At 38.9% G+C, this 53403-nt stretch overlaps 6 protein-coding genes and 2 long non-coding RNA genes across 23 annotated transcripts; 5 read left to right on the top strand and 3 right to left on the bottom strand.

The window, feature by feature from the left end:
• The first annotated feature begins 5709 nt into the window (after positions 1-5709).
• Positions 5710-10183, top strand: LOC139189638 (uncharacterized). Its single transcript, XR_011573458.1, has 4 exons — positions 5710-6407; positions 6538-6576; positions 6725-6867; positions 7115-10183. It is a non-coding gene; the product is annotated as an uncharacterized lncRNA (long non-coding RNA).
• On the bottom strand, positions 7581-11139 carry LOC139189637 (uncharacterized). The gene is made up of 2 exons (XR_011573457.1): positions 9304-11139; positions 7581-8518 (listed from the first exon to the last, which is right to left on the bottom strand). It is a non-coding gene; the product is annotated as an uncharacterized lncRNA (long non-coding RNA).
• A 746-nt stretch (positions 11140-11885) lies between these two features.
• Positions 11886-13641, top strand: LOC103449209 (probable cytochrome c oxidase subunit 5C-1). 2 transcript variants are annotated; one of them, XM_008388498.4, is made up of 2 exons: positions 11886-12027; positions 13249-13641. In XM_008388498.4, exon 2 carries the CDS (start codon positions 13259-13261, stop codon positions 13448-13450), a length of 192 nt encoding a protein of 63 aa, XP_008386720.1. In that variant the 5' UTR covers positions 11886-12027; positions 13249-13258; the 3' UTR covers positions 13451-13641. The 2 variants fall into 2 exon arrangements, with proteins under 2 accessions (XP_008386720.1, XP_070664239.1); XM_070808138.1 differs by having other exon boundaries at positions 11902-12027; positions 13217-13641.
• Positions 13642-14000: 359 nt separating this feature from the next.
• Positions 14001-19299, bottom strand: LOC103449275 (probable glutamyl endopeptidase, chloroplastic). Its single transcript, XM_008388558.4, has 11 exons — positions 18865-19299; positions 17616-18603; positions 17106-17234; positions 16583-16882; positions 16043-16501; positions 15833-15898; positions 15568-15628; positions 15324-15473; positions 15049-15186; positions 14631-14947; positions 14001-14325 (listed from the first exon to the last, which is right to left on the bottom strand). The coding sequence occupies exons 1-10, from the start codon at positions 19160-19162 to the stop codon at positions 14669-14671; spliced, it is 2868 nt and encodes a 955-aa protein (XP_008386780.4). The 5' UTR covers positions 19163-19299; the 3' UTR covers positions 14001-14325; positions 14631-14668.
• Positions 19300-19354: 55 nt separating this feature from the next.
• Positions 19355-22866, top strand: LOC103449208 (protein HOMOLOG OF MAMMALIAN LYST-INTERACTING PROTEIN 5). The gene is made up of 6 exons (XM_008388497.4): positions 19355-19854; positions 20007-20107; positions 20766-20875; positions 21098-21173; positions 21354-21494; positions 21877-22866. The coding sequence occupies exons 1-6, from the start codon at positions 19761-19763 to the stop codon at positions 22681-22683; spliced, it is 1329 nt and encodes a 442-aa protein (XP_008386719.1). The 5' UTR covers positions 19355-19760; the 3' UTR covers positions 22684-22866.
• A 2731-nt stretch (positions 22867-25597) lies between these two features.
• LOC103423136 (calvin cycle protein CP12-1, chloroplastic-like) lies at positions 25598-26335 on the top strand. The gene has a single exon (XM_008361208.4). It carries the CDS (start codon positions 25736-25738, stop codon positions 26123-26125), a length of 390 nt encoding a protein of 129 aa, XP_008359430.1. The 5' UTR covers positions 25598-25735; the 3' UTR covers positions 26126-26335.
• A 1871-nt stretch (positions 26336-28206) lies between these two features.
• Positions 28207-29185, bottom strand: BZIP3 (ocs element-binding factor 1). Its single transcript, NM_001294367.1, is given in 1 exon segment — positions 28207-29185. A coding segment is annotated over 1 exon segment (426 nt). The 5' UTR covers positions 28946-29185; the 3' UTR covers positions 28207-28519.
• Positions 29186-31707: 2522 nt separating this feature from the next.
• LOC103449211 (vacuolar protein sorting-associated protein 51 homolog) lies at positions 31708-42373 on the top strand. Of its 15 annotated transcripts, none has more exons than XM_070808144.1 (11): positions 31708-32095; positions 32504-32643; positions 32809-32863; positions 32984-33069; positions 33285-33449; positions 33550-33844; positions 34033-34248; positions 37946-38095; positions 38305-38470; positions 38567-38826; positions 39548-39948. In XM_070808144.1, exons 1-5 carry the CDS (start codon positions 32000-32002, stop codon positions 33415-33417), a joined length of 510 nt encoding a protein of 169 aa, XP_070664245.1. In that variant the 5' UTR covers positions 31708-31999; the 3' UTR covers positions 33418-33449; positions 33550-33844; positions 34033-34248; positions 37946-38095; positions 38305-38470; positions 38567-38826; positions 39548-39948. The 15 variants fall into 15 exon arrangements, with proteins under 15 accessions (XP_070664245.1, XP_070664247.1, XP_070664246.1 ...); XM_070808146.1 differs by having other exon boundaries at positions 38702-38826; XM_070808145.1 differs by having other exon boundaries at positions 37994-38095.
• The last annotated feature ends 11030 nt before the right edge of the window (positions 42374-53403 follow it).

Raw genomic sequence — 53403 nt, forward strand, 5'->3', positions numbered from 1 at the left:
TTAGAGTCTCTTCCAAAGTTTTCCTAGGTCTTCCTCTACCCCTTCGGCCCTGGACCTCTGTCCCGTAGTCACATCTTCGAACCGGAGCGTCAGTCGGCCTTCTTTGCACATGTCCAAATCACCGGAGCCGATTTTCTCTCATCTTTCCTACAATTTCGGCTACTCCTACTTTACCTCGGATATCCTCATTCCCAATCTTATCCTTTCTCGTGTGCCCACACCTCCCACGAAGCATCATCATCTCCGCTACACCCATTTTGTGTACGTGTTGATGCTTCACCACCCAACATTTTGTGCCATACAACATCGATGGCCTTATTGTCGTCCTATAAAATTTTCCCTTGAGCTTCAGTGGCCTACGACGGTCACACAACACGCCGGATGCACTCTTTCCATCCAGCTCGTATTCTATGGTTGAGATCTCCATCTAATTCTCCGTTCTCTTGCAAGATAGATCCTAGGTAGCGAAAACGGTCGCTTTTTGTGATCTTCGCTAGATTGCTCCGGTCATTAGTGTGGATAAGTATATAAATGAATAGAGATAGGAAAGCAAACACAAGATGTACGTGGTTCACCCAGATTGGCTACGTCCACGGAATAGAAGAGTTCTCATTAATTGTGAAGGGTTTACACAAGTACATAGGTTCAAGCTCTCCTTTAGTGAGTACAAGTGAAAGATTTAGTACAAATGACATTAGGAAATATTGTGGGAGAATGATCTCGTAATCACGAAACTTCTAAGTATCGGAGTGTGGTGTCGTCTTGACTTGCCTTATCTGTCTCATAGGTAGATGTGGCATCTTCTCTGGAAGTACTCTTCCTCCATCCAGGGGTGGTATCTTTAACTGGTGGAGATGCACAAGGTAATGTATCAATTTCACTTGAAGCTTACTTGTAGTTTCAGGCTTGGTCAAGCGCGATACAAACCATGTAGTAGGAGTCCCCCAAGTCGCCGAGTTAGGGGGTCTGCTGAAAGAGGTGACAGACAAGGTAAGCAATCAGAGCTCCGACTGATTGTTCACCTTCTCCCCATCTTGCAGCAGCATGAAGGATAAAGAGAAGAAAAATGAGAAGAGATGATATGAGATACTTTTGCTTTTGAAGAAGTAACTTTCCACAGGCTTATTCTTGAACTGAGCTGGAGGGTTTTCTGGTTTCCTCCAGAGTATTAAGGCCGACTGAAGAATTTGAGGGTCAAAACAAGTCCATCAAATCTAGAGTACGTTCCACCCTGCTGATATGGGATACTTTTGCTTTTGACAGAGTAATGGATGTATCGGCACGTGTGCTGTTACGCTTGTCTCCACATGCTTCCTTGTATCCTTCGCACTTGCCCTATCTGTTCCTCAAGCAGATGCGGAATCTTCCCTGGAAACATAAGATGTTGAAGATGAGTACTCGAGAGCAATGCCAGGTAAGTAATCAGGTAAGGGGTTCCAGGCAGTCAGTTCCTGGCTGGAAGCTTGATTCCAAGTGCTGACTGATTGCTCTCTTTCTCCTTGTCTTGCAGGTAAAAACAAGGCCAAAAGAAAAGACAGGGAAAAAGCATGATATGGGATACTCTTGCTTTTAACCCTGATGATATGAGATATTCTTGCTCTAGTATAGCTTGTTTGCAGAGGTATTATCGGGGGGAAAGAAAGCTAAATATTTTGAAAGGCTTCGTTGGGAGTGCCCTCTTAGATATGATGAAGGGTTGAGCATTTTTGCAGGTCTGCCTGTCCGTTGGGGATGGAGGTCGACATATATAGGAGTCTCCCTAACAACAAGTAGTAATGCTATTCCTTTACCCTGCTTGGTCATAGCACGGTAGTGGGAGCTGCCAGTTTCACATGTTTTAACTCTGTCAGAGCACTTTGAAAAGGTGGTCTGTGGTATCTGGCTCTCGAGATTCGGAGAACGATGCCTCTTCGATTTTTGAGAAAGCAATCATGTTGGGGGTCTGACTCTCGAGATTCGGAGAGCAGTGTCTCTTCGATTTTTGAGGAAGTAATCATGTTGGGAGTCTGGCTCTCGAGATTCGGAGGGCGGTGCCTCTTCGATTTTGGAGCAAGCAATCTTGTTGGGAGTGTTGTCTCGAATGTGAGTAAAGGTTGGGCATGTTTGCTAGTCTACCTTGCCACGAAGCACAAAGGTTGACACACAGGGACTTTCCAATTATCCAGCAATGGTACTGTTCCTTTACCCTCTCTTCGATTTTGAGAAAGTAGTCATGTTGGGAGTCTGGCTCTCGAGATTCGGAGGACGGTGCCTCTTCAATTTTGGAGCAAGCAATCTTGTTGGGAGTGTTTTCTCAAATGTGAGTAAAGGTTGGGCATGTTTGCTAGTCTACCTTGCCACGAAGCACAGAGGTTGACACACAGGGACTTTCCAATTATCCAGCAGTGGTACTGTTCCTTTACCCTTGTGGGTAATAATATGGTAGCTAGACCTTCAAAATTTATGTGTCTAAACTTTTGTTAGTGCTGTTTCTTTGCTATTCTTTTACCTTTCTTGGTCAGAGCGATGTAGTGGGAGCTGCAAGCTTCACGTGCTCAACTTTGGCAGAGAACTTTGGCAAAGTTATCTGTGGTACCCATGAGCTATTGTTGCGTGTGGGAAGTGGGTGATTGAACAGTAAGATTCATGTGCTTTCTACTTCACCAGAAGTCTTCGACAGAATGCCCATAATTTCTGCAAAGCTGAGTGTGCGTGTGACAGGTGCTGACAAGGCTAGAAAAGTAGGTGCCTCTTCGATTTCTGAGATCAGCCCTCGTGGTCTCTGAGCAGCCCAGCTTTTGAGAAAGCGAGCGCCTCTTCGATTGATTCGGAGAACGATGCCTCATCGATTTTTGAGAAAGCAATCATGTGGGTCTGGCGTGCCTCTTCGATTTTGGAGCAAGCAATCTTGTTGGGAGTGTTTTCTCGAATGTGAGTAAAGGTTGGGCATGTTTGCTAGTCTACCTTGCCACGAAGCACAGAGGTTGACACACAGGGACTTTCCAATTATCCAGCAATGGTACTGTTCCTTTACCCTCTCTTCGATTTTTAAGAAAGTAGTCATGTTGGGAGTCTGGCTCTCGAGATTCGGAGGACGGTGCCTCTTCGATTTTTAGAGCAAGCAATCTTATTGGGAGTGTTTTCTCGAATGTGAGTAAAGGTTGGGCATGTTTGCTAGTCTACCTTGCCACGAAGCACAGAGGTTGACACACAGGGACTTTCCAATTATCCAGCAGTGGTACTGTTCCTTTACCCTTGTGGGTAATAATATGGTAGCTAGACCTTCAAAATTTATGGGTCTAAACTTTGTTAGTGTTGTTTCTTTGCTATTCTTTTACCCTTCTTGGTCAAAGCGATGTAGTGGGAGCTGCAAGCTTCACGTGATCAACTTTGGCAGAGAACTTTGGCAAAGTTATCTGTGGTACCCATGAGCTATTGTTGCGTGTGGGAAGTGGGTGATTGAACAGTAAGATTCATGTGTTTTCTACTTCCCCAGAAGTCTTTGACAGAATGCCCATAATTTCCGCAAAGCTGAGTGTGCGTGTGACAGGTGCTGACAAGGCTGGAAAAGTAGGTGCCTCTTCGATTTCTGAGAGCGGCCCTCGTGGTCTCTGGGGAGCCCAGCTTTTGAGAAAGCGAGCGCATCTTCGATTTCTGAGATCGGCCTTCGTGGTCTTTGAGCAGCCCAACTTTTGAGAAAGCAAACGCCTCTTCGATTTCTGAGATCAACCCTCGTGATCTCTAAGCAGCCCAGCTTTTGAGAAAGCAAACGCCTCTTCGATTTCTGAGCAGGCGCCTCTTCGATTTCTGAAGCTCCGTCGAGTGCAGATTTTTATAGGGGCTGGCATTAAGTTTCAAATCACACTTGAATCTCCACCAGTAGAAGCTTCATTCTTGCACTTCTAAGATCTTGATTTGTCCGACCTCTTCTCTCTTCAACACCTTTGAAAATGTCTGGCCCCTCTGACCGTCGTTTTGACTTGAACCTTGTTGAAGAGGCAGCCCCGCCTTCTCCAGACAACATATGGCGCCCATCCTTCGTCTCCCCTACTGGTCCTCTTACCGTTGGGGATTCCGTGATGAAGAATGATATGACCGCTGCGGTGGTGGCCAGGAACCTTCTCACTCCCAAAGATAACAGACTACTTTCCAAACGGTCTGATGAGTTAGCTGTTAAGGATTCGCTGGCTCTCAGTGTTCAGTGTGCAGGTTCTGTGTCTAATATGGCCCAACGCCTATTTGCTCGAACCCGCCAAGTTGAATCATTGGCGGCTGAAGTTATGAGTCTCAAACAGGAGATTAGAGGGCTCAAGCATGAGAATAAACAGTTGCACCGGCTCGCACATGACTATGCTACAAACATGAAGAGGAAGCTTGACCAGATGAAGGAAACTGATGGTCAGGTTTTACTTGATCATCAGAGATTTGTGGGTTTGTTCCAAAGGCATTTATTGCCTTCGTCTTCTGGGGCTGTACCGCGTAATGAAGCTCCAAATGATCAACCTCTGATGCCTCCTCCTTCTAGGGTTCTGTCCAGTACTGAGGCTCCAAATGATCCCCCTCCGGTGCCTTCTCTTTCTGGGGCTCTACCGACTGCTGAGACTTCTCCTAAGCAACCTTTGTGAAGGCTCCCTCTTTTGTGTTTATTTTGACTCATGTATATGTACATATTTGTAGCTTATCGGGGATATCAATAAATAAGCTTTCCTTCATTTCAACGTATTGTGTTAAATACACCAAAGCCTTCTTCGCTAAGTTCTTTGAATTTTCTTTTGTTGAAGCTTGTATATTGAAGCTTTCAGAGTGGAGCATGTAGGTTGGGGTAGTGTTCCCTTAATTTCCCGAGTGAGGAAAACTTCTCGGTTGGAGACTTGGAAAATCCGAGTCATTGAGTGGGATCGGCTATATGAATCTTAGAACGCCATTGTGCTCGATCCTGTGTCATGTCCTTCGTTAGATCCAAGTACTCTAAGTCTTTTCTTAGAGTCTCTTCTAAAGTTTTCCTAGGTCTTCCTCTACCCCTTCGGCCCTGAACCTCTGTCCTATAGTCGCATCTTCTAATCGGAGCGTCAGTAGGCCTTCTTTGCACATGTCCAAACCACCGTAACCGATTTTCTCTCATCTTTCCTTCAATTTCGGCTACTCCTACTTTACCCCGGATATCCTCATTCCTAATCTTATCCTTTCTCGTGTGCCCACACATCCAACGAAGCATCCTCATCTCCGCTACACTCATTTTGTGTACATGTTGATGTTTCACCGCCCAACATTCTGTGCCATACAGCATCGCCGGCCTTATTGCCGTCCTATAAAATTTTCCCTTGAGCTTCAGTGGCATACGGCGGTCACACAACACGCCGGATGCACTCTTCCACTTCATCCATCCAGCTTGTATTCTATGGTTGAGATCTCCATCTAATTCTCCGTTCTTTTGCAAGATAGATCCTAGGTAACGAAAACGGTCGCTCTTTGGTATTTCTTGATCTCCGATCCTCACCCCTAACTCGTTTTGGCCTCCATTTGCACTGAACTTGCACTCCATATATTCTGTCTTTGATCGGCTTAGGCGAAGACCTTTAGTTTCCATCGAAATTTTCGTGTTTTTGAACTACTGATATTTCTGATATCATTGATATTTTATACCTCAGGATACCCATCCCGGCCCGGCCCCGCGCCTTTTATAATTAGGGTTTGTGTTCAAAAGCCGGGCAAAACTCCAAAGCGGACGCCTCCCTTAATCTCTTTCTCTCTCTGCGTGTATGAAAATTCAACGTTCAAAATTCAACCCCTTGTGTTTTGTCATACATACTCTCCTATTAAATTACAGCAGTATTTTTGTATGTGTTTGTGTGCTCGAATAGAGTAGTAGGCTTGTAGCTAGGTTACGTACACATTCCCATAACCCTAATTTTGGGTTTTCTTTTTATTACAGTTCGTGTTTATGCTTAATCATGTATTATACCTTAATTATGCAGTTTGTTGTGTCTTATTGCTCGCTTAAAGTTAGCTTTCGTTGATCAGTTTGGACTCCTTTGTTGGATTATTCCATTGAATCGCGGCCTATGATTTTCTTGTCATGCACGTATTGGGATATATCTGGAATCCTACACCAGCAGTTTTCATTTGATGAGTAAATTGTTTTAAACTAATTAAAATTGTGCATTGTCGGCCCTTGCCATCGATTTTGAGATTTAAGGGTTACCATCTAATTCTGCCACATCTTGTGGTGGGATTGAATCGTTTGGAACAGATTTCTGTTTCCATTTAGTTTCTCGTTTTGTTTCAGTATGTAATCCTTTGTCTTATGATCTCGTAGGAACTAAACTTTAATTTGTAAACTTTTAGTTGAGACGGCTTGCGGACTTCTTGAACCAGAATTATGGCTCGTTTTAGTTCTTCTAGTTCGAGGTCGAGTTCACATTACAGTGGTGAGTAATTATGCTGGGAATTCGATTGTTTAAATAATATGTCAATCTGTTGAGATGATTTCTTTAATCTAATATGAAACAATCTTTCTGTCTTTTTTTTTTTATATCATTTATGCTTTTTAATTTGCAGGAGCCAGGTCCACGTATAGCGCTTCATCTGACAAAAGGAGTAAGTATAAATAGCGCCCCTCGTAATTTAGTTTTGTACGCTGCTTGTGCTGCTTCAACGCCTAGAATAATTATACCATTATTCTTCTCGTTATCTAATAGTAATTATTGTAAATAGCAATAACATCTATATTATATCTATGAGTTAGGTCCTAGTGCCTATGACGAGGTTGCAGTGAGATATCCAAACAGAGTTTCTACGGTTATTCATCATTCAATTTTTTGAGCAAGTTCAATTGCTCGTAACAAAGCTGATGACTTAAGCAAGAAGACACTTTGGGCGGCTGTTGAGGTACTTTTAGTTGCTCGATTAAAAAAAAAAAAAAAAAACCTCTATGTGCTATCTTGTTATGCTTCTTGTGTTGGTCTTGTCAATCCTTGGAATGGAAAAACAAATGCTAGATCATCTAGCTCTACATAAATTTTGACAAGTGTTGAATATATAATAGTAGCATAGTATGAATGGTTAACGTGGCCTGACATAATGAAGTGTGGATTGTGTTGTGAATGAAAATACCTCTCTCTCTTTTCAATGGCAGCTGAGCCTATTTTGCGAGCCTGATTGGGAGTTTAGGCTTTACAAACGTATCCTATCAGAAGATTGCGGTATTGAGGTGGATGTTAGTTCGTCCAAGAATGGTTCGTCCAAGAAGGATTAGAGGTGGGCTTAAGATTGAATAAAGATGAAGAATAAATATGTATGGTTTTGGACCTTGGTGCTCACTAACTTTGTTTATCAAAGTAGTAAATCCACATGCAAGAGATTTACTAGAGGACCAATTTGCTTTGGTATTAAGCTAATATTGGGAGCTATCTATGAACTTTACTCATGATCTGATATCATAGTTATTCCTCATTGTCTTCTATAATTTTTTGAGACAAGTAAAATTACACAACAATGAGCATGGTAGCCGCTTCCGCCCTACTCTTCCCTGCCTTTATGAACCAAGAAATGCGACACATGCTACTCGACTGTGCACTTGTAATCCTATTAAAATACACAACTTCGGGAACAAAACACACTATAACCTGAAAATTAAACAACAGACAACAATTTTGAAGAACAAGAAAGGGCGGAAAGCCCAGCCCAACCACTAGCAATGTGAGACAACGGAAGCTGGAAAATTCCCCTCTGACGATTCGAATGTTACAGAGGCTATTCACACAACGATGCATTATAGTCATGTACACACCTATTCATTTGAAACATAGAAATGTGGTTTACTGGCATAGAAATCAAATGAAAACACCGTAGACAACATCTAGTCTACATATGAATACGATGGCGGTTGTGGAGCTGCGATGAGTCCAACTTTCATGCGTCTTCATGGTTGCTGCTGTGGCCAACCGATGCTTTGTGCCTGAGAATTTTGCCACAACCGAAGCTGTCTCCCACCCGTCAGAGCTCTCCACTAATCTACCAGAAGGGCTGCCGGCAACTACAAGCTTGGTGGGAGATAGGAGTGCTCTGTTGTGCTAGGATAGCACCAAACCTATTGGAACCAACTCAAGCTAACCCACAAGAAATATATCAAATGGAATGCAAGAACAAAATATCAAAGACACCAAAATTTTAACGAGGTTCCTCAACAGTTAGTGTAACTGGAGTACGTTCGCAGAGCAGTAGGAGCTCACCCAATAATCCACTATCAACCAAATGGGAGTTTACAAAGTGTTGACAAGCTCACAACTCAAAATCCCAATACAACCAATAGCTCACACACACCAAAGAAACAAATAGAAAAAGAAATATAATGATTAATTTATTCTCTATATAAAGCTCAAAGCTATTACAACAACAACTACCTTGATGGATGATTACTAACCAAAGAGAAAACACATTTTTCTTCTCTTCAAGAGAAAGCACATTTTTCTTCTCTTCAGCACTTCTACTTTTTTTCTTTGTTTTTCTGGTGCACACCTCTCGGATCTCTCACTCGGCTCTTGGCAAATAAATGGCAAAAGAAAAAAAAGGAATCAACCTTCCCTTTTTCCACGAACACAATCATGATGTATCATGCTCCCTACTTTGCCTTTTAATCAAACCCCAAAGCCACTCACGTAGCATTCGAGAAACCAAAGAAAGGCCAAAGAAAAGAATCCCAAGCAAAAATCATCATTGTCTTCCCTTTTTGTTTATTTTATTAGCTGAAAGTTGGCCACTTGGACACTAATTCAACAATCTCCACCTTGGCCAAGTTCCGAAAATGCCATGATAAGCCAACCAATACAATCAACACAAAAATTACTCCCAAACACTATTAAGAGAACAACTCATGTTGAGCCAAATGCTACAAAACTCTCTTTTCCTTGGTCTTCAACCTAGAACAATCTTTCTTCCAATGACCCTTATTATGACAAAAGGCACATTCATCAATTTCCAAGGTTTTTCTACCTTTAGAGTTTCCTCTAGGTCGAGAGTGTGATTTTTTTCTACTAGAAGAGGATCTCCTCTCCGATAATCTACCTCTAACAAATAAAGCTTCAGAGGTACTATCATGATTTTTATCTCTATGCCTTATTTCATAATTCATCAAGGCATTTGACACATCTTCAAATTTCATAGTTTCTTTACCATATATAATAATGGTAACAAAATGCTCATAAGAGTCCGGCAAGGAATTCAACAATATTAAGGCCTTATCTTCATCCTTAATATCCTCATCTAAATTTAACAAGTCGGCAATCAACTTATTAAAAGTATCAAGATGTCTAATCATTTTTGTACCTTCTTTGTATTGGAAGCAGTAAAGCTTTTTCTTCAAGTGTAGCCGGTTCTCTGCACTCTTCGTTATATACTTGTCTTCCAATTTTTGCCACAACACACTTGCTAATGTCTCCCTCATCACAAAATATTTCTGAGTTTTTGCAAGGCACAACCGAATTGAAGAGCAAGCCCACAAATTTAATTTCTCCCATTCCGGCTTCGACATAGCTTCCGGCTTCTCTCCCAAAGCGGCAAGTAGATCTTGTTGAGCCAACACATCTTTGACCTCACATTGCCACATCCTGAAGTTGTTTGTGCCATCAAACTTTTCCACTTTGAACTTTGCATTTTGCACTGTAATTCTTGCAAACCCAGAGCTGCTTCCAAAAGGATTCTCATCTTGCCCATCTGACATCTTTGGCAATTAGACAGTACCCAAGAGCACCCAGTGCTCTGATACCAATTGTTGTGCTAGGATAACACCAAACCCGTTGGAACCAACTCAAGTTAACCCACAAGAAATATATCAAATAGAATACAAGAACAAAATATTAAAGACACCAAGATCTTAACGAGGTTCCTTAATAGTCAGTGTAACTGGAGTACGTCCTCAGAGCAGTAGAAGCTCACCCAATAATCCACTATCAACCAAATGAGAGTTTACAAAGTGTTGACAAGCTCACAACCCAAAACCCCAATACAACCAATAACTCTCACACACCAAAGAAACAAATAGAAAAAGAAATATATTGATTAATTTATTCTCTATATAAAACTCAAAACTATTACAACAACAATTACGATAATTACTAACCAAAGAGAAAAGCACCTCCTTCTTCTCTTCCAGATGGGGCTACTGCACTTCTATTTTTCTTCTCTGTTTTTCTGTTGCACACATCTCAGCTCTCTCACTTGGCTCTTGGCAAATAAATGGCAAAAGAAAAAAAGGAATCAACCTTCCCTTTTTCCACAAACACAATCATGATGTATCATGCTCCCTACTTTGCCTTTTAATCAAACCTCAAAGCCGAGATGGGGCTACTGCACTTCTATTTTTCTTCTCTGTTTTTCTGTTGCACACCTCTCAGCTCTCTCACTTGGCTTTTGGCAAATAAATGGCAAAAGAAAAAAAGGAATCAACCTTCCATTTTTCCACAAACACAATCATGATGTATCATGCTCCCTACTTTGCCTTTTAATCAAACCTCAAAGCCGAGACGTAGCATTCAAATGGGAAACCAAAAAAATACCAAAGAAAAGAATCCCAAGCAAGCATCATCATTGTCTTACCTTTTTATTTATTTTATTAGCCGAAAGTCACTTGGCCACTAATTCAACACTGTCGACCATCTCCAAATGTTAGTGGTCCTCCAGCTACCTCAATGAGCTTCACTTCCTCTCCCTTTGCTAGATCAATCTTCAACAATTTGCCACTGAAAGTGTGAATAACTATCAAGTAGCAATCTGGGTGGTAAACAATTCCGTTCAGGCCAACCTAGTTCTTGTACCACTCCTTTGCTCTGAAGAGAGGGCTTCTAATTGTTGATAGAAGCTTCCCGTCTGCTCCAACCTTCCAGATTTTACTGGCTGTGCAATCTGTCACATATGCATTACCTTCGGCATCAACTGCAACATCCTCTGCGAATGATTTCTCGCCACCTACATCAATACAAAAAAAGGGAGAACGGGATGCGATGTGAATCGCATCTATAAACTGCGATCATGCTTTTACAATAAACATTAATCAATATCAATCAAAGGATGCAAGAATGTGGCAAGATGTATAAAAAATGGTTGAACAATTTCAAGCTTCAACGAATCTTTGTAGTTTACTTCTCCCATATTTTTTAAATCTAGATACATTCCATTGAAGTAGGTTTTAGTGTAGATAATATCAATTGTTTAAAAAAAAATACTACCTATTATTGAATAATAATCGCATACGAACACTATGAATAGAATTACCTAGATTCACTTTAATCGAAAATAATTGACCATAAAACAAAAATTAATATTGAGACTAAACGTTAGATACTGATACTTCTTTGTTTTTAAGGTAATAAAGGATTTCATTCTAACAGACCAAAGGAAATAATACAAAGAGCATGGAGAAGAACGTGGCCTAACAAAACTTTGTCCTGGGTAAATCACATGGGAAAAATCTCGAAAAAGGAAAAAGAGCAACCCATGCTAAAAACAAAACAGATCACGTTACAGTATAATCATCAAACAAATTGGTCATTAACAATAAAAAATCGACATCGTCGTAAAAAGTTACACCTCGATGGTTAATGCTCATTTTTAATATTTAGCTAAAACTTTGTTAAAAAAGATGATGGGGGCCTAGTTGCAGTGGCACTAGAGCTAAGAAAACTCCCACCTCATCCAAGTTCGATTCCCCCCATCCCCAAATTTAACTAATGACAAAAAAAAAAAAAAAAAAAACAGAAGCTAAAACCAGGGATAAAAAGGTAAATCCAACAAGAAACGCTGCAAAAATTTTAAAGGGCCAAAATTGAAGCCCAATAAAACGATCACCCGCTCCCGCTAATTCCAACATAAGGCCACAAGGGACAAGAAGCCCACGATCTCGAAAGAGGCTACATTTTCTCCTGCAGGGAAGGGGAGGCTCACAGGACGCCAATCAGTTGAAAAGGATTGACCTTTCCACGAAGCCCCAATTTCGGATTCGCAATCTCTCTCTCTCTCATTTTTTCCATCTCGTTGCAGCCTCTTCGTTCTCAGGTAAAAACCCTAACAATCGATTCACTTCTCTCATTCATTCGTTTTGTAGTTTTTGTTTTTGTATTTGTGGAGGTTTATGGAAATTATTTCTTATTCTATGCAACTATTTGAATCCAGCTATTTAAGTTTCGATCGGTATTTTCATGTTTTTTTTCTTTCTTTTCAGTTAGTTGTTTAATTGTTCTGTAAATATGTGATAAATAATGGAAAAATCGGCTCTTGGGATGAAGGGATTGGAGAAAATCAATCTCTGATTGAACCCAGAAAGCATAAAACACTCCTGAAAATTTCATGGATTTTACAGGCAACTTTAGATTCCGTTATACGAAACGATTTCTTCATGAGAACACAAGTATTTTCATTTTTATCCTGAAAGTTTTCGGTGGGTTTTAAATTTCTAGGCATCCTATCGAAAAGTTCGATTTTCGGGCATAAAGTTAGGTGCCGAAGTCTAATAGGTATTGGTCTGATTGTGGTATTCTTACAAGGAGCAATATTTTAGCATGCTTTTATATATGTTCTTTGATACATTCTACTTTGTGGACAGCCTGTTTATAACTTCACCTAAATCCAGAGCCTCCTGTTTTCGGGTTAGTCTAGAGTATGTAGAGTACCTAAATCCAAGGCCTCCCGTTTTCGGGTTAATCTGTTAGAGTGTGTAGAGTCCCTAAAATCCAAGGCCTCCTGTTTTTGGATTCAATCTGTTAGAGTATATAGAGACCAAAATCCAAGACCCTCCTGTTTTTGGATTCAATCTGTTAGAGTATATAGAGACCAAAATCCAAGACCCTCCTGTTTTTGGGTTCAGTCTGTTAAGAGTATGTGGAGTTAAGGTGATCCCAAGTGTCACAGGATTAGTCTATATGTTTACGATGGTCAATGTCATTTGAAGATGATGACGTGTGTCGCAAGGATTAAACCATCTGATCATTGATCAGTGAGTGAGTCGGTTATGTTAGAGAGATATAATCCTCACTTCATTGTATTGTACGACTAACCTGAGATGGTGCAGAATCATATCTGTATGAAATGTGTAACTGATTGTTGCCTAATATATGCACCAAGGCAAACTTCAATACTTAATGTGTTTTGGTAACAGATTGATGTCTAGTCATAGTTCCGGTTTTTGAGATTAGTCAAAATAATGTTAAAGCATAAAATGCTTTGCCTTTTTGGATTGAATTGACAGGAAATTAGAATATGACACTTTCGTAATTGCAGATCAAGTGAAATGGCTGGTCACAAGATTGCTCATGCCACATTGAAAGGCCCAAGCGTTGTCAAGGAGATATTGTACGGATCAGTGCTTGCTTTGGCTTGTGGAAGTCTTTGGAAAATGCATCACTGGAATGAGCAGAGGAAAGTGAGGGCATTCTATGACTTGCTCGAGAAGGGTGAGATCAGTGTTGTTGCTGAAGAATAGATATTCGCAGTTCCGATCATGATAGTATGGACGCATTCGACACCCCTGTTATTCATTCTCCTCTTTCCGTATGGCCCTTGAACTTGAGATGAGCTTAGTTTGGGTCTTGAAATAATCGAGTTTACTACTCCACAGTCGAACTATGTTATTGATATTTGCTTCCTTGGTATTGCATTTTGATGGTTGCTCAAGATGACATGTTATACGGTTGTTTTTCTTGTTTTCTTTACCTCCGTTTTGTGCTGGGAAAATTAATAAAAAAGGCTTGAAAAGTTTGAGTTTTAATCAAAAGGACAAAAAAAGTGTTGTAAGTAAATAATACCAGAAGTGACTTTTTAAAGTAAAAGTGTTATTTTCGTTAAAAGTGAACAGTACCAGAAATGTTTCGTTAAAACTCCCTTAAGTCGAGCGTGAGGATGGTATGATTCTCATAAGCATTTCCGTTGTTGATCGGAGTACATTTCATTTTGGGATGGACAAATTATAAGTCAAAAAATGAGATAGATGCCTGTATTTTATCGGATAACCGAACTACAATATTGCAATTGGATTGTCCGTAAAACGCGCTGTTTTTTATTCGAGAGCTTTATAACATCACAAGTAACAAATGGAAGCTACGCAACATTGTACAAGTTTTCTCCCATGGCTGCTCAACATCTATCAAACTGGAAGGATTTTGGAGCGAAAGAAGTTTGGGATACAAATACAAATGATACATCACTACTCTTACAGATGCGAATTGCACTTCGACGAGGAAGCATGGCTGCCATTGCACTTTGACAGGGGGCAATCATCTACGCGCTGTTGTGGCATCAATTTTGTCCACCGCATTGATGTGCGAACTAGTCCTCAGAAGCCACGATCAGCAATTTATTCTGCAGGATTATATCATTCGATACAAATGCGTAAGAAAATAAACCCAAGATTTGAGGAAAGGAATTTATGGTAACAAATAGATGACCTATTGTTCATCAATATTTATTGTCCCAATTACTGCTGTTACCAAGAAATATTGAAAGGGAGACCTCGAGCCAACAAGGCTCCGCTTTGTGAGGGTTGGGGGAGGGGTGGGAACATCTATCGTAAACAGAGATTGAAAGAATTCAAGTACTATCGTTCTTTTTTTATTTTCAGAATTAACTTGGTTATGTCCTCTTTTCTGTAAATGTAAAGAAATTACCATAACAATGACATTGGCAATGAGTCAAATCCTTCATGCTAAGAATTTGACGCCTCTGGGCCACCGCCTCCACTAGCAGCAACTGGTTTGCTTTCAGAAGCTGTAGAACCTGTGCCTAAGTTCTCTTTTTCACTTGCATCAGAATCAGCATTTACATTGGAAGTGTCTGACACGCAATATTTCTGAAGCCATCTATCACTTTCCCATAGCACGTGCATGATGCTCTCTCTTGCAGCATAGCCATGACTCTCAAATGGAAGAATCACAAGGCGGGACAGAGCGCCATGACCTTTCAGAGCATTAAAGAAACGATCCGACTGCATAACACAAACAAAAATTAAATCACAGGCTGACAGATCACAATCAAGAAGAAACTCATCATGCTACTAAACGTTAAAAGGGTGAAAGACCTCTTTACCTGCATGGTTAAAGTTCCAGAATTGCTGTCTTCTTCTCCATGGATGAGCAAGATTGGCTTCTTAATTTTATTAGCGGACATGAAAGGACTCATCTCTACATAAGTACTAGTAGCCTCCCAAAGAGTTCTATCCTCATTCTGCACCGATAAACTAAAGAGTCAGGCCATTAAAACAAAAGGTAAATAATTTACCTAGGTCGGATGGCATGGAAAGAGAAAATATCAACACGTGGATATACATGTGTATATATTCAAATCAACTTCTCGTAAGCTACCTGAAAACCAAAAGGAGTAAGTGTTCTATTGTAAGCACCAGAACGTGCAATTCCACAAGAGAAAAGATGGGGAGCATGTGCCAAGAGGTTTGCAGTCATGAATGCCCCATATGAATGTCCCCCAACAGCAATTTTGTCTGGATGAGCCACCTTAATTAGGGTAGCACCATAAGAGGTTCAGGTCAAGATTATAAAGTCAGGAACATGCTCAAAAGATTCAAACTACAAAAATGGAGAAGCTTACTCCTCGTCGAACAACTTCCTCCACAGCAGCCTCTGCGCTTGCAACCAATTGCTCCACATAGCTGGTCAAAATATATACATTATAATTCATTGAAAAACTTTAAAGCATTAGTAGCGTGTTGTGGGTATCTAGTCCATTTTTCACCCAGTTAACCATTCGATGGATTTATGTTATGAGAAATGCCAATGAGTTCATACAGAAAATTAGAATTAAATTTGGCAGGAAGCAGAAACCCATGTGAGTACATATGCGGCAAACAAGTTACCTATCATTTGCTTCTACATCACCCTCACCAATAATAGGAATTGTTGGTCCAGACAGAATAGCAAACCTGCACGATTTCGAGCAAACAAAAAATGGTCAGCATGTTTAAAACAATCCAAACACCAAAAAGGTTCTAAACAAAGAAGAATTACAGAAGCAATAAAAAACACCAAAACATAGTAGGAAAACAAATGAAAGAGGTAATGCATGCCTTCGAGCCAGCCAGAGGAGGGCCGAAGTTGGACCTATGCCAGCAAATTCATTAGGAGAACCACGAACTTGTCCAGCAGCATCTTTGCTTTTGAACTCTCCAGGATAAGACCAGAACAGACACGGAAGAGGGCCATCTCTGGATGGATCATATCCTGGTGGAAGGTATAGCGTTGCAGTTAGTTGAACCCCATCCTTCCTCTGGTACTTGACCAGCTCTTTCTGCAATGATGCCAGCTGTGGATATGGATGAGGAAAATCTGTAATTTGGACTGCTTTCTTTTCTGGCCAGCTTATGATAGAATACTGAGTGTTTTCAGTTTTTGACTCTTTAGAAGTCAATATTTTCAAGTGATCAATGGGCAGATCCCCTTCTTTTTCATCAGACATTAAAGCAACAACAGTCTCGTAATACTTTTCTTTGTCACTCTTCCATATTCTTTCTTTGTTTCCTGTATTTCTGAAAGAATTTGGTTTAGCCACCACAACACAAATGAGCACTTGAGAACGTAATAGAAACAATAAATTATAAAAAACCTACGTGTCAAACAAGTCGAGGAATGGGATATTTCCCTCTGGTGTGGCACCATTTCCATTCAGCAGTAAATAAGTGCCTTCCTCGTTTTCCTTCTTTACTTTTGCTAACACATATGTCCCAGCAGGAGTTCTCCGCAGCATAGGAGAGCCAGGATCGGAATATACATCTTCTGACGATCTATCAAACAGGATGCGCGGACTGACATCATTTGATCCAGGAGAAATCACCCAGGTTCTTGTTCTCCGTGTTTTGTACCAAGACTCGTAAACCAGAGCTAGTGAATCATCAGACCAAGAAATTCCTCTGCGAAATTGAAATGTTCAAATGCATAAAAGCAAGTTGGGACCACCATGAAACTTGTTAAGCTTAGCAGTCTTTTGGAGAAAGGAGAAAAAGCTCCCTTGGAAAAATCATTGTTCCAAAAACCCCAATAAAACATAGGAAAAAGTTTAATTAATTCCCCAGCACACATTTACCATTTATGCCAATAGAAGATAAACAATACAATAACAGTTAAACTTCATACCCAAAGCGAAGATCAAGTTTGTGCAAGACAGTTGGCCCTTCACCTTCTAGTGGATCAGCGGGCTGTGTATAAATTATATCACGTGGAGAAACTTCCACTTTTGCATCTCCTTCATCTTGGGTCTCAACCCTAGAAGAGTCACAGAGTCAATCAGGTAACTGAAAGCATATACACAAACAACTATGTACAAGTCATATGTAGACCATGGGTTAGGCTTGGGCATGGGGATGTCAAAATCTTAAAGAACCTGGCCCGAAACACGACAAAAAATGAACTGGCCTGAGCCCAGGTCCCATAAATGGTGACTAGAAGTTGCTTTTGTAACTTGTTTCATGTCACAAATGCATTTAGGATGATATGAATGACTGTGGGGACAAAATTAAAATTATGAAATAAAAATCCTTATCGAGTACTTGTTATGATATCATGAGAGAGTGAGAGAGATAAGAATTCAAAGAGATGTCTTTTAAGTTATTCAAACAATTAGAAAACAGAGCCAAAAATGCATGCCAGTAGAGTGTTGATGGTTTATCCGCTCTCCAGTTGAGAGAACGCTTCCCTTTTCGCACACTACTGAATGCAATGGGGATGTCCTCAGCAAGCGGCAGATCACAAAGTTCTCTAACAAACTTCCCATCAGCTGTCCACACATCCACCTTCTTGGGAAATCTTCCGCATGGTACAATGAAAGAGTATGGTCTGTGAATTGAACTAATTAAAAGGTATTTCTGATCGGGAGAGGGGTTCATTGATGTATATACAGCTGGAGGACCAATTTCCTTCACCGCCCCATCCAAGGAGGCCAAAACAAGTTGTGACGTGGTGTAGTAGTCAAACAAATCTTCATCATACTCATCCTTCAGCAAATCCTGAAAGGTCCTCACTTGGATAGTGTTTTTCTGCTCGTTAGATTGAATTTTAGGCCCAAAAGGAACCAAAGGTTTCTTTGGCGGGTCTCCACGAGACTGGGGAATGGTGCAAACTAACAAGGAGGAGTCATTCACCCAAACAAAATTGTCAAAAATAGCATTCAAAAATATTTCTTCAGACTTAAACAAAGGTCTAGCAATCCCTGTTTCAACTTGGGCCACCCATACTCTGAGCTTACTAGTACTACTTTCCCCCTCATCAAACCGGATGGTGAAGGCTAAATGGCGGCCATCCGGGGACCAAGTAACAAAATTGATCTTGGCACCATCAGAGAATCCACGCACCTCTATTTCGGGACCAAGGGTGCCATCGGGCAATAATTGATGGATCCCAACACCCGAGTAAAACGACATCCTGGTCCTTGTATTGCATTTTCCATCAATACGAACACCGGCAAGCTTTTCCTCAGGTCTTGCAAGTTCTGTCAATGGCGGCAAAGCTCTCCGCTTGAGAAACAGTATCTTATCCCTATGCGGCGAGAATGACAAGGCGGGAAGTGGCGGAGCATCCACAATATCTTTAATTTCTTGCGGAGGAAGACGGTATCTAACTGCCAGAGTTGCATCTTCTGCATAAACATATATATACACATACGAATTACCAGCACAGAAATCTTCGAATTTAAAATTCCACAACTCAATGCAGCCCCATTAAGCAGCCAAACACTAAGTTATGAAAAGAAAAAAAAAATCAAAATTTTCAAAATTCAACTCAGATTTTTGGTTCAAAGTTCAAACAGATTATGCAACTCCATATCAACAAATCCTACAAACGAGCACAAAGTATATGTGTATGTGTATGTATATGCGTGTGTATTGTGATTGAATACCTTCATCATCAAGTGCAGTAGTAGCAGCGGGGGAAGAGACAGAGCCTTTGGAGGCTCCGCCACCGCTGGCATCCTCGGAAGCGACGGTGTTGGCGGGGACGAGGTTGCGGAGGCGGGAGGTGGCCATGACGGCGGTGGATGTTCTGATGGACCTTACGGAATCGTATGGGGAGCGCCTTGGTCTGAGGTGGGAGAGTGAAAAGACCGGTGGGAAGTGGAGAGGCTTTAAAGGGAGAGAGCGAGGAGACGTGAGGGAGAGAAGATGATAGACTTTGTGGAACATCCTGTCGACATTCATTTTGATTCTTTTTGGGAAAAGTTATGATCGGTACGGCCATAAAATTACGTCACTTTGCCACGTAACTTTATTATATGTACAGACAACTATTGAGCTCAATCGAGAATTCTGTTCGAAGTTGACCATCGACAATTCGAATCATTTAATTTAAATTTGTGACGCTGATTATACATCATACTATTCATGACAATTCGAATCTCTTTCTCTCTCGATGCCCTCTCGACGGTCTGACGGAGAGATCTGAATTCCTCAATTGAAACAGGACAAGTGGAATTGGGTGGGGCCCCATCGAAAAGCTTTGAGATTCAAAGTATTGTGGGCCGTATACTTCATGGTTCGTTAAATTTGGACAATAAGGCGGCCCGTTGGGTTTTATGAACCTACTAACCCGCGTAAGCACTTGCTTTCTCCCTCGGCATCGACGACGACGTCGTCTTGCTCGATCGTCACAACTCACACGACACCTTTCTCAGACGATCAGACCCGTTGTAGAGTGACTCTCTCTCTCTCTCTCTCTCTGCCTTGGTGCTTATTTTTTGCCTCGCCCAATTCGTCTCTTTCTGTCGATCGATCGAACGGCGGAAGAAGGAAGGCATAGATGGCGAGCGAAAACGAGCCGGCGAAGCTGCTGTTGCCGTATCTCCAGCGCGCCGATGAGTTGCAGAAACACGAGCCTCTCGTCGCTTATTACTGTAACTCTCTCCTCTCTCTCAACAAGATTGAAACTTTACGAATTATTTGTTATCTCTAAAAAAAATATTTCTGAAAATTCGATGCTCTTGAGTTCTTTCTGATTTTAATTTGAATTGATTTAAACTTTTTTCAAATTTTGAATTGAAATTAGGTCGATTATACGCAATGGAGAGAGGGCTGAAGATCCCGCAGAACGAGCGCACTAAGACCACGAATTCCCTCCTCATTTCCCTCATGAAGCAGCTTGAAAAGGTCCTTTCTTTCTTCCTTTTAACTGTTTCTGGTCAACGTTTTTCTGTTTAGGAATAAAGATGGGATTTTGTTTTAATTTGTTTCATCAACTGGGTCTATTTAGTTTCTGAGGAATATAATGATGAAAACTTAGCTTTTTAACTTGATATTGGGTATGTTTTAGTTGCTATAGCACTGAGGCTCTGTGCAACTGTAGGATTACCCGTTGCCTAGCATCGGTGGAGAAATTAACTTTTGCAATCCGTTTTGCAACTGAATCTATGATATGTTTCTGCCCCGTCGGATGCCCTTGCAAATTTTAGTATTTTGTTTCTTTAGTAATGAAATAATGGTTGAATTTTAAACAACAAGAGCATTTGTCTACTGCTTACCAATTCACTGCTAAGAATCTTGGCCTTACTTATGATTATAACCATACAATTGAAGGTTCATCCATGGAGACTCTGAGATTACGCTTTAGGGACCAAAGATGGTCACTTTTGGGGGAAAATGCAAATTTGATTGTTGTGCTTAAGTGTCTTGTAGTGTCTCCCATGATTGGTCTTGAATTTTTACCCGATGACTTGTCCTGTTGCTGTTTTTGAGAAATTATTTTGTGATAATATTCGTAGATTTCTGTTCCCTCATTTCAATGTATACTCACACTTTAGCTCTATAGGATAAGAAGTCGCTGCAGTTGGGGCCTGAAGACAATCTGTATCTTGAGGGATTTGCCTTAAATGTTTTTGGCAAGGCGGACAAGCAAGATCGTGCTGGTCGAGCAGATTTGTAAGTCAATATGTCCCTTGAGACTTTGAGTTATCATGTCCGTATCATATTTTTTTTCTCTCAAAAAGTTCAACTATTGAACTCTACACCACTAGGTTTCATGCAATGAAGAGTTCCTCCTGTCCTGTGTGTTTCTCGGCTCATGTTTCTTGACAATATTTTATATTTTGTGGAAGTTGTTAAGAGTATGTGATACAGAATATTCTTTTGATCTTGTTGCAGGACTACTGCAAAAACATTTTATGCTGCAAGCATTTTTTTTGAGATTCTTAACCAATTCGGCGTGGTTCAGCCTGATGTGAGTTTCTAATTCTGTTTTGCAATGCCGCTTGAAGTGTCATTATCCTTTTTGTTAGGATTAGACGACTCCATCTAAATGATTTGTGTTGTACATTTTTCTTTTCAGCATGTTATTACTAACTTGAAGGTTATACAGTTGGATTTTGGGGGTGGCTTACATCTTTATGATCTTGTACAGCTTGAGCAAAAACAAAAGTATGCAGCTTGGAAAGCAGCAGATATAAGGAAAGCTTTGAAAGAAGGAAGGAGGCCTCAAGCAGGCCCCCCTGCTGGTGATGATGATCTCTCACTTCCATCTAGTGGAATGAGTGGTTCATATGTATGGTTCTAAACTTTAGAGTAATCTACTTTTGAGCTTTTTGATGGACCAGGATTTTCTCTTTTAATATTTTGATATCTGTGAATATATAATCTATTCATAGTGATTTCTTAGTTTTTCATCATTGAGAACAAAGTTGTAAAATTCCGGCCAAAGAAAGACAACAGAGAATAAAATTACGACAACATTTCTTAATTTATTATTTTTAGGCATAAGATTATGTTGGTGGAGAGGTGTTTGATGTTACCACCAAGCCACTTTTCATTTGAGTAAAAGAGTATATGTTAAAGAATTGTAGTTTGTATTAAGAAAGTAAAGTGTGTTCGTGTTAGTGGTTTTGTTTTTTGTATACAATGGTCTTCAACTATTTCTATCCTTGCAGGATCTTGGCCCAAGTGATGCTGCAGTTACCAGTCCTGGATCACAGTCTGACCCTTCACCCCAGTTTCATGATGAAGTCAACAGGCAGCATTCTATAAAAACTGCACCACCGCAGTTTCAGGATCAGCATTCTACAAACATTGCACCTTATGAGTTTCATGATGACGCTAAATTCCAACGTTCTACTAGCCTTCAGTCACCACCTAAGTTTCCTGATGAAGTCAATGGCCAGCATTCTACTAACAATGTGTCACCGCCACCTCAGTCTTACCCTACTGCTGGTTACTCTTCCCATGATTTTCACCCACCTCCTCCTACAAATAGACCGGAAACGTCTGATTTTTCTCAGCCATACCACCAGCAATCCTACTCGCATGAACCCCAACAGCCTTTGCCACCTAACTATCCCCCTCATGAATCTAATTACCCCTATCCTAATTTCCAATCGTATCCAAGTTTTACAGAAACCAATATTCCAGCAGTTTCATCCCACTATCCCTCTTATTATCAGGGCTCTGATCCTTCCTACTCTCCCCAGTCAGCTCCTTCGACAACAGACCACCCTTCAACTACCCAATACCAGACGAGCAACAGAAATGGGACTGTTTCAGAACCTACTCCTGCTCCTCCCCCTGCCAAGACATACCAGTATGACAGTAGCTACCAGCCATCACCTGAGAAAATTGCCGAGGCACATAAGGCCGCAAGATTTGCAGTTGGAGCATTGGCATTTGATGACGTGTCAGTTGCTGTAGATCACTTGATAAAATCGCTTGAACTGTTGACTAATCCATCAGCTGGTCAGTAATAAGCTTCTTGTTTCTAGGTGCTTGGAATTCCAGATGTTTCCCATAGTTTATTTGCGTGATTACTACGTAAATGTCACTGTATGCATTACTTTTAATCGTGAAGTCACGAAGCATCGTACGAAAATGAAAACTATTGGTTTATGCTTCGTATTCTGTCAAGCATGTGTGGTTGTCTAGTTGAAGTTGGTTTTCATTTATCTTTATGTAAATATTCAAGCTGGCCATTTGCGTGCATATGGGAAGTTTGTTGACGGGCCCATGTGGTATGGCTTATCTCACAAGTGATATTTTTACTCTAAGCTAGACTAAAAGGAGGAATGAGAGTTCGAATATGGGACACAGCTAGGCCTAGGATTTTGGACCCAACCCGTTAACCCGACCCGACTCAATCCGTTAATATTTGTATTTGGGTGAATGTTTAACGGGTCAGGTCGTTAACGGGTGAACCCGTTAACAACCCGTTAAATAACGGGTCATTTTGGGTCAACCCGTTAGATCCGTTATGATCCGTTAGCATCTATTAGTTGAAGATATTTTAGTAATTTTAGTAAAGTTTTAATGACAAAAAATAAACTTTATGCAAAAAATAAAAATAATAATAATTGTTAACGGGTGAAACGGGTGATCCGTAAACTTAACGGGTCGGGTTCGGGTGATCCGTTAGCTTAACGGGTTGGGTTCGGATGACCCGTTAACTTAACAGGTCGGGTTTAACCCGACCCAAACCCAATAAACCCGACCCGTTTACAAGTCTAGACACAGCGAGTCAGAGCGGAATGTCTTATCTACTCGGTCAAAGATTTTAAGACAACTGAATGTTGTCGCACATGTTTTTACAGAAAACTAAACGGACAAGGATTGTCTGCCCTCCTAGTTGTGGTGCCCTTCCATGCCCTCCTATTTTGTGCGGTCACGGTTAAGCCACGTCAATATTTTATATTAATTTTTTAATAAGATAATAAGACAAAAAATAATAAAAATATAAAATATTAACGTGGCTTAACCGTGACCACACAAAATAGGAGGGCATGGAAGGACACACAACTAGGAGGGCAGACAATCCAAGTCCAAACTAAACAATGAATTAAACAAGACACGTTTACGCATATGATTCTGATAAGATCTGTAAAAAGGGGGATTCCTCAAAAGCTTGTTAATATTTGTCCGGCGATGGATAATTCTACTATATTACATATATTCTGGTTAGCTGGAATTAGGCGTTTGCTTCCTTGACTTTTAGCGATAGGAGTTTTAAATGGTTAACAAACTTTGCTGTTGGCAACTTGGCATCGTCAATTCGTCATTCATCATGGTGCTATACGAGAATTCAAACACAAAACTTAGATGATACATCTTTATTGAGGTGGTAAATGACTCTTTTTTTTTTTTTTGAACTTTAACGAAAAACTCTCGGTATTATTCACTTTAACGAAAAATCACATTTCTGTACTAAAAAATCAATTATGGTACTATTCGTTTTACCTTTTATTTTGTCCTTATCGTTTAAAACTCAAAATTTTTAAACTCTTTCATTAGTTTTCCTTATTTTATTTTAGAATTTAAATGTACAAGCAATGATATTATACTTCAAACACAAACTTCGAAAGTGCAGAAATAAACACATAATTTTAGGTTGCATATCAATCTAGTTCAAAGTGGGCCCTGCATCTGCTATATCAACATTTAACAAAAAATTTTACAAAAGTCTGACATTGCAACAAATTTGTAAGTTGATGTATGACATTGTAATATTTAAAAGATAATGTATAAAGTTGTTATATGATCCAAAATTAAAGTGGTAAAATGTAATTTATCCTTAAATTTACTTTATAATTTGTGTGCACAAGCAATAATATTATACTAGAAGACGAGAATTCAAACATATAACTTCGAAATGTAGAAATAAACTCTCTTAAAAGTTAAAACTAAAATTATCCCCCTTTATTAATTGTTTTGATGCTTAAAATCTTTGGAGACATGGAATGACAAACACTCTTAACTATTTAAGCAATAAGTTATTACGGTTTTTCTTAATACTTCATGTTAGAATTCCTCTGTCCCACATCAGCCAGAAGGTTTGAAAACAAACTATTTATATAGAATTACCCCATTCTAATTAATACCGAGACATTTTGTATTAAAACTCCATATCTAACGGATTGAGCAGGTGGTCAAGTGGGGACAATATCGGTGTTGTTGGAGTGGGCCCATGGCCCGTTTACCTGAAATTTAAGATGGTATCAGAGCCAGGGGACGGGTCCATACATCCACGTGAACGGGTGGGTCCCCTTTGGCCTCGCACAAATGGGTGAGCCCCGACTTGGCTCCACGTAGGCCAAGAGATGCCATGTGCATTGGCCCAGCGCGAACGGGTGAGCCTCGGCTTGACTCCACATGGTTGCCGATGTGTGAAACTCCACGTGTGACCTATAAAATGGGGTCTCACATGCGGGGGAGTGTTAGAATTCTTTTGTCCCACATCGGCCAGAAGGCTTGAGAACAAGCCATTTATATAGAATTACCTCACTCTAACTAACACCAAGGCCTTTTGTTAAAACCCTACACCTGACGGATTGAGCATGTGGCCAAGTGAGGACAGTATCGGTGTTGTTAGAGTGGGTCTATGGCCCGTCTACCTGAAATCTAGGCCTTCAAAACATATAAACGATCTTAAATACTTAAATTATGCAATGTTACGTATTACTTTAGCTCCAAAATATCAAGCTCTCAATCGTACATGCAGTAAAACGACGAAACTGTTGGTTACAAGTTACAACTTACAAACGTATAAGTTGGGCACGTCTTCCTTGTTCAAAAGTGTGATTTTTTTCCCTAAAATATCTGAAGTGTTTCGACGTGGAAGTAGATAATTGGCTTTCATATGATAAGAAGTGTGCGATCGTAAAACATAAGAAGTGTGCGATCGTAAAACATAAGAAGTGTGCGATCGTAAAACATTGGAAACACCAATTAAACCCTCATGCTCGTTGTCACCTCACCATTCTCTCAAACCTCACCACTTCGAAACCAGAAAGAAAGAGAGAAGGAGAAATGGCAACCAGCATCACAGTCGCCGGAGTGAGCCTCTCCACCCCAAGGGCAGTGTTGTCGAAAGCAACAGAGGTACCGAGGGCATTTCACTCACTAAACGTTCCCACCTGGAGAAGCTACTCCTCCGTTGGCCGCCGCATGACCATGGTAAGGCCAGTGAGCGCAGCACCAGATAAACTGTCCGAAAAGGTGGCGGAAAGCATCAAGAGCGCCGAGGAGACCTGCTCGGACGACCCGGCAAGCGGGGAGTGCGTAGCGGCATGGGACGAGGTGGAGGAGCTGAGCGCTGCCGTCAGCCACAAACGCGACAACGAAAAAAGTTCCGACCCCTTGGAGACTTTCTGTAAGGACAACCCCGAAACCGACGAGTGCCGTACTTACGACAATTGATCGGTGGATCTCAATCAGCCTACCTTTGAGGTTGTCGTGTTTTAGATTTCATAGTACTGTCTCTGTTTATGTTAATTAAGATCGACTAAACTTAATTCGGTTCGTTTTTATATTTATTTTGCATGAAGATATGATACCGTAGCATGTTATCGTATACCTTTGAAGCATAAATTGGTGGACAGCTTATTGGCTTCCAAATATTATACGGAAGCTTGCGTTTCTTTTTTACTATTTGAATCTCATATTTCATTTGTGGATAGAATAGTGGTTTTAACTTTTAATAATATTTTATGTGTTGATCTTGCCAATTATCAATTAACTAGTGGAGGTGTTATCAAAAGGATGGGAACAAGAAAGGAATAGGGAAACTTTGAATATGAATAGTAAGGAAAAGAAACCGGAACAATTAGTCTTCGAGTTGATTTGATTATTGATTGTATGGTATCAAGTTTATCCAATTTTTTATTTTTACGTATTTGGTTATGGATTTAAAAGGAAGATTCTATATGTAGGGAAAATTAAGAATTGAAATGATTGTTATTCTCATATTTTAGTAAACACGTAAAATTAATAATCAAGAGTGCTCCTATTCATATTCCTTGTAAGCTTGGCTCGGAGATGTATTCGATAGTTCATTACAACAAGCCACAATTATTGACAATCTAGTCTCAAACTCAGTTGAAATACATATAATATCACCTTTCCACATGTGTGACTGAACAAAACCTAAGAGCATCTAGGAGTCCCTATTTAGGACTCTCGCCACCAGAATTGTACATTTGAGGTTTATATAATTTCTTAGTTGATTTCCAACAAAGAGAAGAAAAATAAAACCCAAGTTAAATATGGATGGTTGATTTTTTCAAATGTTAAAAAAAAAAAAAAATGCAGCACATGATCTGTAGAGCCCACACTCCATCTAAGGCCCCACTGAGACCTGGCTTTTCTGCCCCCAGTTCTCATACATTCTCATCCCCTCCTATTTTGTGCGGTCATGGTTGAGTCACGTGACATAAAATGTTAACGTGACTTAACCGTGACCGTACAAATAGAAGGGGATGAGAGTGTATGAGAACTTGGAGGGCAGAGAAACCAGGTCCCCCCACTGAAGAGGGTCTAACACCTGGCCAAGTAGATATTTGGTGCAACTAGACCAATTGTTCGTGCGCAAAGCATGGACCATAGGTTATTGGTTCATCACACATAGAATGTGGAAGTTGTGGGACAACCCACCTCCGTTTTCAGTTTTCTGTTGCTTTTGCTTGGGGATTTGTCCAAGCCCGATGGGAAATTCATTAAATTTGGAAATGAACCCATGACTTAATCGGGTGGTACGCGTTTATCCCGTATGATTCAAAGATTGCTTAATTCATTTGCCATTTGAAAAATATTTAAAAACTAGAAAGGCTTCTATTAAAGTGTAAACACACGTTAACTACAATATTAAAATGAAGTGTAGAGTGGTTTGATCTTATAATTCTGGAGGTTCTGTGCTTAAAAATCAATCGATGAGCATACGTCAATTAGGCCAATTAGTCTAAACAATCAGATGTTGGTTAAAATGTCAATTGGGCCAATTAGCCTAAATCAGTTAGGATGTCAGTTAGGCCAATTAGGCTAAACCATCAAATGTCAGTTAGGCCAACAATCAATTCCAATGGGGCAGACGGAAGTTGAAGTAGAATTTTCTCCGCTCCAAATTCCCCCCTCCCAGTCTCTTCATGTCTGAACTGTTCCGATTTAGTAGTGTGAGAGAGGGAAAGGAATCAAAACTTGGACACGTGTCCATCCGGGATTAGGTGTAAGCAGGAGTCCCTACTGATTCGTTCAGCAGCCAAGTATTTTCCGAGAAAGAATCATATTCTGGGAGTTAGGCCAATTAGTCATATCAATCTTGATTGATAGGATGTGCCCGTTGAATTCGAATGCAAGAAGTTTGTATCACCAAAGTTTGAATCAATCAGAGTAGTTTGAAATATCGTCTTAAAAAGAGAGCATCAAACTCTATGGAGGCTTAACATTTGGAAACAATTTCAGCTACCAATTTAAAACGAGCAACTTTGCACATTCCACACATTTCATAGCTAACAACCACCACACAAACATTTCATAGCCAACAACAACCACATAAACATTTCATTTATACAGAAGGAACACCATTGTACACACGGTTCGGTGTTCGGTTCCAGGTTCCAACAGCAAACCCAAATGTACTGCTAATCCATGATGAAACAAGCTTGTTCAAAGACGCTGACCACAACAATTATTAATTAAAGACACCAAAAACAACTAAAATTGAAATCGAAATCGAAAAACTGCCAAATCAATTATCCTAACAGAAGATACCAGAAACACCACCAAAAGACTAACAAACAAAAGCGATGAAGATCATCATCAAATGAAGAACATGTCGGAGGAGGCCGGGATGGGCTGCGGGCAGGGGATCTGCCATGGCTTAAGCAGAGGATCATGCATCTCGGGGATGTCGACCGAGAAGCCGCTGACCTCTTCGAAGATATGGAGGACCGAGTTCAATGACTGCAGTCGATCAGTGAGCTCCATTGCTTGAGCTCTCAGCACGTTGTTCGCAGACTCTATCTCATTGTGGCTGCGCTCCCTGGCATCGAGTGTCTGCCGAACCTGATTGTTCGACATCTCCAGTCTGGTGATCTCAGTCGTCAGATCATCCATCTGCTTCTGCTTCTTCATCCGCGATCGCCTCGCGGATTCGCGGTTGGACAGCATCCTCTTCCTCTTCTTCTCGTCCACCGTCGCGAACCCGTCGGATCCTGAGCTTGATTGGCGCTGAAGCGAAGACATTGTATCCTTTCTTCGGGTAATTTATCCCAAGAATTGATTGCAAAAATTAGGAAACGATGTTTGTTACCGAAATTAGATTATAGTTCGAAAGAATTGGGGAACAATAAAATTGGGTTTGGGAATTGGAATCGGAGGCAACGAATTGATGCGATTAATTCATGAGAAATCGTAGAACCAGTAGAGGAAGACGACGGAGAACGAGTGGAGCAGACGGATACGAAACATGAGTGTTATAGAAAGACTCGACTCATTGGTTTAAATTTCTACGAACCCAGAACTTCCAGGCCCCAAATCAGATCCGATCGAATTGGATTCCAAGAAACCCTAAAAACCTCAACAAAGAAAGCCACAAATTTGGACCTCAGATCTAGAAACCGATCAGAAATTCTGGATCGGGAGGAAAATAGATGGGGCGGAGAGAAGCAAGCGGAAATGAAAATCTAGAGAGAGAAAGAACGAAATCTAGAGAGAGAGAAGATGGGAAGGAGGACTTATCTGAAACGCAAAGGCGCGGCGGGGAAAGATCGGTGAAATGAGAGGGAAGAGAAAGAAGGTTGAGCAAGGCTTGGGAACGGGGGTTTTATAGATGAAGATGGTAGGGTTGGTGTGTGTGGAAAATTATAAAATAATCACCGTTTAATTATAATTACGAGTGCTAAATGCTAATTTGGTGAGTCATGGCTGGCGTGAATGGCGATGACAGCTATTTTTTATTTTTTTTGACCAAAATGGAAAATATTCTTCTATGGATAGTTTCTCTTATTCCAAATAAAGAGAAATGCCTTATCCACCAGGTTGTATGTTATCCAGGAAAGTGTTATCGTTTCACATTGGAAGAGAGGTGTACTCAATTGGGTTTTCAAAATTTCTTTAATCAGAAATTTAAGCGATTCTCATAAAATTTGAGTGTTTCAACCATAAATTTAAAGGAGTTTATAACATTGTAGATGTATTAGTTAGAATTTGGTTTTAATTTTTTTAAAAAGTTAGGGAATTAGAGGAAATTTAAGAGATTTCATAGTGTATTTTACCTACTAAGATATTTGACCACTTACAATTGAGATTATGTTTAGTCATTCATATAAGTAAAGAAAATGATAATTCATGTTAAGTGTTCTCTTATCCATTTGTTAAATATATATGAATAACTAACAAGTTTTCAATTTAATAGATTTAAAAAAAATTGTTAGATGATTCAAAAAATATATGGATGTTATCTCTTAGAGTAATGATACACTTACCATACCATCTACTTGTACTATCTATTTAATGGAGGGTAAGATCCTACCAACTCATGTAGGTTTCATCTTTATTAAATAAATTGTACAAATAAATAGTAAGAATAACATTTTTATATCTCTTATTGTTTATCTAAAACACTTTTCTTATTCCTTTTCTCCTATTTCAGTCAGCCAAAAAAAGGCAACAAAAGCTTGTTTGGCAGTGCTAAATTTTAGTGGTGCACAAAGATTTGGCCACTCTAACCCTTATAATATGAAGCCTTTTATTTGTCTTCGTGCATGCATGTTTCTCTTGGCCAATAAAATTAATGTTAACAAATTAGGTAAAGGGTATAGGTCAGACCCAACAAAAAGGATCTTAACCTTCGAAGGAACAAAATGTTCATTCCTTAATCCGAATCTTAGTTGTGTTACTAAATTTGTTGCAAATTAATTGACGAAAAAGAAAGAAAATCATCGCCGAGTATGGAAGAAAATCTTTTGAAATATCAGCCTAGTGGAGATTATGAGCCAAATGTTGTAATTAGATTGTGCTTAAAAACAAAACAAACTTTGTAAAAACCATTAGGTTGGTTTTTACCAAAAATGTCATGAAGGTAAAACAACTTTTGCTTCCTTTGAAAGATAAAAAGCAATTATTAATATTTTATACATGAACAATTGAACAGAGTCATTGTCTAAACCAACGAGGTAAAGACAACCTCAAAATTAATCAATTTTACCACTTATACGACAGGAAAACTAATGAAAATGACTTAAAAACTTTGAATTTTATTGATAAGAACAAAATAAAGGGTAAAGTGAATAGTACCATGATTGATTTTTTAATGTAAAATGTGGTTTTTCGTTAAAATGAACAGTACCGAGAGCTTTTCATTAAAGTTACCCTTAAACGACGTGGTGACATGTCATTTATTCCAAAGTAAACAGTAGAGTTCTACCAAATGAGGATCAAATGACTCCTTTTAGACCTATAGCTCTACAAGAAATTATATTTTAATGAACAACGCTAGGCCATATTTTACACCATCTCCAACCGAGGAAGCCAAAAGGCCATAGGCCAAACATAGTCATTTGACAAAAAATCATCTACAACCGAGGGGGCAAAGGGTCATAAGCCAAACATAATTTATTATTTTAATTAAATTAATATGGTTAATTAAATTAAACTGCCATATTAAAATAAAATTTTTGGACATATTTTAAGTGTCACTTGTCGCCAAATGAATAAGTCTCCGAATTTTTTATCTTTATATAATCTCAATAATTTTTTGAATATGATTTCGAGTGACACGTGTCGCTAACGTGAGTAACTCTCCAGATTTCTTATCTTTATGTAATCTCAATAATTTTTCTGATAGGATTTCGAGTAACACGTGTCGCTAAAGTGAGTAACTATTCAGATTTCTTATATTTATGTAATATTAATAATATTTCAAATAAAATTTCAAGTGCCACTTGTTGAGATGTAATTGATTGTACAAATTTTAGATATGATTCTTATCTACCTTGTACTTTTTATCTTCGGCTTTAAATGTGGTAAGAATGGTGAAGGTATTTGTAGGACCGAGCGATGCTTTTACCCAGACTTGCAACTAGTTCGTCGTTTAACAAAATCATAACTGTATCTCTATAACAAAATTCCTGTCACATTCCAGCAGCGCCAAATCTTGGATCAAGATTCAATCAACACACACAGAGACTGAAGGTTGAAGAAGTAGAGTAGGAAGGGAGGTGGACGACGTGCCGCTGGACGAGAAGGCGAAGAGGATGAGGGATCTGCTGTCGAGCTTTCTACTCCCCTGACCCTTCGATGTCGTCTCCCAACTCTAATTCCTCGTCCAAGTGCGGCACTCTCGACGCCATCAACTCCACCTCTTTCGATCCCGACCAGTACATGCATCTCCTTGTACAATCTCCAACTCTTATGTTTTACCAAATACATGACTGATTCACTGGTAGTAATTAGGGCAGATTTAGGGTTGAATTGGAAGGCTGTGTCGTGAAATTTATGTTATTTACGTCGTAGCGAAGTTTGTAGAGGCGAAAAAATGGAATTAGTGGCTGCTCAAATAAAATGTCATCAAGTTGTTTTGAATTGAGCTGGGAATTTAGTGGAGTGGAACGAAACCATTGGTTTTCGTAATACAATTGGAAATGAAATTCGGTTAGGAATTTATCCGATAAGTTGATTGCGCATGATTTGTGGCATTTGTAATTTGAATTTTGAATGATCATAATATGCTCATTTTGTTATCGAATATGAGGCAGATATTCGAACTTTGAATCAGCATTGTGAGTTGTATGAACTTTGCAGGTACACAGGTCAAACTTGGAAGGGCTTCTACAGAGACACGTTGAAATGGCTGCTGAGATAAAGAATCTTGATACTGACTTACAAATGTTAGTATACGAGAACTACAACAAGTTTATTAGCGTGACAGATACTATTAAACAGTAAATCTTTATTTTTATTGATTTGTTTACTTTTACATGTCGATGAAATCTCTGCTAATACGGGCCATATAACATTTATTGTGTTTTGGCTTGTATATAATTTAACAAAAAATCTCTTATGTCGTCAAATTCAATTCGGCCAATCTTATATGATTTTTCCATCAGAATGAAAAGTAATATTGTGGGCATGGAGGCAAACATGGAACAGCTCCTTGAGAAGGTACGCTCAATTGTTTTTTCTTTAACCCAGGCTCGCTGAAGCTGTATTTTTGTTTCAAAGGAAAAAGAAGGAAAAAAGGAGTCTAATAGTAGCTTACTTTCACATTGGCAATGATTGCAGATAATGTCTGTGCGATCTAGAAGTGCTGGGGTTAACACTCGTCTTTTTGAGAAGAGGGAACACGCAACCTTCTTCGTAAAATTCTGGTTGTTAGCAATATTTGTTGTGGTATTTATAAAAGCACTTGCTGTGATGTTTGTGGGGCTTAAAACAACTCAAACATTTTTCAAGCAAATTCTTCACGGCATCCTGCATGCCCCCATGTCGTTTTTCGATACTTCACCAATTTTGGAAGAATTCTGAGTAGGGTAAGCTTTTGTCATACTTGATGTTAACTGATGAGGATTTTTCTGTCCATCAGGCATCAACTGATCAGACGAATATCGATCGACTTCTTCCCTTCATGTTGGGAATTACCATTGCCATGTTCTTTACTGTGCTTGCCATCTTTATCATCGTATGCCAATATTCATGTCCCACTGTATTCTTGCTGATTCCGCTTGCTTGGCTTAAAGTCTGGTATCGGGTATGTTCGTTCATTTTGTTACGGTGTTAATATTTATCAGTAACCTGTAACTATAATGTTGCACTCAATGCTGAAGACTTTTGTACTTATTCTATTTTAGGGTTATTTTCTTGCATCGTCTCGAGAGTTAACTTGACTCGATTCAATCACGAAAGCTCCTGTAATCCATCATTTCTCAGAAAGCATATTAGGGGTCATGACAATTCGCTCTTTCAGAATGCAAAACATGTTCTCCAAGGAAAACATTAAACGAGTTAATGCCAACTTGCGTATGGATTTCCACAACTATGGGTCCAATGAGTGATTGGGTTTCCGATTGGAGATGCCTGGGAGTTTACTTTTCTGCATTTCCACTATGTTCATGATCTTGTTGCCAAGCAGTATTATAAAGCCAGGTATTTAAACCTTCCCGATCCTTCTTGTTTTAGTTCATTATTATTATAATGTCAGATCGAGTCTCGGCTATAAGCAAGATTTGAGGAGTGTTAGCATCGTGTTTTGATATATCTAACATAAATGAGCGACAGTGGATGATTGTTTGTTGCACAGATTTGACTAAACCGGTTTTTCCTTTATGGTGCAGAGAATGTTGGTTTAACTGTCTCCTACGGACTGTCCCTTAATGGTGTGCTGTTCTGGGGTCATATATTTTAGCTGCGTCGTTGAAAATAGGATGGTGTCGGTTGAGAGGATATAACAGTTTACAAACATTCCATCAGAAGCATCATGGAAGCTTGTAGACCGTGTTCCTCCTCCAAATTGGCCTTCCCGTGGCCACTTTGAGCTCAAAGACTTGCAGGTCAGTTTGTCTTCAATTCTGTTTATAACTTCGACGGTTTGAATGCACGTTTTCATTAGTTGGTAGTCACCATTACTTTGTCTCAAGCTAATAGGGCTTGATTGTTGTAATGTTTAGTTTTTCAAGAAACATGCATGTAATTTACTAATCCACCGCAATCATAATAAATATTAATATTAGGAGTTAATTTTAGTGAAATTTGCAAATCAAATAATGTGGTTGTAGATAATTGAAATATAAATAAAGTGTATTATTGACACATCATTTATTTCGTAAATTTGATTTTTAAAATTTAGTCTCCTTAGCATACATACATATATATACATATATATATATATATAATATATGTATGCTCAAAACCGAAAGAGAGTTGTTAGACTAACCGCAGCCAGAGGGTTGTTGATCGTGGGAGGAGCAACAGAGAATGACACCAACAGTTATTTTCATAATTTTGAATTTACGATGACCTTTTCTTCTTCCTTACCGTGGTCAGGGTAAAAAAACTAATAGGACAAATCCACCTCCTTCACATAGCAAACCTTCTGCGTAAACCCACTGTTGATTGCCTTATGCTACATGAATATAAATCACAATTTGACAAATAAAAAGTTCATTAAAATTTTGAAGAAGAAGAAAAAAAAAAAAAAAAATAAATAAATAAAACCTTCCTCCATTGTACAAAATTTAGCAACGTATTCGACATGTACCACCACCACATCTATTCTTCTCATTCTACCAAGGTTAATTGTGAGCCACTAAACATTGTAATTTGTAGAGTGAACAAAAATGTTGACTAATCCACTGCAATCATAATCAAAATAAAGAGTTGGTATTTGTATACAGACTATAACTATTCATGTACACACTAACAATAAAAAAGTCGAAACGTGATTGGAGCCCATACAAACTAAGAAATTGATCTGATAATTTAGGGTTTGAAGGAGCGGGTATTCTGACTCATAAACCTTGCTCGATTTCTCTAAGGCCCATTGTGCACGTACATGATTTTCAATGGCTGTAGGATCTCAATTGCAAGGCTGAAAATAAGTGGCAGGGTGAGCTCCCACCGAATCCCCAAAAACAATATTTGTGACACGAGTGATGATCAAGGGCATCCAAGGGTGCAACAAAGTAAATCAAAGAATATAATATTTGATGTAACAGAAAACCTTATAGTGCGAGTTGTGTTAATTTTTTCGGTTGTCCAGAAGATAATATGCTATCATATATTCATATATAAGACTAATTACATGAGTTTGCCACACTTGTTCAGGGTGTAATAAAATCTTGCATTTTGAAAAATATGCCTAAAGAATTCATTCGAAAACCCGAAAACAAAAAGATCGACAAACTTTCTCGTGTAAACTCACACAATGGTATGTGGATGCATGTAATGTACGTATATATTTTTTATTTTCTTATGCACCACCACTACATTTATTCTACCCGTAACTTGCATGACCAAGCTCGATTGCTAACCACTATTAGACTAGACATTATTGACACAAAATTCAATTTGTAAATTAAAATTTTCAAATTTAGCCTCCTTAGCACCATAAAAAGAATCCAACGAAAAAAGCCCAAAAAAAAAAATTTCCGCTTATAAAAAAGCCTTTACAGTTACATCATCACTCTCACGTCACTCCCTCTCTCACATCACTCCCTCTCTCACTCTCGCATCTTTTTTGTTTCAACCAAGCAACCCAGAATGGCGTTTCGTGCCGGTAGCATCGCTTACCTGTTAAGAAAATTGAAGGGTGTTGTAAGAGGCGGAAGTGGAGGCGGTGCCCCGGCCATGGCCCGAACACCGAATGTCAAGTTAGAACTTGACATTTCGGCGTCCCACTGAAAAGATGTCGTTCGGGTGACCGCCCACCCAAACAACTATCCGATAGCGAAGCAGCTGATGGCTGCTGCTCAGCCTGAGAGGACAGGGTTCATAGATCACCTTGCATAGCTTAACTTGGCCTTCACAACCGGAGAGCTGGTCTCGCCGAGTTTTTCTGAAGGCTAAGGAAAGCGGAGTCAATGAAACTGTAAAAGACATTTTGAACAATGAGGTGGAACAACAACTCCAGTATTTACTTCGGGAGGCTGAAAAAAACTCAGAGAACATGAAATACCTCACAGAGGTAGTGGAGTATGTTGCCAAACAGGCCTTACCAAAGGGAGTTCCTCCTCCTCCTGCTCGTCCTCCAGCATCGCCGAAGGAGGGAGCCAATGGCAAGAACGGTAACAACAAGTCGGAGGGCAATGGTGCCGGAGCAAACGGTGATCCTCCTGCCTGTCCTCAAGCATCGTCGAAGGAGGTAACCAATGGCAAGAACAGTAATGGCAAGTCGGAGGGCAATGGTGGCGGAGCAAACGATGATGGCGGGGATCTTCCGGAACCAGATGATTTTTTTGGAGGTTTTTTAGGAGGAAAAAGTTGGTAGTTTTTGCCGGAACGGTAACGGCGAGTCACTTGCTCTTTTTTGTTTTTTGTTTTTGTTTTTTTTGGTGAACAGAGCAAGTGACTCGCCGTTACCGTTCCGGCAGAAACTACCAACTTTTTCCTCCTAAGAAACCTTCAGAAAAACTATCTGGTTCCTGCAGATCCCTGCCATCACCGTTTGCTTCGCCATCATTGCCCTCCGACTTGCCGTTACTATTCTTGCCATTGGCTCCCTCCTTTGGCGATGCTTGAGGATAGGCAGGAGGATCACCGTTTGCTCCGGCACCATTGCCCTCCAACTTGCTGTTACCGTTCTTGCCTTGGCTCCCTCCTTCGGCAGTGCTGGAGGACGAGCAGGAGGAGGAGGAATTCCCTTTGGTAAGGAGTGTTTGGCAACATACTCCACTACCTCTGTGAGGTATTTCATGTCCTCTGAGTTTTTTTCAGCCTCCCGAAGCAAATACTGGAGTTGTTGTTCCACCTCATTGTTCAAAATGCCTTTTGCAGCTTCATTGACTCCGCTTACCTTAGCCTTCAGAAAAGCTCGACGAGCTTTCACGACCAGTTGTGAAGGCCAAGTTAAGCTATGCAAGGTGATCTATGAACCCTGTCCTCTCAGGCTGAGCAGCTACTTCGCTATCAGATAAGTTGTTTGGGTGGGCGGTCACCCGAACGACATCTTTTCGGTGGGACGCCGAAATGTCAAGTTCTACCTTGACATTTGGTGTTCGGGCCATGGCTTGGGCTCCACTTCCGTCTCTTATAGCACCCTTCAATTTTCTTAACAGTTAAGCGATGCTACCAGCGCGGAACGCCATTCTGGGTTGCTTGGTTGAAACAGAAAAGATGTGAGAGGGAGTGACGTGAGAGTGATGATGTGACTGTAAAGGCTTTTTTATAAGTGAAATTTTTTTTTGGGCTTTTTTCGTTGGATTCTTTTTATGGTGCTAAGAAGGCTAAATTTTAAAATTGAATTTTGTGTCAATAATGTCTAGTCTAATAGTGGTTAGCAATCGAGCTTGGTCATGCAAGTTACGAGTAGAATAAATGTGGTGATGGTGCATAAGAAAATAAAAAATATATACGTACATTACATGCATCCACATACCATCGTGTGAGTTTATACGAGAAAGTTTGTCAATCTTTTTGTTTTCGAGTTTTCGAATGAATTCTTTAGGCATATTTTTCAAAATGTAAGACTTGTAGAACTCCGTAGATATGACCTACGTGGAACTCCTGCTGAAAACATTAATCTTCCACCAGCCCTTTTGTCAAGATTTGATCTTTCTTGGTTAATCCTGGATCGAGCAGATATGGATAGTGATCTTGAGATGGCTAGGCATGTTGTCTATGTCACCAGAATAAAGAATCTCCGGCTCTTGGCTTCACTCCACTTGAGCCATCTGTTATTCGGTAAATTTCACATCTTTTACCATGGAAAGCTCAGCAGTACTGATTTCAGGATATTCTCTTTTGTTTTAGTCTTTCTATTGATCACTTCTACATACGAACGAATATAAGTCTGTATAGAACTTGTAATTTGTAAAACTACCTAAATCTTTATTTTCAAGTCTGCTGATTGTGGGACTTTCTGATAAGATTCTTTTATTAATTTTTTTCAGGGCATATATTTCTGCGGTGAGAAGATTGTCTCCTTCAGTCCCACAGGAACTTGAGGAGTATATTACTAGTTCCTACTCTAGCATTCGGCAAGAAGAAGCTAAATCGAATGCACCCCACTCCTATACAACTGTGAGAACTCTGCTCAGCATTCTTCGAATATCGGCTGTAAGTCCTGCTTTTCATATTTTCGTTTATATAAATGCGGTTCCGTAAATATATGCTGTGTATCACAAAAGAATGAGATGGCAAGAAATGATACAGCAATATATGCTGTGCATAAAAAATTACCGAGGTGGCGAAATGGAATAGTTTCTAGCCATCTACATTGGCATAGGGTTTGGGGTGCAAGAATGATGTTCTGCCGTCTGCATATGTCGAAGTTCTCTTTGTGCTCAGATGATCGGCAGAAATCTGGTCTGGATCCTATCAGTGATATCTATTCAATTTTGCGAGATGAGTATGAGACGACTGGCAAGCAGGATGTGAGCTATGCAAATGCACTAAATCTGATTTCTAGGAAGGTTAGTTTTTGCAAAGCATCTTGTGATCGATGTTCAGAGATATGACTGAATGTCATCTGATGCCAAAATAACTGCACTGCTTATCATGTCAAACAACTAGTACAAAACTTGGAAGTGATAGGAATATAACTATATAAATCAGAGTAGTAGAAATTTAAAATATATATCTCAAAAAATGAAAATTCTTGGTATTCCTGTCCGAAATTCTATCTATTTCGTCTCAAGCCATGTGGAATGTGTGCCCTTAAAAATGAAAATGGCACACCTGTTTTGATTCCTTAAAATTTGTAATAATTTTTTGATGCGGTAAAAAAATTTCCATGGCACTCAAATTAAATTAATCACTTGTATATTTGTTCTTCACACACACTAGCCTAGTTACCATTAACGATGTATTCTGAGAAAGCTTCTTAAGATTCATATAAAACATTCCAAAGATGTTTAAGTAATTTTTTTTCATATTCCGACTTGAATTTTTTTTTCAATATAAAAAACTTACTAATATTTATCTTACTTGATAAATGATAAGACTGTTTTCAAATAGCCCATAACATTTTCCTTTGAAGGTATTATTGTAGATAATTTGGGTTTGTGATTGTGTAAATTCTAGATAGATTTGAATACTAGTTATTTTTAATCCTTTATGATTGTATTTACTTGGAGGACAAGTTAATGCTTTCCTTATCTTCTACTATAAAGTATAATTAAAGTCATTGTGTAGGGGAAACCGGCACAAAAGCGTTGAAGCCCAAGTGGGCTAACCCTGGATAAGGCCCAAAAAGAATGGGTTTGATTCGGGGCACCCAAGCTTTGCCGGGTGCGTGTGATCGCCGGAGTTAGCTAAACGGTGCCGCCACGTTTGTGGTGTTCTCAGGCAAGGCCGAGTCGGAGTGTAAGCAAAAACCCAGTCTTGCGGAGGTTTGCGAGTGCATAATCCAATTCTCAATTCACACAGAGGATAGAGAAGGAGAGGGAAGGAAGAGAGAGAGCAGAACAATAGTTATTGTTTATATTTTTGTGTGTAAATTTTGATATCACTACAATCCAAAGAGCAATGCTTTGTTCACAAAAAAAAAAAAGAACAAAAAAGAGCAAGTGACTATTGCCAGCATTTCCAACAAATTTCCCAAATACCAAGTAAAAACCCTCCAACAGAAACTACCAATTTTTTCCTCCTAAAAAAAAACCTTCAGAAAAATCCTCCTGTCCGACAGATCCCTTCCGTCACCGTTTGCTCCACCACCGTTGCCCTCCGACTTGCCGTTACCGTTCTTGTCATAGGCTCCCTTCTTCGGCGGTGTTGGAGGACGGGCAGGAGGAGGAGGAGGAACTCCCTTTGGTAAGGAGTGTTTGGCAACATACTCCACTACCTCTGTGAGGTATTTCATGTTCTCTGAGTTTTTTTTAACCTCCTGAAGCAAATACTGGAGTCGTTCCTCCACTTCATTGTTCAATGAAGCTGGCATTTTGAACAATGAGGTGGAGGAACGACTCCAGTATTTGCTTCGGAAGGTTAAAAACAAACTCAGAGAACATGAAATACCTCACATAGGTAATGGAGTATGTTGCCGAACACTCCCTTCCAAAGGGAGTTCCTCCTCCTCCTGCCCGTCCTCCAGCACCACCGAAGGAGGGAGCCAATGACAAGAACAGTAATGGCAAGTCGGAGGGCAAGGGTGGAGGAGCAAACTGCAAGGGTGGCAAAGCAAACGGTGACGGAGGGGATCTGCTGGAACCGGATGATTTTTCTGGAGTTTTTTTTTTTAGGAGCAAAAAGTTGGTAGTTTTTACTTGGTATTTGTTGGAAATGCTGGCAGTAGTCACTTGCTCTTTTTTGTTCTTTTTTTTGGTGAACGGAGCATTGCTCTTTGGTTTGTAGTGATATCAAAATTTACACACAAAAATATAAATAATAACTATTGCTCTGTTGTCTCTCTTCCTTCCCTCTCTCTCTGTGAGAATTGGATTCTGCACTCGCAGACCTCCGCAAGGCTGTGGGTTTTTGGTTACACCTCGACTTGGCCTCGCCTGAGAACACCACAAATGTGGCGGCGCTGTTTAGCTAACTCCGGCGATCACACGCACCCGGCAAAGCTTGGGTGCCCCGAATCAAACCCACTCTTTTTGGGCCTTGTCCAAGGTTAGCCCACTTGGGCTTCAACCCTTTTGGGCCTGTTTCCCCTACACAATAACTCTAATTATACTTTATAGTAGAAGATAAGGAAAGCATTAACTTGTCCTCCAAGTAAATACAATCATAAAAAATAACTAGTATTCAAATCTATCTAGGATTTACACAATCCCAAATTATCTACAATGGTACCTTCAAAGGAAAACGTTATGGGCTATTCAAAAACGATCTTATCATTTATCAAGTAAGATAAATATTAGTAAGTTTTTTATATTGAAAAAAATATTCAAGTTGGAATATGAAAAAAAATTACTTAAACATATTTGGAATGTTTTATATGAATCTTAAGAAGCTTTCTTAGAATACATCGTTAATGGTAACTAGGCGTGATTAATTTAATTTGAGTGCCATGGAAATTTTTTTACCGCATCATATAAATCTACGTAGGTTTTATCCTTTTAAATTTACCCATTTATCTGTGCTATACGATATGATCTAATTATCTCATCGTACATTTCGGAAAGTGATCCTCTCCGAATCTCTTCCACCAAGATCATCGGATCAAGTGATCCGGGCCTTCCAAATTTCATCTAACGGGAAAAATTTATTACAAATCTCGATTAGCAATTGAGTTGTGGATTATTGATTAGATTCAGTGGATAGAACACGATTTTGGACACGTCTTGTCCAACATGTATAGTTTTGTGTGTTTTTACCGTAGAATTAAGATGTAGGATATTGAATACGTGTTTCAAATATTTATGTATCAAATACGAAGAGATTTTTTTCACTGGGTGTGGAACGCGTGCGTCTTAGATCTCATTTAAATTAGGCCTCTTACCTTTCATCATTTATCGTATTGTTGATCAAGAAGAGGAAAAAAAATATTTACCATCACATCTATTTTTCTCATTCCACCAAGCTCGATCTTGAGACACTAAACATTGTAGTTTGGAGAGTGAACAAAAATGTTTACTAATCCACCGCAATCATAATCAAAATAAGGAGTTGGTATTTGTAGACATACTATAACTATTCATGTACACGCTAACTATAAAAAAGACGAAACGCAACTGGAGCCCATACAAACTAAGAAATTGATATGTTAACTTTGGGTTTGAAGGAGCGGGTATTCTGACTTAGAAACATCAAACACGCCATTAAGAATTAATTATGACCTTGCTCGATTTCTCTAACTCTTTTGCCCATTGTGCACGTACATTTTCTATGGTCGTAGATCTCAATGGCAAGGCTGAAAATGAGTGGCCGAATGAGCTCCCATCGAATCCCGAAAACAACATTTGTGACACTGGAGTGATGAGTAGGGGAATCTAAGGGTACAACAAAGTGAATCAAATATGTAATATTTGATGTAACAGAAAACGTTATAGTGCGAATACAAATTGGTACATATAATTAGCATGGGTATATTTAGCAAAATAAAAAATAGGTACATATAAATAAAAATAAATATAGGTACAAATACAAATAAAACTTTATAAAATATAGGCACAAAAAGAAATTAATATATGGGTACAAATTAAAACTGAAAAGAAAATTAATACGGGTACAAACTAAAAATAAAATATATGATAAAAAATTTAGGTATAAATATAAATATACTAATTGTAACATTTTTAACATTAAATGAATATATTTACAAAATAAAAATATTTTATTATTAAAATAATTAATGATGTTACTAATATAAAGGATTTTGATCAAAAATTAAAAATGAATAAGGTTTTAATAAATGAAATAGCAAAAGGAAGGATAGACCTAATTTCTCATAAAAAAAATTGTTCTTAAAAAAATAAACATCTTTCTCTCACTAAAGGTCACATCTTTCTCTATTTTTCTCTTTAAAGGTCACATCTTTCCCTGGCTGACTCTCACCCAAGGTCTAAAATATCGATGATATCGAAAATATCGGTAGTCCAAAAATACGGAAATTTCGATGAAAACATCGAGATATTATCGATGTCGATAAAAATTGAATAAAAACCACGGAAATTGTAAGAAAAACTTGGAAATTTTTATTGAAACTTTGCAGGATGTTTATTTAGTCAATTATCTATCAGTTTATCACAAAAAATTGGAAGAAAATGCATTGCATGATGGATTTAACTGATTTAAGTTGATTATACAACGAGCTGTCAAACATTGTGAGTGTAGAAAATATGTAGTAATTAATGAAAGAAGTTTAAACACACCATAATCATTTATATATAATGAATTAGTACAATATTTTACACTTTATACATTGCATGGTAAGATACATGAGTGACTTAGTACCACATAAAGTTCCTATCAAGGTCTAAAATATCGATGATATCGGAAATATCAGTAGTTCAAAAACACGAAAATTTCGATGGAAATATCGAGATAATATCGATATTTTAGACCTTGTTCTCACCCAAGTTCTAAAATATCGATGATATCGGAAATATCAGTAGTTCAAAAATACGGAAATTTCGATGGAAATATCGCGATATTATTGATGTTGATAAAAATTGAATAAAAACCACGGAAATTGTAAGAAAAACTTGGAAATTTTTATTGAAACTTTGCAGGATGTTTATTTAGTCAATTATCTATTAGTTTATCACAAAATATTGAACGGAAATGCATTGCATGATGGATTTAACTGATTTAAGTTGATTATATAACGAGCTGGCAAACATTGTGAGTGTAGAAAATATGTAGTAATTAATTAAAGAATTTTAAACACACCATAATCATTTCTATATAATGAATTAGTACAATATTTTACACTTTATACATTGCATGGTAAGATACATGAGTGACTTAGTACCACATAAAGTTCCTATGAAGGTCTAAAATATCGGTAGTCCAAAAACAAGGAAATTTCGATCGAAATATTAAGATAATATCGATATTTTAGACCTTGTCTCACCAAAGGTCTAAAATATCGATGATATCGGAAATATCGGTAGTCCAAAAATACAGAAATTTCGATGGAAATATCGGGATATTATCGATGTTGATAAAAATTGAATAAAAACCACGAAAATTGTAAGAAAAACTTGGAAATTTTTATTGAAACTTTGCAGGATGTTTATTTAGTCAATTATCTATTAGTTTATCACAAAAAATTGGAAAGAAATGCATTGCATGATGGATTTAACTGATTTAAATTGATTATATAGCGAGTTGGCAAACATTGTGAGTGTAGAAAATATGTAGTAATTAATGAAAGAAGTTTAAACACACCATAATCATTTATATATAATGAATTAGTACAATATTTTACACTTTATACATTGCATGATAAGATACATGAGTGACTTAGTACCACATAAAGTTCCTATGAAGGTCTAAAATATCGATGATATCGGAAATATCGGTAGTCCAAAAACACGAAAATTTCGAAGGAAATATTGAGATAATATCGATATTTTAGACCATCACCTCACTCCCTCTCTCGCTCTTACTCTCACCTCAATCCCTCTCTCGCGCTCTGACTCTCACCTCACTCCCTCTCTCGCCCAATGTTTCGCTCCGCCGGTAGCGTGTCTCATATCTTTAAAAAACTCAAGGCTACTGTAAGAGGCGTAGGCGGAGGCGGTGCCTAAACACCGAATATTAAGGTAGAGCTTAACATTTCGGTGTCCCACCCGAAAAATGTCGTTCGAGTCACCTCCCACCCCGACAACTAGGAGATGGCGATGAGACTCGCATCTGCTGCTCACCCTGTGAGGGTAGACTTCTTTGACCAGCTAGCCCAGTTCAATTTGATGGTTGCAACGGGAGAGTTTGCCATGAAAGTCAACCGAGTATTTGTCAAAGTTAAAAAAAGTGGCCTGAACGAAGCTGTGAAAGGCGTTGTGAAAGGTGATGTGTGCTCTTTCAAGACAAATGCCTGTCTGGATTACTTGCTTGCGGAATCCCAAACACACGTGCTCGAGATGAAATACATCACAGAAATGATCGAGCGTGTTGCAAAGTATTCCGGGTGTCCTCCTCCTCCCCGTCCTCCAGCATCGTCGTCAAAGGAGGAAGCCAAGTGCAATGGTGGCGGATCAAAAGTCAATGGTGGCGGAACAAATGATGATGGAGCAAAAGGCAATGGTGGCGGAGACGGAGGGATCCCCCGGAACCTGTGATTTTTTTTTACTAAGTATTGACTGTCATTACCCTTACTTGTTCTGTGCTAAAAACCAAAAAAGTTGTTAGACTTGATCGTGGGCGGAGCATAGAGAGAATGACACCAACTGTCATTTTTGGGAAATTTAAATTTATGATGATCTTTTTTTTTTTGTATTTATTCTGATCAAGGTAAAATAACTGCAACTATAATAAGACAAATCCACCAACTCACTTTTGATTTCCTTATGCTACAAGAATAGAAATCACAATTTGACAAATAAAAAGTTCATTAAAATTTTGAAGAAGAAGAAAAAAAAAAACAAAAAAAAAAAATCTTCCTCGGAATCGCTTAGGTACAGCAACGTATTCGACATGAATCACCATCACATCTATTTTTCTCATTCCACCAAGCTCGATCGTGAGACACTAAACATTGTAGTTTGGACAGTGAACAAAAATGTTTACTAATCCACCGCAATCATAATCAAAACAAGGAGTTAGTATTTGTAGACATACTATAACTATTCATGTACACACTAACTATAAAAAAGACGAAACGCGACTGGAGCCCATACAAACTAATAAATTGATCTGTTAATTTTGGGTTTGAAGGAGCGGGTATTCTGACTCAGAAACATCAAACACGCCATTAAGAATTAATTATGACCTTGCTCGATTTCTCTAACTCTTTTGCCCATTGTGCACGTACATTTTCTATGGCTGTAGGATCTTAATGGCAAGGCTGAAAATGAGTGGTCGGATGAGCTCCCATTGAATCTCGAAAACAACATTTGCGACACTGGAGTGATGAATAGGGGAATCTAAGGGTACAACAAAGTGCATCAAAGAATGTAATATTTGATGTAACAGAAAACGTTATAGTGCGAATACAAATTGGTACATATAATTAGCATGGGTATATTTAGCAAAATAAAAAATTGGTACATATAAATAAAAATAAATATAGGTACAAATACAAATAAAACTTTATAAAATATAGGCACAAAAAGAAATTAATATATGGGTACAAATTAAAACTGAAAAGAAAATTAATACGGGTACAAACTAAAAATAAAATATATGATAAAAAATTTAGGTATAAATATAAATATACTAATTGTAACATTTTTAACATTAAATGAATATATTTACAAAATAAAAATATTTTATTATTAAAATAATTAATGATGTTACTAATATAAAGGATTTTGATCAAAAATTAAAAATGAATAAGGTTTTAATAAATGAAATAGCAAAAGGAAGGATAGACCTAATTTCTCATAAAAAAAATTGTTCTTAAAAAAATAAACATCTTTCTCTCACTAAAGGTCACATCTTTCTCTATTTTTCTCTTTAAAGGTCACATCTTTCCCTGGCTGACTCTCACCCAAGGTCTAAAATATCGATACAACAACAACAACAACAACAACAACAAAGCCTTTTCCCACTAAGTGGGGTCGGCTATATGAATCCTAGAACGCCATTGCGCTCATTTGTGTCATGTCCTCCGTTAAATCCAAGTACTCAAGTCTTTTCTTAGGGTCTCTTCCAAAGTTTTCCTAGGTCTTCCTCTACTCCTTCGGCCCTGAACCTCTGTCCCGTAGTCACATTTTCGAACCGGAGCGTCAGTAGGCCTTCTTTGCACATGTCCAAACCACCGGAACCGATTTTCTCTCATATTTCCTTCAATTTTGGCTACTCCTACTTTACCTCGGATATCCTAATTCCCAATCTTATCCTTTCTCGTGTGCCCATACATCCCACGAAGCATCCTCATCTCCGCTACACCCATTTTGTGTACGTTGATGCTTCACCGCCCAACATTCTGTGCCATACAACATCGCTGGCCTTATTGCCGTCCTATAAAATTTTCCCTTGAGCTTCAGTGGCCTACGACGGTCACACAACACGCCAGATGCACTCTTACACTTCATCCATCCAGCTTGTATTCTATGGTTGAGATCTCCATCTAATTCTCCGTTCTCTTGCAAGATAGATCCTAGGTAGCGAAAACGGTCACTTTTTGTGATCTTCGCTAGATTGCTTCGGTCATTAGCGTGGATAAGTATATAAATGGATAGAGATAGGAAAGCAAACACAAGATGTACGTGGTTCACCCAGATTGGCTACGTCCACGGAATAGAGGAGTTCTCTTTAATTGTGAAGGGTTTACACAAGTACATAGGTTCAAGCTCTCCTTTAGTGAGTACAAATGAATGATTTAGTACAAATGACATTAGGAAATATTGTGGGAGAATGATCTCGTAGCCACGAAACTTCTAAGTACCGGAGTGTGGTATCGTCTTGACTTGCCTTATCTGTCTCATAGGTAGATGTGGCATCTTCTCTGGAAGTACTCTTCCTCCATCCAGGGGTGGTATCTGTAACTGGTGGAGATGCACAAGGTAATGTATCAATTTCACTTGAAGCTTACTTGTAGTTTCATGCTTGGTCAAGCGAGATACAAACCATGTAGTAGGAGTCCCCCAAGTTGCCGAGCTGGGGGATCTGCTGAAAGAGGTGACAGACAAGGTAAGCAATTAGAGCTCCGGCTGATTGTTCACATTCTCCCTATCTTGCAGGCAGCATGAAGGATAAAGAGAAGAAAAATGAGGAGAGATGATATGGGATACTTTTGCTTTTGAAGAAGTAACTTTCCACAGGCTTATTCTTGAACTGGGCTGGAGGGTTTTCTGGTTTCCTCCAGAGTATAAGGCCGACTGAAGAATTTGAGGGTCAAAACAAGTCCATCAAATCTAGAGTACGTTCGACCCTGCTGATATGGGATACTTTTGCTTTTGATAGAGTAGTGGATGTATCGGCACGTGTGCTGTTACGCTTGTCTCCACATGCTTCCTTGTATCCTTCTCACTTGCCATATCTGTTCCTCAGGCAGATGCGGTATCTTCCCTGGAAGCATAAGATGTTGAAGATGAGTACTCGAGAGCAATGCCAGGTAAGTAATCAGGTAAGGGGTTCCAGGCAGTCAGTTCCTGGCTGGAAGCTTGATTCCAAGTGTTGACTGATTGCTCTCTTTCTCCTTGTCCTGCAAGTAAGAACAAGGCCAAAGGAAAAGACAGGGAAAAAGCATGATATGAGATACTCTTGCTTTTAACCCTGATGATATGAGATATTCTTGCTCTAGTATAGCTTGTTTACAGAGGTATTATCGGGGGGAAAGAAAGCTGAATATTTCGAAAGGCTTTGTTGGGAGTGCCCTCTCAGATAAGAGAAAGGGTTGAGCATTTTTGCAGGTCTGCCTGTCCGTTAGGGATGGAAGTCGACATATATAGGAGTCTCCCTAACATCAAGTAATAATGATATTCCTTTACCCTACTTGGTTATAGCACGGTAGTGGGAGCTGCCAGCTTCACATGTTTTAACTCTGTCAGAGCACTTTGAAAAAGTGGTTTGTGGTATTTGGAAAGCTGATGTTGCGTGTGAAGATTACAGACCTGTCGGGGGTCTGGCTCTCGAGATTCGGAGAACGATGCCTCTTCGATTTTTGAGAAAGCAATCCTGTTGGGGGTCTGGCTCTCGAGATTCGGAGAGCGGTGTCTCTTCGATTTTTGAGAAAGTAATCATGTTGGGAGTCTGGCTCTCGAGATTCGGAGGGCCGTGCCTCTTCGATTTTGGAGCAAGCAATCTTGTTGGGAATGTTTTCTCGAATGTGAGTAAAGGTTGGGCATGTTTGCTAGTCTACCTTGCCACGAAGCACAGAGGTTGACACACAGGGACTTTCCAATTATCCAGCAGTGGTACTGTTCCTTTACCCTCTCTTCGATTTTGAGAAAGTAATCATGTTGGGAGTCTGGCTCTCGAGATTCGGAGGGCGGTGCCTCTTCGATTTTGGAGCAAGCAATCTTGTTGGGAGTGTTTTCTTGAATGTGAGTAAAGGTTGGGCATGTTTGCTAGTCTACCTTGCCACGAAGCACAAAGGTTGACACACAGGGACTTTCCAATTATCCAGCAGTGGTACTGTTCCTTTACCCTCTCTTCGATTTTTGAGAAAGTAATCATGTTGGGAGTCTGGCTCTCGAGATTCGGAGGGCGGTGCCTCTTCGATTTTGGAGCAAGCAATCTTGTTAGGAGTGTTTTCTCGAATGTGAGTAAAGGTTGGGCATGTTTGCTAGTCTACCTTGCCACGAAGCACAGAGGTTGACACACCGGGACTTTCCAATTATCCAGCAGTGGTACTGTTCCTTTACCCTTGTGGGTAATAATATGGTAGCTAGACCTTCAAAATTTATGTGTCTAAACTTTGTTAGTGTTGTTTCTTTGCAATTCTTTTACCCTTCTTGGTCAGAGCGATGTAGTGGGAGCTGCAAGCTTCACGTGTCTCAACTTTGTCAGAGAACTTTGGCAAAGTTATCTGTGGTACCCATGAGCTACTGTTGCGTGTGGGAAGTGGGTGATTGAACAGTACGATTCATGTGCTTTCTACTTCGCCAGAAATCTTCGACAAAATGCCCATAATTTCCGCAAAGCTGAGTGTGCGTGTGACAGGTGCTGACAAGGCTGGAAAAGTAGGTGCCTCTTCGATTTCTGAAATCGGCCCTCGTGGTCTCTGAGCAGCCCAGCTTTTGAGAAAGCAAGCCTCTTCGATTTCTGAGATCGGCCTTTGTGGTCTTTGAGCAGCCCAGCTTTTGAGAAAGCAAACACCTCTTCGATTTCTGAGATCGACCCTCGTGGTCTCTGAGCAGCCCAGCTTTTGAGAAAGTAAACGCCTCTTCGATTTCTGAGCAGGCGCCTCTTCGATTTCTGAAGCTTCGTCGAGTGCAGATTTTTATAGGGGCTGACATTAAGTTCCAAAGCACACTTGAATATCCACCAATAGAAGCTCCATTCTTGCACTTCTAAGATCTTGATTTGTTTGACCTCTTCTCTCTTCAACACCTTTGAAAATGTCTGGCCCCTCCGACCGTCGTTTTGACTTGAACCTTGTTGAAGAGGCAGCCCCGCCTTCTCCAGACAACATATGGCGCCCATCCTTCGTCTCCCCTACTGGTCCTCTTACCGTTGGGGATTCCGTGATGAAGAATGATATGACCGCTGCGGTAATGGCCAGGAACCTTCTCACTCCCAAAGATAACAGACTACTTTCCAAACGGTCTGATGAGTTGTCTGTTAAGGATTCTCTGGCTCTCAGTGTTCAGTGTGCAGGTTCTGTGTCTAATATGGCCCAACGCCTATTTGCTCGAACCCGCCAAGTTGAATCATTGGCGGCTGAAGTGATGAGTTTCAAACAGGAGATTAGAGGGCTCAAGCATGAGAATAAACAGTTGCACCGGCTCGCACATGACTATGCTACAAACATGAAGAGGAAGCTTGACCAGATGAAGGAATCTGATGGTCAGGTTTTACTTGATCATCAGAGATTTGTGGGTTTGTTCCAAAGGCATTTATTGCCTTCGTCTTCTGGGGCTGTACCGCGTAATGAAGCTCCAAATGATCAATCTCTGATGCCTCCTCCTTCTAGGGTTTTGTCCAATACTGAGGCTCCGAATGATCCCCCTCCGGTGCCTTCTCTTTCTGGGGCTCTACCGACTGCTGAGACTTCTCCTAAGCAACCTTTGTGAAGGCTCCCTCTTGTTTGTTTATTTTGACTCAAGTATATGTACATATTTGTAACTTATCGGGGATATCAATAAATAAGCTTTCCTTCATTTCAACGTATTGTGTTAAATACACAAAAGCCTTCTTCGCTAAGTTCTTTGAATTTTCTTTTGTTGAAGCTTGTATGTTGAAGCTTTGTGAGTGGAGCATATAGGTTGAGGTAGTGTTCCCTTAATTTCCCGAGTGAGGAAAATACGGAAATACGGAAATTTCGATGAAAATATCGAGATATTATCGATGTCGATAAAAATTGAATAAAAACCACGGAAATTGTAAGAAAAACTTGGAAATTTTTATTGAAACTTTGCAGGATGTTTATTTAGTCAATTATCTATCAATTTATCAAAAACAATTGGAAGAAAATGCATTGCATGATAGATTTAACTGATTTAAGTTGATTATACAACGAGCTGTCAAACATTGTGAGTGTAGAAAATATGTAGTAATTAATGAAAGAAGTTTAAACACACCATAATCATTTATATATAATGAATTAGTACAATATTTTACACTTTATACATTGCATGGTAAGATACATGAGTGACTTAGTACCACATAAAGTTCCTATCAAGGTCTAAAATATCGATGATATCGGAAATATCAGTAGTTCAAAAACACGAAAATTTCGATGGAAATATCGGGATAATATCGATATTTTAGACCTTGTTCTCACCCAAGTTCTAAAATATCGATGATATCGGAAATATCAGTAGTTCAAAAATACGGAAATTTCGATGGAAATATCGCAATATTATCGATGTTGATAAAAATTGAATAAAAACCACGGAAATTATAAGAAAAACTTGGAAATTTTTATTGAAACTTTGCAGGATGTTTATTTAGTCAATTATCTATTAGTTTATCACAAAATATTGAACAGAAATGCATTGCATGATGGATTTAACTGATTTAAGTTGATTATATAACGAGCTGGCAAACATTGTGAGTATAGAAAATATGTAGTAATTAATTAAAGAATTTTAAACACACCATAATCATTTCTATATAATGAATTAGTACAATATTTTACACTTTATACATTGCATGGTAAGATACATGAGTGACTTAGTACCACATAAAGTTCCTATGAAGGTCTAAAATATCGATAATATCAGAAATATCGGTAGTCCAAAAACAAGGAAATTTCGATCGAAATATTAAGATAATATCGATATTTTAGACCTTGTCTCACCAAAGGTCTAAAATATCGATGATATCGGAAATATCGGTAGTCCAAAAATACAGAAATTTCAATGGAAATATCGGGATATTATCGATGTTGATAAAAATTGAATAAAAACCACGAAAATTGTAAGATAAACTTGGAAATTTTTATTAAAACTTTGCAGGATGTTTATTTAGTCAATTATCTATTAGTTTATCACAAAAAATTGGAAGGAAATGCATTGCATGATGGATTTAACTGATTTAAATTGATTATATAGCGAGTTGGCAAACATTGTGAGTGTAGAAAATATGTAGTAATTAATGAAAGAAGTTTAAACACACCATAATCATTTATATATAATGAATTAGTACAATATTTTACACTTTATACATTGCATGGTAAGATACATGAGTGACTTAGTACCACATAAAGTTCCTATCAAGGTCTAAAATATCGATGATATCGGAAATATCAGTAGTTCAAAAACACGAAAATTTCGATGGAAATATCGGGATAATATCGATATTTTAGACCTTGTTCTCACCCAAGTTCTAAACTATCGATGATATCGGAAATATCAGTAGTTCAAAAATACGGAAATTTCGATGGAAATATCGCGATATTATCGATGTTGATAAAAATTGAATAAAAACCACGGAAATTATAAGAAAAACTTGGAAATTTTTATTGAAACTTTGCAGGATGTTTATTTAGTCAATTATCTATTAGTTTATCACAAAATATTGAACAGAAATGCATTGCATGATGGATTTAACTGATTTAAGTTGATTATATAACGAGCTGGCAAACATTGTGAGTGTAGAAAATATGTAGTAATTAATTAAAGAATTTTAAACACACCATAATCATTTCTATATAATGAATTAGTACAATATTTTACACTTTATACATTGCATGGTAAGATACATGAGTGACTTAGTACCACATAAAGTTCCTATGAAGGTCTAAAATATCGATAATATCAGAAATATCGGTAGTCCAAAAACAAGGAAATTTCGATCGAAATATTAAGATAATATCGATATTTTAGACCTTGTCTCACCAAAGGTCTAAAATATCGATGATATCGGAAATATCGGTAGTCCAAAAATACAGAAATTTCGATGGAAATATCGGGATATTATCGATGTTGATAAAAATTGAATAAAAACCACGAAAATTGTAAGATAAACTTGGAAATTTTTATTAAAACTTTGCAGGATGTTTATTTAGTCAATTATCTATTAGTTTATCACAAAACATTGGAAGGAAATGCATTGCATGATGGATTTAACTGATTTAAATTGATTATATAGCGAGTTGGCAAACATTGTGAGTGTAGAAAATATGTAGTAATTAATGAAAGAAGTTTAAACACACCATAATCATTTATATATAATGAATTAGTACAATATTTTACACTTTATACATTGCATGATAAGATACATGAGTGACTTAGTACCACATAAAGTTCCTATCAAGGTCTAAAATATCGATGATATCGGAAATATCGGTAGTCCAAAAACACGAAAATTTCGAAGGAAATATCGAG

Source organism: Malus domestica, chromosome 11 (genome assembly GCF_042453785.1).
Source record: "Malus domestica chromosome 11, GDT2T_hap1".
NCBI lineage: Eukaryota > Viridiplantae > Streptophyta > Magnoliopsida > Rosales > Rosaceae > Malus > Malus domestica.

Excerpts from the sequence above, each read along its gene's own strand:
- LOC103449209 (XM_008388498.4), top strand. The coding sequence starts at position 13,259 with ATGGCTGGTCACAAGATTGCTCATGCCACATTGAAAGGCCCAAGCGTT.
- LOC103449275 (XM_008388558.4), bottom strand. The coding sequence starts at position 19,162 with ATGAATGTCGACAGGATGTTCCACAAAGTCTATCATCTTCTCTCCCTC. Across the intron at positions 18,604-18,864 it reads TACTGCACTTGATGATGAAG|AAGATGCAACTCTGGCAGTT; the intron begins GTATTCAATCAC and ends ATGTTTATGCAG. Across the intron at positions 16,883-17,105 it reads AAACTTGATCTTCGCTTTGG|AGGAATTTCTTGGTCTGATG; the intron begins GTATGAAGTTTA and ends TCAATTTCGCAG.
- LOC103449208 (XM_008388497.4), top strand. The coding sequence starts at position 19,761 with ATGGCGAGCGAAAACGAGCCGGCGAAGCTGCTGTTGCCGTATCTCCAG. Across the intron at positions 21,174-21,353 it reads TCGGCGTGGTTCAGCCTGAT|CTTGAGCAAAAACAAAAGTA; the intron begins GTGAGTTTCTAA and ends GATCTTGTACAG. Across the intron at positions 21,495-21,876 it reads GTGGAATGAGTGGTTCATAT|GATCTTGGCCCAAGTGATGC; the intron begins GTATGGTTCTAA and ends CTATCCTTGCAG.
- LOC103423136 (XM_008361208.4), top strand. The coding sequence starts at position 25,736 with ATGGCAACCAGCATCACAGTCGCCGGAGTGAGCCTCTCCACCCCAAGG.
- LOC103449211 (XM_070808142.1), top strand. The coding sequence starts at position 32,000 with ATGTCGTCTCCCAACTCTAATTCCTCGTCCAAGTGCGGCACTCTCGAC. Across the intron at positions 32,096-32,503 it reads ACCAGTACATGCATCTCCTT|GTACACAGGTCAAACTTGGA; the intron begins GTACAATCTCCA and ends TGAACTTTGCAG. Across the intron at positions 32,644-32,808 it reads GTGACAGATACTATTAAACA|AATGAAAAGTAATATTGTGG; the intron begins GTAAATCTTTAT and ends TTTTTCCATCAG.